Below are 72089 nucleotides of genomic sequence, written 5' to 3'. Positions count from 1 at the left end.
TTTAAAGTTTAACTCGTAGGTTTGTAGAGAACCAACTAGTTCTTCAACCCTCATATTATCCGTATCACGAAGTTCCTGGATTGCGGTTACTTTAGAATTGAACCGTTCAGGAAGTGAGCGTAGTATTTTTGCACACACTTTACTTTCTGGGATTTTATCGCTAAGACCCCACATTGAGTTTACAATGTCATTCAATCTAATGTAAAAGTCCATAAACATCTCATTTTCCTCCATATGAATTTCTTCAAATCTGGTTGTGAGGAGTTGGACTTTAGATTTTTTGACAATTGTAGTACCCTCGTGTGTCATTTCTAATATATCCCAAGCTTGCTTTGCAGTATCACAAGAGATGATTCTTTTGAACTCATCCGGTGATAGTGCGCAAGTAATTACATTTAGTGCTTTAGCATTTGCACTACTCTCACTTTTCTGAAGGGTGGTCCATTGGTAATATGGTGTGGTTTTCATAGACTTTGAACCATCAACCCCAGTAACTTCCATGATAGGAGGATTCCATTCAGTCACTGTGGCTTGCCACACATTTTCATCCATTGATTTGAGGAAGATCCTCATTCTGGCTTTCCAATAAGCATAGTTGGAGCCATCAAAGGGTGGAGGCCTAGTGATCGAAAGGCTATCAAAATTTGACATCGAATAGCTTAAATCGTTAGCTCAGAATTAAATCCAAGAAAAAAATGAGCTATTAGGCTTTGATACCACTTGAAAAGGCCAAGCTATATGTCCTAGAGGGGGTGAATAGGACAATGCCAAAAAAACTTATAACAACGGAATAATAAAGAAAATGATAGCCAAATTAAATAATAATGCAGAAAGAAAAACAACCTCAAAATTCAGATCTTGAGAGGTTGATACAAACGTTATTCTAAGGACAACCTTACACCAAAAACAGAGTTTATGGTAGGACAACCTTATTTCTAGAAAGGTCTTTGTATCAAGTCTCAAATCGAAGAGGAATACAAAAATAAATATGAACTGAATTGAAATAACTTGTAATTAAAGATGTATTGTTCTAGGGACAGCCATACACCATAAAAATGGCAGGGCAACCTTGCTGGAACAACTTTCAAATGAAATTGAAAAACAAGCTTATAAAGGAATAGCAGAAAGTAAATTCTAAGCTATTACAACATTCTCACAAAGCTTGAAATAATTACAACATTCACCACCATACATACATCCCACAAAAAGAATAAAAAAATTAAAAGAATAAATCAATCAACCACAACTCAAAGGATTTATAGTGGTTCGCCTGTGTGTTCACCAACTGTTATCCAACAGCCACACAAAAAGCTACTCCACTCCTAATATCCTCACACAGGGGATATTAGCGTTCACTAAAAATAGGTTTTCCCAGGTTCACTCAAAACTCTTACAATTGTGTCTTTGTATGTGGGCTTACACAATTAAAAAAACCCTCACTTCTGAGTTTTCCTAGCTCTCCTCAGATAACCAAAATAACAAGATTTTTCTGGCAAATCTTGAAAGAAACCAAAATAATAGAAAGGAATTTATAATATGTAAAATACCTGAATATCTTCTTCGTTGTAGCAGCCCGGTAGAACCAAATCAAAGTAGATAATTGAATGTCCAAGTTCAATGTCCAGTACTCGATTACAATGGTTTTAGTTCTAATAGATTTTAAATTAAACCAAACAGGGCTTGCCTTAATTGATTTTGATTCCAAAGAAAGGGAATAACAATTCCTCTTTTCAAATCAGATTGGAATAGCAGAAACAAAATCAATTAAAATAAAGCTAAGGAAAGAAGATATTAAATAAGCACACTTAGCTTAGATGGAGCACAAAATTATCTCTCAGAAGTTCGACGAAGATTGGCTTGAATACTATAATTAAATCGATGATTTCTTCTGAGATTCGTGCTCTATTTATAGGTGAGAAGATCAGGTCTTCGACTGGTCTAGAGTGCTCTTCGACTAGTCGAAGCTGTAACAAATATTTGAAAAATCCGGCGGGATATGCTCTGACCGTTCTACGACTGGTCGTAGCCCTCCTACGACTGGTCATAGGTCACCTACGACTGGTCGTAGGTTTCCTTCGACTGGTCGTAGGTCCTGCAAAGGTTCGCTGGACTTCGAGTCGTAGATTCTACGACTGGTCGAAGATCAGTCGACACTGTTCCTACGACTGGTCGAACAGATTCCTGGACTAGTCGAAGGCTAACAGATTTTATCCGGAATATGTAACAAACTTACGACTGGTCGAGGATTTTCTTAGACTGGTCGAAGCAAGTCTAGGACTAGTCGAAGAAGCCCTAGGACTAGTCGAAGAACAGACCAATCACATGTAAAATAACATTCGGTTTATGTATCCGAAATGACCTACTTCTAAGGTCATCCTATGGTCAAACAAACCTCAATCATGAAGTATGGACATTGAAACAAGAGACCATGAAGAATGAGCCTTGAAGTCTTGATGAAGATTAAACCTTGAAGTAGCTCAATCTTGAAAGTGGCTTGAGTTTCAGCTTGAGTCTTGATTTCAGCTTGACTTTCAACTTGAGTCTTGAGTTCAGCTTGAGTCTTGCCTTGTACTTTCTTTTTCTTTTCAGCTTGAGTCTTGTGAGCAGTTCTTGCATTCAAGAGTCTTGTCTTGTGATCAGTTCTTTCATTCAAGATCCTGAGTCTTGTACTTGAGAGCTTTGCTTGATGTGAGCTTAGTTTATTCATGAAGTCATGAATGTTCATCCTTGAGAGGCTTCACTTAAGCAGGTTATATAAAACATAATTGAGATTTTGTCACCACAAATTTGACAACTTACAGGGATATAAACTATAGCACTTACAGATCGGTGCCACAGTTTCTATCCGAGCATATCGGGATGTTTTGAAATTGACCAAAAATTAACACTTAAGTGAAAAATGGAGGAAGTAGGGAATTCTAATTTTTCCATTTTTATATTAGAAAATGTGTGTAATTATGCATCTCACTATGGGCACTATTATATATGGCATTGAAAAAAAAGTCCCCTTGATGGGAATCCTAAACTGTCGGTTTGTGGCCAGAAGATAAATGTTTAAGAAGGGAAAAAAAAAAAAAAAAGGTAGTTCCACATTCAACCAAAAATGCCCATTTGTGAATCCTATCACTGTTCAATTAATCTAGGTAGTGACACTTGCTTTGATTATTTAAGAGGTTGGATTAGTTGTGCCTGGCTTCATGCTTAGATGGTGATAGGATTTGTCACTAGTACTATGTTTAGGAATTTTTGTTTGGTACTAGATTATTTTTCTATTCCATGTTGACATTATTATCATGTTTAAAACAAAAACTCTTTCTTTTTTCGTTGTTGTTTTGCTTTTGAAGATATTGCAATGTATCGATATCTGCAACTGGCGTAAATGGCATAAATGAAGGAATGCAGCTATACATTTTATCTCAGCAAAGCAGATTAGATTCTTCTTCTCTGATTGGTGGTTATTTGAGGACTGGGGACATAGTAAATGCAAGGTGCCTATTTGATCAGATGGTTGAGAGAGATGTGGTAGCATGGACGGCCATGATCTCAGGCTATGCTAAGAATGGGGAATTTGCTGAGGCAATTAAGCTTTTTCACATGATGCTGGTTGATGTTGTGAAGCCAGATGAGGTGAGATATTTGGACGATGCTTTTGAATTGATGTGTATTTTTATTTTTATTTTTGCTTTTTTATCTTTTGACCAATATATTGATATGGTATCATGTTATCTGATTGTTCAATACTTTGACATAACAAATGGCTTCCATAGTGTTTGATTTGTATTTAGTGCATCAAATTTTGGATGTAATGTGAATATATTCAAAGCGGAAGAAATTGCTTTTGGATGTGCATGCAAGGGTGCTAGGAACTTAATTCTTGTCCTGTTTTATACATGACTAGTTTTAATACATGTATATGCTTCAACTTCTTTTACATATTTTTAAACTAGCCAAATCTTTGATCATAAGTTTGATAATTAGCTCTTTCTTTCATAGGAGAGATTTTGATGACACACATCTAAATGGGAGATGGATGTGCAGATGGTGGCATGGGAGTCCATTTCCGTTTTGTGGTTTCTCTTCTCACTTCCTATTTGGATTTTGTTTTCAAATTATAGGATGAGGGTTTTAGTGTGCTGCCATTCTTTTGACATGGTGCCATGTTGTCACAGGAAGTTCATTCTCATGGGCACCAAGTTGTCACAGGAAGTTCATCCTCATGGGCCTAAGTCATGGACTTAACTAAATTTATGGTAATATTGTACATTATAGAGATTTTGCACAAATAAATCAAATTCCATTTTAGAGCATTGTGGAATCATAGATAGAAGTTGGTCTTATCAACTTAACAATTATATAAATTATTAATTGATATCTTATCAATTGAAGTATGAGAGTATTCAACTTTTGAGTTAAAAAAATAAAAATCAAATACCTATTTGATTGCTATTGTACTTTTTTTTCTTGATGTATCTACCTACGGACTGAAATTTCAACACTGATGTGTTGCTCGTGATGAGAGGTCACTTGCTGGTCTTTATTGTAGCAATTACAGGTCAGCCATTTTAGGATTTAGATTTTCAGTTCTCATTGTTATTATTACTTTTGCAACGTGGGTTACATTGAAAATGAAGGTGGAGGAAAGGTAAGTCATCCTACGTTTATGTTGGTTCGTTTAGCTTGATACAAAGGTTAGGTTAGGAGTAGATATCAAAATTAGCAATGAAGGAAATATGTTGGATAAGAAAACAAGGTTGGACAAGCTCAAAAGATCATGTCGAAAGCCCTTTCTCATGCCTTAATCTGCTGCATCAAGAAGAAAATAGGTGGGTCCATTCATCATGTGACCCACACATGTATGTAAAAAATGCCTGTCTGAAAGACCTGTCAAAGGTCCACATTCAATATGCTTGTGTGGCGCTCCTGATGAATGGAGCAGTCTAATTTGTGGGCCAAATCATCCATGCAATGGGACTCATCTTGTGCATGGGTCAGCTGTCCCACACACATGCAATGTAGAAGGTGAGCAAACACTACACCAAAATTGCTATTTTGGAACGCCTACACTTTTGGTTCTTGAACGGCTTAAGGCCACTTCAAAATTGGAGTGGTTTTAAACCGTGTTCCAAGCCTAAGAAGACCCCTGACCTCCCGTGAAAAGGCCTTTTTCATTCTCTTTCTAGCAAACCCTAACAAATGTCATTCCCCTTTTTCCCTCCCTCTGTAGCAAACGCCATTCCTTCCAGCTCTGCATTTTGGAGAAATCCCTAATCTTTCCTGCTCTTTCTCCCCTATCTTTTCTTTTTCAATCCTCACTACAGCTGTATCTTTTCTTCACATTCACCATCTTGCCGAAAAGCCAGCAGAGAAGAAGCCCGCTGCAGAGAAGCCGATGGAAGAGGAGGAGAAAGCTCCTGCAGAAAAGAAGCCAAAAGCAGGGAAGAGGCTTCCAAAGGAAGGAGGATCGACTGAAGACAAGAAGAAGAAGAGATTGAAGAAGAATGCTGGAACTTACAAGATCTACATCTTCAAGGTCTTGAAGTAGGTCCATCCCGACATTGGGATCTCCAGCAAGCCCATGGGGATCATGAACAGCTTCATCAATGACATCTTCGAGAAGCTGGCCAGGAATCGTCAAGACTGGCCCGCTACAACGAGAAATCCACCATCACGTTGAGGTAGATCCAGACGTCCGTTCGTCTCGTCCTCCCTGGCGAACTCGCCAAGCACGCCTCCCACCCAGCCCCTGTAAAAACCCCCATCTCCCTCCCATCTCCTTCCGAAACCTCAAAACCATCCCTGTAAAAACCTCAAATCTGTAAAGTATTGGGATTAATTTTAGTGCTTTTTATTTTAAGAGGTCTGCTTCTACATCGTCTCTGATTTTGTTTTTCAATTATTTGTTATATGCATTCCACGGTACTACTGCATAGATTAGTTTTGGGGAATTGCCATAGTTTTGCTATTTACCGGCTTAATTTAGTATTGTGAGATTTTAGCTTTTGGATACATGTCTTTTTGTAGCTTATTTGCTGATATGGAGTAGTTTTGGGGAATTGCCATAGTTAATTTCCTTTGACATTGACTACCAACAAAAGTGGAGTGGCACTGTCTATGATTTCAATTTGGATTAGGCAAATGAGATTTTTTTTCTTTCTTTCTTTCTTTCTTTCTTTCTAATTCTTTTGAGAGATTAGGTAAATGTGATTTTTCGTCAGTTCAAGTAAGGAAATAACTGTAGAAAATATTGATAGAATGAAATAAGATGATTACATGTTTGTTCTGCATCTGTCTTTATCAAGTGCAGCTAGCTCGTTGTTGATGATGTTCAAGATTATATTATTATAGAATGCTCTGATCATGCATATATGTCACTGACTTCATATCAGTAATTTCACTTGCAGCTTCATAAACTTGGGAAAGCATTGAATAATTTGTGGAGTCTCATGGATACATCATCTGAAGACCGGATATTATTTGCTCCATGTCACTGACTTCATATCAGTTTCCACAGCCAACGTATCAAAGCCCGGGAGCCTTGCACTTGAAATAATCCACCAGGTAAGAAGCTTATTTTTATTATTATTTTATTTTTGGATACGATGGAGTCTTGAAACGGTGGTAGCAATACATTATGCCTTGTATATGTGCTTTAAATTGATAAATATCAATTATAATATCTAAGTGCAATTCTAATAAAGTGCAATTCTTTATGTAAGCTGCCTTTTTCTTTTACAGGCATCGACTGATCAAAGTGCAGTAGATGCAAGAATTCCCTTTCAAATTGGGTCAAATGCCTTTGCAATCATTCAGCTGCTGGGAATCATTGTTGTAATGTCTCAGGTTGCCTGGCAGGTTCTCATCGTTTTCATCTCTGTTATTGCAACCTGCATTTTTTGTTGGGATTAAAGCTTCCTATTACCATTTATAAGCTTCTTACAAGTGGGCCCAGTTGGGGTCAAAGAAAACTCCCAACTATTTACTTGACAGAACTCATTTTATCCAGATTGCTGCTCTGTTGTGTCCCACCATTGATGAACCATGAGAAAGAAAAATCTCTTCTATATCATGTTCTAATTTTTTTTTTTTTTTTTTTTTTTTTTTTTTTTTTTTTTTTTGTAACTTTCCATTCCTTAATATATTGAAAGCAATGACATTTAGGCAAGATGCAAGAGCCTTCATATCTGAGACAACAGACACTAACTTCCATGTCCTTGGGTTTGATGAGGAAGCCTATTTAATAACACGTTTCAAGAGTCTCCTTCTAGTCTTTTTTTTTTTTTTTTTGGAAGGTTATACTTTATTAGGCACAAAGCTGAAGAGACCAAAAGAAATGAGGAAAAAACAAGAAACAGACAGACAGAAACAAAAGAAAAACCTACAAAGCCTAAAAACAGAAAAAATAAGAAAACTAAAACGTATAACACCACCAGCCCTATCGTTAAGCACTGACAGAAAGAATCAGCTAAGCTTTGCATGCTGATTTTTACCATATTGATTCATATGAATCATAAAAATTTAGAGGTCAAAGACAAAGCTAATCAGCTTGGGAAGACTTTTAAAGATGGAATGATGTGCCTGCAGGAATTTAGATGCCACAGAGAATTTTCCCTAAGAAGGAAACGTATATCCATTTTAGATGATTCTTTAGGGAATGCTTGGATGTACCTCAAGGTACGATTGGATTGGCAATTCATGGTGATTTGGATGGATATCGAAATGGGAAAGCAGTTGGTGTCGTTCCTTTTTCCTCTGGAAATTGCTTCTGTTTTTGCATTTGTCTGATCTTTCTTGGTTTTATCTTTATTCGCCATTTTATTCATCAAAAGAAAAAATCTTAGCAATAACCTTATAATCAGCAAGAATGACATGGATTTTTTCTTTTATAATATATATATATATATATATATATATATATATATATATATATATTGGCAGGTGAACTGAAGAAGGGAAGAGAAAAATACAAGATTTTTGTGTTTCTTAGATGTCCAAGAAAGTCCATGAACCTTTGAACTTGTTTCCCAGAATCTCATCCATTCCACAATCTTCTTAGTGGAACTTAAATGTTAACTATGATCTCTGATGTTTCCCTCTTGACAGTTGATTTTGATCATTCAAAAAGGAGAAAGTTCAAGACATCTAATGGTTTTGAGATGCGAAAAAACTTGAGAAATGAGAGAATTGAAGGAAAAAAGAAAAAATAACCTCAAATAAGTGTAAATGATAAGAAGAAACAATGGATGCATTTCATTCATTTCGCTTTTTACTAGTACATTGAGATAATTCCAACCTGCTAACAGGCAACCAACTCATTAAAGTGCTCACAAGATATGAGTGCAAGGCGAATGCGGGTGATGTAGAGCCTTGGTTTGATTGCCCCATGCGGGTCCCCATTTCAAAGAGTTGGGCTCTGCAAGGTTGCATTGAGTCCATGATTCCTGCCACACTTTTTTTGTCAGTTTTGCATGTCTGAAACAGGTAGATGTATCTGTGCTCATGTCTGCCCCTCTTTAAATCCTGGATTGTTTAAAATGTATAAGATCTGTTCTAATGGAATGCTTTACTCTTTTAGGTTTGTCTTCTTTCAGTGATTTGCGTAGTCCTTGAAAGATATTCGGGGATAAGTCCTTGAGAATGAAGAAAAAAAGTGATATGTTTTTCTGTTTGCAACAAGCAACATGATTACTCTGTTTGCCAAGATACTCACTCGTATTTAATTGGGTTTTAGTCCTTGTTCTGGATGATTGTCCAGACTCCGGTCAACAAAAAAATAAAATAAAATAAAATAAAACCCCAGAAATTCAAAATTTGAACATGGTGTGGGCATGGATTTAACGTTACAGAGAGAGAGAGAGAGAGAGAGAGAGAGAGAGAGCCTTGCACTTGTGCTATGAGGTGAGTCCAGTTGAGTCCCCACTTTCTTTTCCTCATTCATTTATTTATTTATTATGTTATTTACATCCTTTACAACTGATGTTGCTGAAGCATAGACATTACAACATATCTTATTTTCTTTTGTTTTGATACTGTTAAGATGTCAATTTTGAATTGATAAAAAGGTGGGCAGCTGATTGGATATCCTCATTAGACCAATCCGGACCGTTGATTTGAGGTCCAAACATGCCCATAACCTAACATTATTTAGGCATTCTAACGCTGTCCAGTTGTCCCAAGTTTGGACATCAAAACTGTCCTAAATCAAAATAAAACATGGTGTGGGCATGGATTTAACGTTACAGAGAGAGAGAGAGAGAGAGAGAGAGAGAGAGAGAGAGAGAGAGAGAGCCTTGCACTTGTGCTATGAGGTGAGTCCAGTTGAGTCCCCACTTTCTTTTCCTCATTCATTTATTTATTTATTATGTTATTTACATCCTTTACAACTGATGTTGCTGAAGCATAGACATTACAACATATCTTATTTTCTTTTGTTTTGATACTGTTAAGATGTCAATTTTGAATTGATAAAAAGGTGGGCAGCTGATTGGATATCCTCATTAGACCAATCCGGACCGTTGATTTGAGGTCCGAACATGCCCATAACCTAACATTATTTAGGCATTCTAACGCTGTCCAGTTGTCCCAAGTTTGGACATCAAAACTGTCCTAAATCAAATGCCTAAACGGACACCGTCAACCATGCACACCGACCATCCAAAAATGGGAGCAAGTTTGAAAAAGGATCTTAGAGTGTCTAGAGGTCTCTGGTTCAAGTCCAAGATGGCCCAGCTGCGCCAGGAAAAAGAATTGCACACTATGTTTCAATGAAATCAGCCCACTGATTGTTGTCCATAAATCATGCTTTTGGTCCACAAATTTCTGCCCAAAACTGTCCAGTTTTGATGCCAAATAAAATGATTCAATGTGTCCAAAATCTGACCCTTGGATGGTTCCCAAAATTGTACAAAAAGCAGAACATATAAAGGCCAAAAATCAGTCCCAAAGATGGACCATTGAGTTGATTATCAGCTGACCTTACAACAGACCATTGATCAGCCCAAATCAGACCCCCTAAATGCATACACAATTTGTCTAAAAGAATTCTAGTACTTGTGTTACTTATGCTAGTACTTGTGCTACTTATGGAGAGCCTGAGAAAATGCCTATTACAGAAGAAACTTCTCAGATGAGTGCAGAATGCCATTTGATTGTTTGCGACTCTAAAGGCCTGTTTGGGGGAGAGAATGCCTATTACAGAAGAATTACTGCAGGTACAACCGAAGGTTAAGAGGATCCAGTAGTTTGTAATTTTCAGCACTCGAGAGGACTCTAACTGAATCCTTTACACTTAACATATGTAACAACAATTGCCTTCAGAATAGTGAAACAGGACTGTGCTCATGTTTTATATTTGTTTGTTTACTCAGTATCTTAGCACATCAGACTTTGCAATGTGTGAGGAATTGGCATTAAAAGCCGCCATTCTAGCCAAGAAATTTGCTCCAGATCTTTCGTGGTAAGTATACTTTCCCTGTGCAAGTTTTTGTCTGTATTGCTCGTCTTTTGAATTTAATAAAATTTTGTTGTTTCCAATAAGGAAAAATCTCCCTTATAAGGCAGCCCACTCAGTTAGGAAATAGACATGGATACTCTCATTTCTTATTTCCATCTTTCTGATAACAGCGAAAGTGAGGAAGACATTTTATACAAATGTTCCTGATGAATACATGCAGGCTGTTGAAGATCTGGTTGTCCCGAGGACTGAATTTGGTAATGCATCATAGAAAGAGCATTACCATGTGAAGGTATTATTTTAGCCTCTGTGGCTACTTTGTTACCAGTTTCCATTGAATAGATGAAGTTGTAATGAAGTTTTTTTTTTTTTTTTTTTTTCATTTTAAATTTTTTAAATTATTATTTAATGTAGGTGCTTGACAAACATGGAGTGACTCTTTCATGCAAATGTTCTGCAACAGAAGATGTTTCATTTATCTTATGGGCCACAATGTTAGAAATGAATGATAGCCCAAAAACTTACCCATTAGATGAGTAGTCTAGCATGGTATGCGCACCATGGAACCTTCAGATAGACATTTGTGTAATATATCTTCTTCAAATGACCAAATGCATGCAGTCTTCTGTTCTTCTTACCTTTGTGGTTAAAAACTATATTTTTGTGGGTTTTAGATGAGGTTTTGTGACCTGGTGACTAAGAGTGACTAAACCATTCAATGCTTGGTTTTTCATTCTTCTGACTGGATGGTTTGGATTATCCCATCAGTATGACTTTTTCAGGGCAGCCTATGAAGTGGAGGTAGGGTTGATGGCTCTGCCCCAGGCCCAGCTTGGCATAACCATTCTGGTTTGGAACCCACTTGTTTGAATTGAAAGTTAGTGTACACTGTTCAAAATGCTGGTCATGTATAATAAAAATTCTCTTCCTAAATATGTGGGGCTGATGATGGTGACAGTCCTTTCCAAATGAATTCCCTCTTTAGTGTTTATGGTTCTCATTCTAGTTTTCATATGGCTAGGAATCGGCTACAATGGATTTCCAACAGGTTGTGCAGATGACGAACTTCCATGGGCAAAGGTTAGTTTACCCGTTTAACTTGATGATTTGTTCTTTCATAGGTATTCCCTAATGCATCCTTTTCTTTCTTTTCATATTTCAAAAATATCCGTAAGTCATACTGATGCATCTCCTTCAAAGTCTGTTCTTTATTTGTATCTGGTTGATGCTGACATGTTTCCTAGAGCTCAAAAATCAGCCCTGTCCATGATTCAGGTAGGTGACCCCAAGGGAAACAGTTGGAAAGATGGATGTTCCCTGTTCACTGATTCTCTATAGTGTGGCCCACTTGAACTATGGATTGGGCTGGTTTTTGGGCCCCAGAACTACCTTTATGGACGCATATGATGGTCAGCTCGGATTTGAGAAACATGCCATGGTGGGGCCAACCCCTAGCAGACCTCACCAATGCCTTCGTCCCATTCTGCTCGTAGGTGACATCTCTTGGTGTTCCGTATCCCTATCCTGGACTTTGAGAAATGAAGAATCATATTCCCATCTCCATATCCATGTGGCAGTGAGAATTCTATATCTGGGTAGCATAGATCTTTATGGATTCTGCATCATCCTATGAGTTCTCCATTTCTTTGTTTGGTGAATGAGGATCTACATTTAGCTTGTGTTGGATATAGTTACCTGACATGCTTCCTTTCTCCTATCAAACAGTGTGGATTGTTCATTTTTATATCATGGTTTGCTATCCATTCCAGAGGTTTGCTAATTATGCACGTTGGCAGATCTCAACCTGGCTACATCATACCACATGTGCCAATTTGGCACATTTGTGTGAGATTCAAGCCATTAGGGGTGCAACCCAGGCTAGTTGTGTTGGGTCAAGGGTCAATCTGAGCCCGACCCAACCTCAAGAGGACGCAACCTGTACTTAGCAAACCTCTCCATCCATGCACTTGCATAAACTTCTTTGTTGTTTGTTAAAAGCGATTGTATTGATGCTGATAAGGTCTTTACTGCAGGTGCATTGCAAAACAAGAAAAGCAGCACCCCCGGCTTCTCTCAGACTCCTCCAAGGAGAAGGATGCTTATTGTAGATGATGAGCCCGAAAAGGAACCACAACCAAAATGCTGCTCATAACATTAGGAGCACAGGATATTGAAAGATAGTTCATTTTTATTTTTATTTTTATTATTTATTTATGAGAACTGCTCCTTATATGTTCCCAGAGCGTTAGAAGTTATAGTGCTCCTAGTTGAATCAGGTAACTTGGACAGTCCAATAGAGCGATCTAAATTGTCCATTAAAGTAAGAACACATTTCAAGGGCTACCATGCAAAAATAGGACTGATTGGATGATCAAATCTATCCTAGATTCGTCCTTGTTGTTGTAGTCATCCTTTTCCAACCCATGGATGGGATGGTTAGGATTGCTTAGAAGAACTCATTCGTTAGAATCGCATGCAATCCATAATGGTGGATGAGTTGCCACAATTTGGTACTTCGCGGCAACTGCGCATATAATCTTTAAGCCCAATGCACGAAAAGCCCGCACAAGTGGACAAGGCAAGCTATGGCCAGGTGGGTGGCTGATGGTGAAATATCTGAGGTGTCCATCAGCTAGGTCAGACCTTGTATCGGTTCTCACCCAATGGCAACTCGTATGAACTCATTCCATCCCTAGTTGAGTCATGAGACTTACATGAGACTTGGACAAGTCGCCAAACCTTGGGAATTGGGTATTGTTAGTTTTGCTTCTGACTGTGCATTGATTCCATACATTGTGTGGCCAACCTAACAGTCGTTCTGAATTTTTTGAGCCTTCTCATGCACACATGGGACCCACCTGATGCATGGCTCATATGTCCAACACATGCCAGGTTGGCATGTGCGGCTATAGTTGCATGTGGCCTTTGTGGAACTCACTCTAACCTCGTCTTGATCATCATTAACGTCACTATTGATATCATCACAACCATCAACAGATACTGATTCTGTATTTGTAGCAGGTTGAAACTTAGGGCTCACTAATTAACAGAAAAGGCATCACAATCTCGGCCACAATCGGCGTCGCCCATTCAGAAAGCATGGTGAGCTAATCTTTTCTTCCGTTGAATGGTTTATACGCTTCATCTTGAACGGTCTGCATGCCATCGACCTGATTTTAAATGGCTCGGATCGTATGATAAAAAATAAAATTAAAAAATTAAAAAATTAAAAAAATAAAATAAAATAAAAAAGAAGCAAGATGCAGTTCATTTACAGATAAGGAATTTGTTCTTTTTTAATTGTAATATTCAATTCTCGTGTTCAAATGTAATCTGAAAAGGCAATTACAGATCAAAGAGAGACCCGTTTGGTGTCAGTTTTCTCTTCATAACTACCATGGCATACATCCAAGTCAATCCAGACCGTCTAAACCATGGGCCGGACTTGGGTTATTTTTCCTGAAGCGCCATGGTTGCACTTAGGTTTTCTCATTAGGAAATACACACTAGTGTGGCACATTTGTATGAAATCCAGGCCACTTATTAAGTGAGACCCACCACAAACAGGTCTTGGGCCGTGGCCCAATGTGTATATTGAATATAGATAGACAGTCAACATCGTCCAGCAGGTGCTTTCTTTCACTTATGTTTGACCCACCTGATCAATGACTCAGATCTCACTGATATTTTCACATCTCTCCACCACCCATGTAGAACACATCTTTTGCCTCAAGTGATTATTGACGACATGCAACATTACTGGTGATCCTCTAGTTTTAGTTGTTGAATAGTCACTCTTTTGCGTGTTTAGTTTTTGAATCTCTATGTTGTTTTTTGGCTAATCAAATTGCTTAGGGTCTTTGTTTTGATTTTAATAGTTACAATGCAAGCCCAAAAAGAAGCTTCGTCCGATGTGTAATGCAAAGACAGAGTTCCTCTTTCAAAGTGTCATTGCAAGTCATGGTGCAACCACGAAGGACAACCCCAGAAATGGTGGGACCTTGTGTTTTCTCTAGGAGTGGAGCACATCATGGATGATTTTTTAATTTATTTTTAATGTATTCGGGCAATTGTAAACTTATTGTTGTAAATATATATAATTTTTATTATAAATTGTACAATATTTGTTCAATATTAATTTTTAGTTGTATATAATATTCTTTGGTTTTTAAATATAAAAACAAATGTATAGCTTTTATTAGCCATTCCTAAATAATGAAAAAACTTTGGCAGCATTAAGAACCGTTCCTCAAATTTAAAATCTGACCGTTGGCAACATTAAGAAAAACCGTTCCTAAAAATTTAATGACCGTTTGCAACTTTAGGAACGCTTAAAAACCGTTCCTAAAAGTCGGTTCTTAAAATTGGAGACGGTACTTGATACTGTTTTGAACCGTTCCGGTTTTTTTCGCGACGCCTCATTTAGGAACGGTTTAAAACCGTTCCTAAATTATAACTTCAATACAACACAATTAATGGTGGCATTAGATTCAAATTTCGAATACTTAGGGTTGATCCAGTTTTATTGTGGCTTAGGATTACATCATATTGGTGTGAGATAAGAATTAAAACTATAACATAAAGCAATATCTTCACATAACATGAGTAATGAAGATATATCAATTGATTACCATCTAAATAATTTCCCCTACTTTGGACAGTATGATAGTCGAAATCAAACTTAATTGATTACCATCTAAATAGTTTTCCCTACTTTGGATGGTCACAACCATTTCGATTAGTGTGGGAAATTGAAAAAATTGATGGATGGGACCATCTAATGTCCATGATTTTGATTGTTAAAATTTTTTAAAGCAAATATCTACATCTATAGAAAATAGTGTGAGTTGGATTCAAGCAACCAAGCTTCTAGAATTTTGGCGATGAGGCTGCGTTTTTGTCCAATAGGAGGGGTAGCTGAAATTAGAAGGCTATGGGATATTTTTGTGTTGTTTTTTTATTGATTTTGATTTGGATTTATACAATGGTTGTGGCCTAGTGTTTTTTAGGGTTCACCCGAATTGACATAAATTTCCAACGGGCTTGTTTGACATCTTTACTCCAAACTAGTAAAAGCTTTTCTAATAACAACTAGTCTTATAAGCTCTTTTTATTCTAACTCCTGTTCCAAATAAGCTTGTTGGGTAAATCACTTTTTCAAAACTATAAAAAAGTTCTTATTTGAAATAAGCAAGTTTGATAGAATGTTCAAATAAGAGTTTTTTTTTTTATAGTAGTTGATGTCATTTTTAAAATTTAGGACAACTCCATTATAAGAGCAATTCAAATGATTGTTTTAGTGGATCTCACTATAGATGGAACATGCCTCAAATATCTATACCTTTAATGTCTACCATCTATCATGTGGGTCCCACCTTTGTTTCGGACCATCCATCATGTGGGGCCCACTTGATGTGTTTAATCCATCATGTGGGGCCACATTTTGCTATGGGCCATCCATCATGTGGGACCCACCTTTGATGTATGGCATCCATCATTTGGGTTCCACCTTTGTTGTGGATTTCCCATCACGTGGGGCCCACTTGATGTGGATAGTCCATCATATGGGGCTACATTTTGATGTGGGTCATTCATCATGTAGGATCCACCTTCGATGTCCACTATCCATCAACTGGGTCCCACCTTTAGTGTAAACCGCCAATCCTGTGGGGCCCAAACTTCAATATTGGTTATTCATCGTGTGGGACCACCTTTGATGTCAACCTTCTATCATGTGGTCCAACATCCAATGTCCACCATCCATCATGTAGGTCCTACCTTTGATTTGGACCAACCATCAGGTGGTGCCAGCTTGATATGGATCATCCATCATGTGGGGCTATCATCATGTGGCGCCCACCTTTGATGTGATTGTACGTTATATGGGTCCAACTTGATGTGGACCATTCATCATGTTGGGCTCCACCTTCAATTTAGGTCGTTCATCGTGGGAATTACTTGAAAAGTTTAAGGACAAACTTACCAAAAAAGAAAAGAAAAGAAAAGAAAAGGCTAAAATGTCTACCTATGTAAGCTAACTAAGCTCTTAAAAAATAAGTGACATCTCCACCATTTATTTATTAAGAGCTTCTTGGTTAGTCTCTAAAACTTAAATGATAAAATTAGAGCTTTATCAAATAGTCTATTTTCAAAACGGCCTTATTATTACTATTATTATTTAGACCAAGCAAATAAGCTCTTATTAGTAAAGATGGCTAACAAGCCCTTAATTTTCACCAACAAAATTACAGGTAGCATGCTTCCACCTTTTTTATCACTCCGTCAAGGCTCTATGGAGCCCACCGTGATGTATGTGTTTTATATCCACATTGTCCATTGTAACGCCCTGAAATTCGAGGTCGAGTAAACACCCAACTCCCGAGTTCCAACGCATCACTTATGCAACATAGAAAATGATGATTTAAATGTTGTCTGTATTAGCACATTAAACAAGAGTGGGATTAGACCAAAACAGCATATCATACTACAGAGAGTTTAAATTAGCAAGCGGAAGACTCTGATAAATGTATAGAGTGAGTATAAATCTCAGAATATGATCATGTCACCAGGCTGAATGTATATACATGTATAATCTCAAAATACACAAAATGAATATACATGTGCGGTCCAAAATACAAAAATTATCGAGTGTAGTGGCATCTAATTAACATCCCTGTAGCCCAGACGATCCAGACACGGCTCACATGAGCCCGCCTAATAACTGCATATAGGAGAATACCTCCTCATCATCCTCGAAATCTGGCTCCGCCTCGTAGGCATCGCCATCATCTGCAGCTAAGACAGAGTCTGGTTGGTGTTTTAAAATACCATCCTAGAGTAGGAGTGAGTGCTCAACTCAGTGGAGTTATAAGGCAAAGGTTAACATGTTATCAATTCAGTCAAGCAGTAATGATAAAGAAATATAACAACCAAGTCCTAAGTACTCTGGTTAATGCAAGGATGATATGTATTAATGATGCATGCCCTCGCCTGCACTCCCTCTGCAAACTTCATCTCACGATCGCGGCATGCACTACTCCGAACACGTGTAACTTCCTCGCCAAAGCACTGTACGATGTGATGTTATGGTTGTGTTAGCCCAGTTCTTAATTAGGTTTATTCAAATAGTATGTTCGGGAAGCTAAGGTACCTCCCTTTTTATATCACTTACCTAAACGATGATCCATCTAGGGTCATCAGTCCTAGTCAGTCACATACAATAGATAGTTCCAGGTCACTACAGAGAGGCTTGTCACCTCAGCACAGGCCTGGTTTATACCCAAGATTGCTACGAAAAGGCTCGTCGCCTTAACGTAGGCCAAGGGTATGCTCGAGGTCATTACGAGTAGCTAGTCACCTAATCGTAGGCCGACAGCTCGAATACAGTGTCCCATACCACCGTATTCGGCTCACAAGTCTGGGTTGCTCACTGGTCACTACGGGGAGGGTCGTCGCCCAACGTAGGCCGACAGCTCGACCACGGTGTCCCATACCACCATGTTCAGCTAATGAGTCTTAGTGGATCGAGTTTCTAAGGTTAAATGGGCTTTCCACTGGTAAGTTTTGGTACCTTAGATTCAAGCAGTAGTATCCATATATGGTGAACATACATCGGGCCAATCGGGTTACTTGACAAGCTTGACTGGTACGAGTGCACATTAAGTTGATCGACATGAAGTGCGTGAGCACTCCGTGTGGCCTAACAACTGTCGACAACCAAAGTATGACTCGGATTCATCGAGCACGTCTTACATGGTGAAATGACTTCAGCCACTGATTCGGGAGTTGTTACCGATTGCTCGGACTACATCGTAGTCCCAATCACAGTCAAATACAGGAAGTAAACATATATGATAGTCATATGGCATGTAACAACCAGATCCAACGTAAACAGTATTTGAGCATATGGTTCGACATTCATAACATAATATCCTACATATACATTTGTTATACCAGGCATACAATTTAAATGGAAGCTACCTGAAGGGAAGCATACATATAGCTAAGGTGGTTGAGAATCCCATCTCAACAACCCTTGTAAATACAAATCATCAAGCAATTATTCATACAAGCATTTCGTCAAACACTTAGACTATACCTTTCAACATACATGACGTATGTTGATTTTAACATATATAGGACAATTCCTTTCATCAAGGAGTTGTCATGTATACTACAATCATATATCCACGATGGATAATCATGACAAGCACAGATCCAAATTCTATATTCAAACAATCATTTCAACAAACACATGGAATGCACTTTTTCAAATATAGTTCATACATATACATATATATGCGTAAAGCACGGGAAACGTCGTATCTATGCATGTGAGATATCAATCAAGTCAATCATAAATCATTAACTGACATTGAAAGCCTTGAAAACCATAACCTAAACATTTATAGTTTGCACCTTATGCCGATAAACTCGTAACGAACTCAGTTTAAATATTAAGTCCTCATCTACGACACAACGGCTACCTGAATTACAAAATAGGTTAGCTATTTCACCTTTTACTCTATCTAAATCCCTAAAATAGATTAGGGTTAGGATTTCTTACCCGAAAATGGAATCGGAATCGCCGGAATAGCGATATGGAGCAGTGGTTAAGCACGTGGAGTGGCGGGATCGAATCCTAGAAACTAACCCTCACTCTCTCTCTCACTTTCTCTCTCTTTCCTTCTCTTTCCCTCTCTTCTCTCTCCTAGGGTTTACAATTTCGTATAGAATGAGAGAGGGGTGGGTAAAGGCTCTTATATAGGCCCAGAACTGATGGGAATGGCCCCAGCGCCATGGTATACTTAGGTTATAGCCAAAAGCCATTTGTTTTGGCTCAATGGAGCACTTCTGGAGGCCCCCTTTCTGCATACGGTATGGGGGAAGTTCCCTGACATTAGATTTAGGTCAAGTTAAGTTTTCAGTCCAATCGGAATCTTAGATTGATCGTGGTGGACTAGTTTCAGTTCAACAGTCACCAGTACTCGATCAGGGCCGCAAGTACACTGACATGTGTTGAAAATTTTTCCTGATCCAAGGGTGTAATTAGGTCAGATTCTGACGGTCTGAATCCTTCTATCTGGCCTGCAAGCGAACGACTCAATTCACTTAAGTTTGAATTCATTTTCTAAAGATATTCACGTTTCTCACACACTTCGTTCCGGGATTAAGTTGTCCATTTTTGGATATCTCTAGGACTTGATTTCCCAGATGGTTGTCAAGCCCAGTAAGGCGGTCATAACCGTATGGTTTCGTGGCCATCGGACTTTCGACGTGCGGTTCAGGTCCGATAAGGAGCTTCGATGTCCTCCCGAGAGCAACCGGGTTTAGAGATTGATTCTAGGTTTCAGGGTAAAGTAGTATTAATGATTCTACTCATTTTATGTCTTGCAGTTCGTATTTAAAGTGGTTTAAGCTAATTTCACAGATAATTTAGTTTAGCACTTGATTAATTTTCGTTTAATTTCTAAAGGATTTGGTCCTTAGTAATTTCTGTCTGAGGTGGTACTCAGGTCTTTGTACGGATTTTTCTGAGACGTTACATCCATCCATGTCGCCACCTCATTTTGAGCATGAGCCTAAAAATATGAGGCAGCTCGAAACCTAAAGTGGACCACACCACACAAAATGGTGGGTATAATTAACACACACAATTAAAACTTCCCTGGGCCCACCATGATGCTTGCTTGCCATCTATCATGTTGATAAGGTCTCACAAATCTAGATAGAGGGAAACATGATATGAGCTTGATCCAAAACTTTTGCTGCCCCTAAGAAGTTTTTATCATGGGCGTTTAATTACCAATGTTTCCAGTGGTGTGGTTCACTTGAGCTTTGGATTTTCTTCAATTTTGGGGTTATGCCCTCAATTAAGCTCACAAAATGGATGGACAATATAGATATAACACATATACATCATACTGAGCCCCACATCACCAAAGGCACCATGTAATCTGCTTCGGACAACAAGAAACACACCAATTCAAAGCATAGGCTAGGAAAAAGCCTGAAACATTATAAGCAGTTTCTATCGATCAACCACCTGCCATGCATCTTAAGCACCATTGCACCATCAGAATTAGCCTACAGGTTACCCATTACGACATTGATTTTCAATCCAACTAGAGGTCCAAATAACTAACAATGGACGACAATGAACAAGCTTATTGTTAGCTCACACCTATTCAAAATATTGATTTTCCCTAGGATTAGCCTTTAACGCCCCTTAATTTTTGCTAATATAAAATCCCAAATTAAATAAATTTAAATTTAAATTTTGTAATTAATAACAAAATAAATTACTTAGCACGCTAGTAGAGACTCTTGGATAAACGAGAGGTTAGAGGATCGACTTGTGTCGTGGCAACTTTAGGTTAAATAACTTTTTGTCCAAATTGATAAAACTTTCAGATTAGGAAAATGAGCTCATCTGGATAAGAAGTTTCTAGATCCGGGGGCTCTTCTCTCTCTATAAGAAGGGATCATTGAGAGAACTCTCCTACAAAAACCCTAAGGAAAAGAGAAAAGAGAGTGTGAGAGAGGGGAGGCCTGTGGAGAAAAGCCCTCGCCGGTAGGTTCCTAACCTTTCTTTTTATAATTTTTCTTATGCCTTTGATTAATAACCCTCAGATCTATGCCATGAAAGGGGCAAATCGGCCTTGCAATATTTGTTACTTTGATATGTGAGAAGTTTTGATAATAGATGAAGGTTTCAAGCGAGATCTCTTATCGTAGAGATTACCATGGTATGTCTAGTGGTGTTAGCTCATATTCCTTTAGATCATATATTTCCTAAGGCCAAAATATATCAGGGCCCTAAATTCTAAAATGATCTGAACACCAAGTGGGCCACACTGATTGGAGTAAATCTCAGTCATGGTTTTGCATATTTGTTGATTCGGTAGATTTTCTAGTGTATTGGATCGATATACAATATTGATATTGATTCTGAGTTATATTTGGGATGTTACCCAAAATTTTAGATCAATTTAATCATTTGATTATCCACGGGGATTAAAGGATAATGATAATGATATATATATGCCATATGATGATTGTGGATCTTAGGTTCGTCTATATCTGAACAATCCTATGATTTTTCTATAACTTGATAGTGAGAAAATCATTGGATGGTTCAAATCTAATCTATGAGTATGTTAGATCAATTAAAACTTAAAAACAAGAAAAATTCCTAAACTTTGCAAAAATGGATCATGTAGCAGAGCATAATTGACCTTTGTCGATTCAATCGAAGGGAGCTTTGATCGATCGAAATAGGTCGAGATGTGTTTAGAAACTTAAATTATAAGATTTTGATTTTTTCGATTTGATCAATTTATGTTTGATTTAATCAATGGAGCATCAATTAGACTTGATCGATCGAAAATGTTGAAAACGGTCTAACGGCCAAATTATTTTAATCTTAATTTTCTCAATATGATTGATTGGAGATCGATTTGATCGAGGGACTTTGATCAATCGATAGGTTCGATCAACAGATTCCTGGATTTGTCTACTAGATATTAGAATGTGATAATTAGATTATTAAGTTAATATATATATATATATATATATATATATATATATATATATATATATATATATAACCCTATATTAATTATATTACGCCCCAAACTCGGAAACCGAGCTCACAAAACTTATGATCGCCGAATCCGACACCGACAGCCTCTGTAGTACCCCATTCTCGGCTTCTGGCACCCATATACCAGGTTCTGATCTTGGGAACCTACAAAGAGGATTTTCAATATGAATTTGATTCGTAATAAGCATAACTATAAGCATAACTCACGAACAACAATGAGAACATCACCACAAAAATTCACTATGATCAAAACTTGAGTACAATGCGCATAAAGGGAAAGACAATGATAATAATGACAAAACTTCAGAAGCTCTGCGTTACACTCTTGCTCCTACTTAGCTACGGCCTAGCGTCACCTGCACGCAACGATCATGCATAAGCTTATAGGAAGCTTAGAGGGTGGTGAAAGTGTGTGCACATAGTAGGAATGCAAGTATGCAATATCAGGGTAATACGGAAATGCTGGTAAGTCCATGAATGCCAGCAGCCGTACCAAGGCTATGTGATGTAAGGCATGAATGCTATCGGCAATACCAAGGCCATGCGATGCGAGGCCTACGTGACTAATGTTATATGCGAGATGTAACCCAAGCATACCAATCCTCATCTGAATCTACATATCAATACAACTCAAACTCTGGAATATCACCAGGGTCTAGTACACTCCAAACCAGATTGCTGCCCCATCGCGCACAACAAGGTGAGCGGAAGAGACCTCACTATCCGCTTGTCAATATCGGGCCTGGCTCGTCGATAGCAGACCCATTCATCGAGCTGGTCAAACTCAGCCTAGCTTTGCCCCCTCCTCTCGGATGAGTAAGGTTGCACCCCCTTTCAACCAACCATGACATAATGGAAAGCGCGGCCTCCTGGTATTCAACACTTGGCACTCATGCATCCACTCAATCTAGATGTTGGAGCAACCTCATGGCACCATACGAATTTAGGAAATTTCACTCAGGGACATCGATCGCACCCCATATAGAGAAAAGATTTTCGGTGTCCAATCCTACCATCCACGATATGCCTGTGGAAGCTTCGGCCCTGATATCGCTAGGGCGTATAGGAGTCATGTCACACAAATGCGAGATGCATGAATCACACATCTAGTCATGCACCAATCCTATGCGTATCGCGGGCTCATGTGGGCAACTCCTATTAGGGAGTCCCATAATAATCCGCCCAATGACATATGTTGTGATCAATCATTCCTCATATCAAGCATACATATGATGTGCATAGGTATGAATCATGAAGCTATACTAAGCACATTATATGATGATGAACTCTCCTCATAACAAGGATGGGCCTAGACGGCCTACTCATATCAAGAATGGGCTAAACAACTATGGGGGCCCAATAATTTGGGCTAGTTCACTAAGGGGAGATGAGAATGGGCCTAACAACAGGCCCTAGGGAGAGTTATAATGTAGACATTTAACCATCATTGCCCTTACAATGTGAGCATTAAACCATCATTGCTCCCAAGGCATGACCCATTTAGATCCAACTAGGAAGATAATGGGCATCATAAACATCATTACATACATAATGTTGGAATCACACATCACAATGGGCCTCACACAAAGGCCTTACATACATCACGTTGGGCTTCATACAAGGGTCTCACATACATCACATTGAGCCTCATACAAAGGCCTCACATGCATCACATTGGGCCTCACTCATGGGCCTCATATCCATCACATTGGGCCTCACCCATGGGCTTCAAATACATCATAATGGGCCTCACCATCTGGGCCTTAAATACATTATAATGGGCCTCACCATCTAGGCCTCAAATACATCACATTGGGCCTCATAGCAGGTGGGCCCTGCATAGCCAGCAGTGGGCCTGCACCTTGCAAATGGGCCCACCAGATGAACAGCATGGATGTACAACACATTTATCAAGTAGGCCGCACGTCCAGTGGACTGGACGGCATGGCTAAAACACATACATCAAGGTGGGCCCGTCAGACGGACGGTGTAGATAAACACTTACATCACGGTGGGTCCCATTGTCCTATCTGTCTGGATGGTGTGGAAGAGATTCATGCATACATCACGGTGTGGTAGTTCCACACATGTGTGGATATGAGACACATATCATGGTGGCCCCACATGTCATCATGGTGGGGACCCATGACTTGGACGGTGTGGTATAACACATACCTCACGATTAGACCAACATAGCTTGTTCACATCAAACAGCAGCACTAGCTGCGTGGGACCCACTGTACCTGGTTTGGACGGTCTGGATGAAATCAAGGTGGGTCCCACGTGTGGATTAAAACACATACATCATTGTAGACTCCACTGTCCAGCCTATCTGGACAGTGTGGAATAAAACACATATATCATGGCTGGCCCATGATCCGGACGGTCTGGATGGGACGGGCCTGTGGGCCCCACCGACCCTTGTGTGGACAATGTGGAATAGAACACATATATCATGGCTGGCCCATCATCCGGACAGTCTGGATGGGAGTGTGGATTCTCTGCACATCACAGTAGGCCCCACGTCTAGGGATGGACGGCCTAGATGAAACATGCCTCAGGTGGACCCTGCAGCTTCCCACGATCAAGCTGATATTTGTTTTTTACATCTGGGCCTACTGCTGGACAACAGACTGCCCAACAAGAGGTCGCCCCCTTGCCTCATTTCCTGGTAAACAGGGGATGGATGGTGAGGATAAAAACACATACACCACAGTGGGGTCCATGTGGGGTCCACACGGCTAGTGATCAAGCCAATATTGGTGTTTTCCCATTTCCAAATGGCCCAACCGGATTGACAGTCCAGCAGGGTGGACAGCAAGGTCGTCCCACCTACTAGAGGGTCTGGATCAACATACCAAATCACAGGTGCGCCACACACATCATCACAAAGAGAGAGAGAGAGAGAGAGAGAGAGAGAGAGAGAGAGAGAGAGAGAGTGTGTGTGTGAGGGAGGAGCTCCGCTACTATGAACTCCTCTCGGTTTACAACACATACATCAAAATGGGTCCCACCACAAGTGGGCCCTCAAATAAAAATCAACTGTAGAAATCTTAAGATTACCCACTGATTGCACTCCTTCTTGGTCCATTGGCTTCCTTAGCTCCTAAGCTTCTTCTTTAATGGAAGATGATGAAGATTGAAGGGTGGAGATGGGGATTTAGGGGTAGGAAGTGGGCCACACTTGGCAAATTTTGGAGCTTCCCTAGCTTAGACAGTTGCTCTCGTTGGGTGCTTGGGAAAAATGGATAGAGAATGAGAGAGAGAGAGAGGGTCTTGTAAGAGAGGTGATGGGTGATGGGTGTAAGGAAGGGATGGGTGAGTGTAAGGAAGGGATGGGTGGAGAGAGAGAGAGATAGAGAGAGAGAGAGAGAGTTGACTTTAGGGAATGGCTTGTGTAAGAGGGGGATGGGTTGTGTACTTGACTTGTAATTGATTAATTGATGTGAAAGGTAGTAGAGATTCTCTTAGAATTTGCAACACGCGGCATTTTCCTTGAAATAAATGCTGGTCCATAACTCCTGGCCTGGGTATCACATCGGTGCGCAGGTCGCGGTGTTAGAACCGCGGTGACTATGCGGTCGCTAGGGTTTAAGTCTCGAGTCGAGTCGACTTTGATCTACGGGATGCAACTTAGGGTCGCGTGCAAACGCCAATTACAGGTTGCGGGTTGCTAGAATTCGACGAGGAGGATCACGAAAGTCTAAGGAACGGTACGAACTAGGATACGAGCCTTACAAATTACCAAATTATGAATGATAGAGAGTCACCTTGATTCGATCAAAGGTGGGCCCCATTGAATGGAACGATTAGATCAAATTCACGATTGGTTTAAATTACGTATTATGAATCTTGGATTTAAACATGTACGACTATTCAATGTATTTATTTCTACCAAATACAGATAAGTGAATCCCAACATGCCACATCTCTGTTATGATTAAGATGGATTTGTTATGATTGCCATATCTGTTATAATGTCTTGCTAAGATTGATTTATTTAAGTATGAAATATTCCAATGAACGACTATTACTGTGGATTGAATATATGAAGATGTCTATCATTACATTCATGAAATTAGAGTTTCCACTTATATAGAGAGATGTATATGACAATTTGGATATGTCGATGCATTGAGCATTGAGCATGCATCACATGTATTACATAGTGCTCCTGTGCTGATTCCTAGAGGCACGCTCTAGACAAATTGCATGCACACCTCATGCCTGGGTTCCTAGGGGATCTCCTTAAATGATTTCATAGTAGAATTGTTACTGGATGCCCACCATTCCTGGAGAAGCTTGACAAGTGCAATGCTAGTTGACGGATATCTAACCCAAGTAAGTGTATGATTACCCCACTTGATACATGCATCTCATGTAATTTTGCATCCATGCTCATTTCTACATTTCTCTAATTTAATTGTTGTTATGTGCTATCTTAATTGTATCGTGCATGAACCATGATGGGTTCACTCACTAGGCTTGGTCAACCGATGTTTGTTGAATCATACAAAGGTGATCGAGATTAGAAATATAAATCAATTACCAAAGAATGAGGCCCAAATGGCGGATGACCCATAGGATCAACAGCTGTACTTATCTGAAGATGAACTTATTGTGATGAACTGATTAAATGGATTGTTTAATAAGAACTGATGATTATGAACTTTAAGATCTCTTTATATTACTCATTTATGATTAGAAATTATTAGGGTATTTGTTAATAGACATTTACGCTGGATGGTTGTTGATATTATGACTGAAAAGTCCCAAATGGATGGACTTAGTTGAGTTATCGGTTAGATGATGTGGTTTGAGAATGAGGTGGTAGTGATTAATGGAAATGTGTGAAACTGTATGATATGTATGGATGTGTGAATGTTAGAATTGTGGATGAACTTCGAATGCATTAAGCTATGCCTCCAAGCAACTATATGAATTATCAATTTAAGTACACTTGGAGTACGAGTCATAGGCCATAACTTGAGTATAATAGTGCACACTTTGTATCTGAATTGTGGGCGTGGCATATCCTTTTGCCAGCCCTAATCATTCCACAAATTCAACACCAATGTATACATCTTACTAACAAAAATATTGAACTACTTTTTTTCATTATTTATTTTTTTCCCAACAAACTATTAGGCCACAAATTGTACAATTAGATGGCCTCATCAATATATTTGCAGTGAGACTGATGCAATCACATACTAGACTGAATCGAAAAGCTGAAACAAGAAAACCAATGGTTTATTGAAATCAACCACATGTTCGAGGTGGACGACTCTTCTCCATCCTAGATTTGAGGGCAAAGATGGCGGTCGACAATCATGACCTGAGTCCAATTCCGCATTGCAGGTCCCACCCCAATTAGTTGCCTCATCTTCATCCTATATGGAAAGAAGTCTAAAGTGTATGGAGAAAAAAGTAATGCCCTTTCTCCTCTTGATACGCTGAAAATTAATTCTAAGGACAAAAGCAATGCCCTGTCTCCATCTCTTTGAAAAGTATGAACATTCATCACCCTAGTAGGTTTAATCTTTTGGGAATAGTCCGCTTAACTCTAAGAATCCTGAGAAAATATGGTATATCCCCTGCAACAATTGATGCCATCCAAATGTTTTCCCTGCTTTGGATGGCAAGTGGTCTAAATCAAACTTTGATGGGGTCGTTTGATTAGTGTTGGAAATTAAAGTTTGATGATTGGAATTGTCTAATAGATATTAGCCATTAAAATATGTTGGATCAAATTTTGCACCGTCATATCTACCCCAAAAATCTTAAAATACCCTCCCCATTGTAGGAAGTTAAGAAGAATTTCTTAATCACCACTGAATGCTGCGGAATCTGCACCACTCAAAAGGTCAACCAGAAATTTCAAAATTACATCAACGATCACACCAATCTAGAGCATGAGCCATGAATGAGCTCAAAACCTCCCAAGCATTTCAAGCCATAAAACAAAGCAGTGGTCTAGTTCCATAGCTCAATGGTAGACATGCATCTGTTTCAACAATGAAAGACCAGGGATCAAGTGCACATGTGGTGTGAGTGGATGCGTGAGTGTGTGGGGTGTGGGTGGCTAGGTCTCATCATTCCATGGATTTAACATTAGTTTCAAGATCTTGACAAAAAAAACATTCAACAAATTCATTTCATTAAAAAATCTTAATTTAATTGACAAGCCTTGGATTGTACAATTAGATAGCCTCGTTAACATCCTAGGAGCCTATAAGGACAGAAGGTAAACTAGGGAAATACAAAGAAAGTATAAAAGGCATGACATAAGTGAGAGGTAGGCACTCATCAACACTAGGGGATGAAAACCATTTGCACCTTTTTGTCTAAATAAAAGTCCTTGTAAATACATTTTCTTTGCATTTGCAACCGTTTGTATTATAATCCCACATAGGGAAACTTTTTTCACTTTTTCACTCCATTATTATTTGACACCTCATGTCATAAGCAAGCTATTTTCCGTCCATTTAACTTTTTGGGAAAAAATCTCTTATTGCCACGAAAGCAAATGCAAAGATGTTTAGTTGAACATCTTAAGACCTTTGGAGTCTTTCTACACATAATCGTAAATAATAGAGAGTTGTAGAGATTTTATTGATTCTAACAACACTCCAGTCATTTGACTTTTGTCAAAGTTTCTATTTTGTATCTACATTGTTATGGTGTGATAAGGAGCCGGTTTACTCCAACAGGAAATAGCAGATGTTGCGGCAACGTATTTGTATCTAAACTATTATGCAATATTTCATATAAAAGTTATTTTTCAACACACATTTTCTAATTTTTACCCTATTTGTTAAAGTTCTACGAATATCCTAAATTTTTTTACAAGTTATTAAGAGGTTATATTTGTGACCCATGACAAATTAAAAGGTGTCTAAACTTACAATTTCTTGAATCTAATAAGATTTTTCCAACCTAATGCCGATATTCCAACAAAAGGATATTATTTCTAATAAAAAGGATGTTTAAAATGTTCATATGTCAAATTGAAGATAACATTATTCAAATGTCTAGTCGGGAGGTGTTCTCATTTAATATACATTATGGTAGCTATTTGTTCTCCCACGACACCTAAATTCTATTTTTAAGTTCCATGATTATTCTAGTAATTTTTAAGTGATCTTAAAATTTAGATTTCTAGATTCATAAAACCATATTGCTAATATGAATTAAACTTAGTTCAAGTCTCTAATTTCATCAATGTAACTTTAGAATATTTGAATTTATATAAGTTCCATTTTCCCCAAGGCCTAATTTATCTAAACTCCGATCTAATACCATCTTGTAACACCCAAGTTTTCATAACCCGAGTATAATACTTGTTTTCCGAAATTCTGAGTGCTAACTTTAAAATTTAAAGTCTAAATTTAAACAATTTTCTCAATTTTCATTGTTAGCAGCAATACTAGCAGAATAAGCTAAGCATTAAGTAAAAGTTTTTTATTCATAACAAAAATCCAAATGTGGTGCCCATACAAAACTTATATAACCCAAATACCAAAAGTACCCTAATCTGAAATAGAAATTTATCAGCTAATGATGAAGTTCAATATGCTCCAATGGGATCTCGTATAGCTCCTCAACTACTTGATCCCTTTTCACAACTAGGTGAACAGCGTCGGCTCTCTCTAACCTGCATCAACTGATATGTTTTGATAGCGTCAATGGTTATTGCAATGAGAAATACCCTCTAAGATTACACACCCAACATTCATAATTTAGAATAGTTCGCAATACATAGAAAAAGATATAGTAAACAATAAAATTCTAACTCATGATCATATACACAGAGAATATAGCCAACCAACAAAATTACGTACTCTATTAAGAAAATGTAAAAAGAACCACAATATGAATGAACATATCAAAATAATCAAATAATCAACATGTGACCTTCTGCTTCACCCGAATATCACATTGTATGTGAATTGCACAAGATGGAAAATCAACAAGTGAACTTCCACTTCACTTGAAAATTATATAAAACTTCGCAAGGTAATTAGAAAATCAACAAGTGAACTTCAACTTTACGTAAAAATAACAATAAAAGTGAACTCTGCAAGATGAATAGAAAATCAACACATGAACTCCGATGTCACTCAGAAATTATAATGAACCCCACATAAAATAAACCATCAAGCCACAAAATGGAAAATTTTCCATCAAAATCACATAAGTCAAACAGTTCATCCAAGGATGCAATAAAATTGGATTATCCCCAAAAGCCACATAGGCCCAAATGATCCCTAAGATGGTAAGTCCACAATAATTTTCATTTAATCCATTAGAAAAAAATGTCCACTAGTTCAAGGACCTCCAAAATATCATCAAGTAATCAGAAGTGGCAAACAGATAATTAATTAACATATTTTTAACTTGAGATAACATGTGACAATCAAATCACTTATTCTTAATAAAATTAAAGAGGCATGTCAATTATTCAATTTAAGAGTCAATTGCATAAAAGATTAGCATATTCGTGTACTGAGACAAATAGATTAACCAACTCAATAGGTTATAAATATAAGTAATTAAAACATCATCTATAATAAGATTAACGAACTCAAGTGATAAGCTTAAAGGGGGAAAACCTCACTTTGGGATGCAGATACACTCGCTTAGCTTACAAAGCACAAAAGATCTGCGTACTAGGAGTCCAAATATCCACATCTGAGTCGACATAAACGAACTCAACTTCACTAAACTCGGCTACATCACAAACTAAATTGGCTCAACCTGATTTTGAACTCCATCTAAATAGTGAAATCCAACACACTTTAAAAGAGAGTGCATTAGCCGAGAGTAGGCATGTAGCTAAACCGCTTTACAGTTTATGTAATGGGTTGAATGATTTAAATTTCTATCTGTTATGTTTTGTTGAACAATATACTTGATTTATTTCCTACGACAAACATGTTTAACAGAATGCCTAAATGATGCTTTTACTAAGTAGACTTTGTTTTTGCACTTCTTCTTGTTTGTATTCCTTTACATAAATATTTAAAAGTAAGTGCATGTTGATTATTTAGTTAAAATCTCCTATTCACCCCCTCTAAGACATTAACTGTAATTTCAAGATTGAGCCCCATTGTTATGCTTTCTTGGGATGCTTCTTCAATGCTCTCTTGTTCTTGAATTAACTTCTCATTTACTCCCACGATCGTTGGTGTGGATGCTTCAGATCATATGATCAATCACCTTATATTTGATGCTTTAATGAGATGACCAAGGTAATGGGAGAAAGTTGAATCTACTATAACTAAATAGTTAGTTGTTATCCAATGTAGATTCACCTAGATGGGTGTTTTAAAGGTTAATAGACTAAGGATTTTCCTATGAAATTGCGTCTATTCATTAGAAAATGGTGGAGATCAAGTACATCCTCATAATGGAGGTTGGAATCCTCATTAGAGTGGTAAATCTCAAGAAACATGACTTGAATCTCTTAGGTTTAAAGGCTTAAAAAGTAGATTTAAGAGTGGGGAATCACCTAATCTCTAATGGTATAAAAAAATCCAAAGGTTGAAATGCCCTATATAAAGAAGTTGAGTTCTAATGACTATAAACAAGCATAAAATGACACCTTCAATCGATCGATCGATGTGTCGATCAGTCAAACTTAGTTTCACTTTGGCTAGAAATGTTGTTGGATTAATTGTTTTGGCCATTCTCGATCAATTGTTTGAGGATTCGCTCAATCAATCGATCGATTGAGGATTCGCTTGATTGATCGAGGATCAATCGAAATCACCCAGAGTTCTGCTATCTTTGGGATATACAATTTAAAACAGCTCTGAATCTTTATAGCCAGCATATCTAAATAAGGATCCTAAGGCTAATGCATGATCAAATAAAGATTACCTATTAAGGAATAGATCATCTAGAGTTTAAGGTTGTTTTGAGTCTATTTGGGTCTAAGGTTAGGATCACCAAGGCACCTCATGATTTACCTATTCTTTACTCCTTTATATTTCATGTCCTCTTGTGTCTTCGATCTTTAGTTTCCAAGGGCTCAACCGACTTACTGACACATGGACACACATGATTGACTAATATGTGTACTAATAGGAAGGTGCTAAGACAATTAACACACCTCTAGCATGCCACTTTGAGTTATCAGCAAGGTTATGTCCAAGTATAGAAAATGAGATTTCAGATATGTCACGGGTATCATATGCAAGTATAGTGGGGAGTCTCATGTTTGTAATGGTTTGCATGAGGTAAAATAAAATGGACAGCTAGTGCGATCAATAGATATATAGCGAATGTAGGAAATGAACATTGAAATGTTGTTAAATAAATTCTAAGGTATCTCAAGTGCACAATCGATACTAGAATCATGTTCAGAGGACATGGAACTTTAGGTGGAGTTGTAGACTATATGGATTCAGATTATACAAGTGATCTAGACAACAAGAGGTCCGCTATGGGATATATTTTCACATTAGCAAGCCGACCGGTATGTTGGAGACCTACGTTATAGTTTATAATAGAGTTCTCTACAACCGATGCATAATATATAATTGCAACAGAGGCATCAAAGGAGGCACTATGGTTGAGCGGTCTGATAGGAGAGCTCAGGTTGAGGCAAGAGGTGATTCATTTACATTACGATAGTCAGAGTTCTATCCATCTAGCGATGAATCAAGTGTATTACGCAAGAACCAAGTACATCAATGTGATGTTCTACAAGATACAAGAACTCGTTACTTTTAAATAGATTCTGTTTCTAAAGATCCACATGGACAAAGATGCTACTGATATGTTGACTAAGTCGATGACCAGAGGGAGTTCAAGCATTGCTTATGCTTGATCAATCTCTCCATCCATTAATAAGATTGTGCACCATTGCACAGGGGTGTAAATGGTATGCATTCTAGGTGGAGAATGCTGGGAGCAATCTATGCTTAAGGTGGAGGTTGTAAGGGAGATCTTTAAGGTGACTTATCAGAATGCAAGTCAATGTGGATATTATTGTGTGGGATGCCTTGGATTCTGCTGATCCGCTAGTGTAGAGAAGCCATATCTCAGTTCAACCGGTGTCTTTTCAGTCCAACCAAATTAGGGAAGGTTTCTTAGTTTTCTCACTATGAATATTTACACATTTTCATTTCGATCAAAATATATGAGTTGGTTTATTTCGATTTGACAGAAGGTCCCATTTGGTCCAACTGACAGGTTACATAAATTAGTACAAATTGTGGTATTTAAGTCCGTTTTCGATTACGGCTTAGATTATACGAGTGATTTCTCTCTGAGGGTAAGGGTTTTGTGAGGTGAGTCAATTTTCTACACTTGTAAGGGCATGGGAAGGGATTTTTTCAAGGGGCCAGAGTTTTTCTAGGTGCGCATTGTAAGGAGAGATTGGGTTTCCACTGTAATCCAAGAAGATAAGTGGTGTAAACTCTAATGATTTTAATTATAGTGAATTTCTATCATTTTGTGCCATAGTTGTTTCCCACAAGGATTTTCTACATTAATTTTCTTATACTTTATGTGAATACTTTATTGGTTCTTGTTTATTTGATTGTTTTAAATTTGTTGAACATACTTCCACAAGTGAATAAATTAACTATTTTATTAGATCTAAATTTCTAATACCTAAGGTTGATCTAGATTTGTTGTGGCTGGGATTAGATTATAGTGGTGTGAGATAAGTGCTGGAACTCCAATAGGGAATCTTATGATTTCCTAACCTATAAGCATTATTCTATGATATCTGGCAAACCCTATATTGTAACCCTTATTTGGCTAGTGGTGACTTTAAGTTATATGCATTATCTCATCTAAGTAAAATCGCACCTCAATCACACCAATGCTAGAGGAGAGTAAGAAAAGGCCGAGTAAGTGAGGACACCATACCAGCATGAAAGCACTCATTGACTAATAATAAGTTGGCAGTTCAACATCTAAACTAATTCCTTACTATTGAATTATCAATTTTAAAATTTTTACATAAAATATATTAACAATTAAACATTTTATAGTAACTCAATATTCTTCTTATTATAATATGATAATGTCTTTTTCATATTAAATTCATTGTCTAGCATAATACAAAATAAAGAAAAAGAAACACATCTTCTTATATATCCGATATGAATACAAGTACGCTCTTAACCCAAGACTAAATATATCCAGAGCTTGTTTAGAAACATAATCAACAAAGCAACTTTGTTTGAAAATATTTCTCAATATAACTACCAATAATAACTTGGTAATGACTGAGGTAAGACAAACCTCCATCTAATATTTGTGATCTAACTTAGATGTCTCTGTGAATCGTGACCCTGAGATACTGGTTCTTGATTGTATGCATTTCTGAAGCCACATCTTTCATGCACATTCGTTCTCTTGGAGACTCTGAAGAGCCTAACACACCGATTTTGACCATTGAAATCAAGCATTCATGCATTTTATTTCTTGTATTGATATGATTTCCATTGCCTTGAGTAACTTCAATGTCTTCTATAAGCAGTCGTGGCTCAACAATCTCCATTACTTGTTCAGGCAAAGCCAACTTAGCAAAGTGATGAAGGCTTAGATTGTCCATAAACATACCATCAGTTGGCCCCTTTCCAGTGATCATCTCCAATAGAAGGATTCCATAGCTGTAAACATCTCCTTGTGTAGATGCTTTATTGCCCATTGCATATTCTGTAATTTATACATCTCATATTAGAATGTAAGTGACCATTTGGATATAAATAATATTCTATTTAAACAAGTAATTAGCATTTTTCTATTCTAAATATCTAAATTTCTAACATCAATTAGTGTGCTATGAACTTGTAAATGCTTACAAAGATATTCAAAATTGTTCAATAATTACTAAAGTGAACGAACTCAGGGTGTCAATCATCAACTGAACAAAAGACTTATTGTTATGGTTTTTGTGTAACACATATCTTAACTAAATATATTATAAGAAATAATTCTTTATATCTTACTATGGTGTGATTAATGTGGGGTGCAAGTGAGTACTGCTTTGTTTATCTAGATCTTGTTGGGTATATCCTTTACATCTGAGGTCATTCTTTCAGGATTCGAAACCAAATAAAATCAAGTTCAGGTAAGATTTACCAGTGTTCCACATTCAATGTACAAGAGGTGGCCTAATTGATCTCACAAGAATGATCAGGCCAACCCACATAATGAATAGGCATTAGTCATATGCGGGAGCCTATAAAAACCTAAGCCATTCAACAAGTGGGACCCATTATAAAAATACCATGCCAATATGGTAAAAAGTTCCATTAATCAGCAACACCTATAGGAAAATTTGGAAGCTTAGAAAAACATAACTACTATTTCATGTTCAAGGTACATGTGGTTGATCAACGTACACAGATCTACCTATTCAACTCGGAAGCATAATCTTATCCCAATGCATATATTTGAAATAGTCCCAACTCATGGATGGCTATGATTTTATGGTGCATACCATGATAGCATGTGTACTTTTCTAGTACATGCATCACCAAGAGAATCCATCCACATGAGAACCCAGAGAAGTGAGCGTGAGCGTGAGATGCTCCAACCACATGTATGCTTTGAACTAGTATATTTTGTATACCTCTTAAAAGTGCCCATATGAGTGGATGAGCCTTCCTTTTACGCAAGATTGTCTTCATGCTGGGATTACCTTGTCCCATACACTCAAGTATATAAGTGTAGAGATATGTAGGGGGCTAGAATACCTTTTTGTCCATACAATTACTAGGGGTGTGGTCTCACCTTTTGGGGGTGTATGTAGAGAGAATGTTTCATGTCCAACTAGTTTGGACCACAAGTTACGCTCTACCCAATGGATAGCCTACAACCTCTTAAGTACATGCGACATCCAACCCATCCAGTAGGTTAGGCTCACCATGAGGATCATTTGCACCACGAAAATCAGCTCCATCTACCCATCAGGTGGATCACATCTATAAAAAACAATGACCATCCATTGATAAATAGACTTGCTCAATTATTTGATGGTTGATTTTTTCATGAGGCAATCCTTGTGATGGGGCCAATCTATTGAACGGATTGGATGTTTATTTGAAATCCACCTAGATCACAAGGTTTGTCACCTTATTTCACACCAGGGCCCAAAAAACATCCCCTTCCATGATTTAGGTAGACCACACAATTGGAAATAATACACGGGAAAACATTCACCTTCCAAACTGTTTCAATATGTATGGCTCCCCTGAATCACGGATGGGTCTAATTTTTGAGCCTTGGGCCTTATTTTAGTGTGCAAGCTAATGGTTGGAGTTGATTTCATATTATCATGGTAGTGGACCTACTAAAAATTAAGGGTTGTCCTCTCTCCTAACTTTTAGTTTGATGTGGCCCAATCATAGGTCAGCCTGATTTTTGGCCCCAATCTTACTCGGGATGGCGTATCTAATGATCGGAGTGGATTTCACAGTGGGCCATATAGAAATTAACAATGGTGGGCATCCATCTTCCCAATTATTTCCCTTGGAATGGCTCACCTAAATCAGAACTGAGTCTATTTTCTGACCTGGGGCCTAACATGGGCTAATGCCTCTATTGGTTAGAATAGATTTCAGATGCATATCACAATGGGCCTACCCAAGCCCACCCTACTTGCTCGCACCTCCTGTACTCTCCTGCGAAGCGAATAGCCAGACTAGGTGGGTGTGTGTTTTTGTTCATTTTTATGTTTTCATATACAAGGAATTAAATAAGGTAAAAGACAAAATTGTTACCTGGAGCGATGTATCCAACAGATCCCTTGATTCCAACCGAGCTAGTTTGAACCTCAGGTAAGAACCTGGCTAGCCCGAAATCACCCACATGAGCAATCATGTCATCATCAAGAAGAATATTGCTTGGCTTTAAATCTCGATGAATGATTGACGTTTGGCAATGATTATGCAGATAATCCAGTGCAGAAGCCACATCAATAGCTATGTTCAGCATTTGAGTAAACTTCAAGTTCCTTCCAAGCTGCTCATGACCATCTCTCTGCAACCACTTGTCTAGACTTTCATTGGGCATGTACTCGTAAACTAGAGCTTTAAAATCATTGCCCTTGAAATCAATGCTGACACAGCAAGTTAAGATCTTAACAAGATTCCGATGCCTAATGGTTTTTAAGGCTTCGCATTCAGCCATGAAGCTCCTTAGAGCTCCTTGTTGTTGAAGATTGAAGAGTTTCACTGCTACCATAGTTCCATCACGATCTAGAGCCCCTTTATATACAGCGCCAAAACTTCCAGTGCCGACCAAATTGGCAGATGAGAAGCCATCTGTTGCTTTAAAGAGTTCCGCATAAGACATGGTGACGAAAGGATCCTCCGCAGAAGGCACATCAACCGGTTTCCTTCTTGACTTTCTTATCCAATAAAGAGTGGCAAAGATACATGATACTAAGATGAGGCACAGGACAACAACAGCAACAACTGAGATTTTTACTTTTGATGCAAGAGACTTTCTCCGTTTCTTGGAAGCTTGGCTAGCGCATTGAGGCAAATTTAATTCTGGAATACCCCCACAAAGCTTATTATTTCCGAGCACTGAAACTTGACTGGCATTTCCAAAGACCCCTTGTTTTGGTACTTCACCCTTGAAATTATTGAAGGAAAGATTTAGAGACTCTAGAGCAAGCTTCTCCAGATATTTTGGAATCTCCCCGGAAAGGTTGTTGCGTGAAAGATCCAGGTATCGAAGGCCTCTTAGAGTACTAAATATTGGAGGAATTGATTCTTGAAAGAAGTTTCCATCCAACAAGAGATACTCTAGGCTTAGACAATTGCCTAGCCAGCTTGGAATTTCTCCTGACAATTTGTTATTTGAAACGCTCAATATCCAGAGAGTTTTCAAGTTACCAACTTCGACTGGCAAACTATCGGTAAAAGAGTTATTTCCAATGTCAAGTTCAATCAAAGATGGAAAGATGAAAAGCGGTTTCGGTAAGCTACTGCTGAACTTATTAATGTGGAGGTATATGAATTCCAGGTTTATGCAATTACCAAGAGTTGAAGGTATGCTCCCCGATAGATTGTTTGCATATAAACTGAGTACCAACAATTGGGAGATGTTGCCTAAGGAAGACGGAATTTGCCCTGATAATTCATTTTCTGCAAAGAAAAGCTTTCCTGCCTTGTTAAGCTTCCCAATACCAATGGGAATAGTACCTGTTAAAAAGTTTTGCGCCATATCCAATACTGTTAAGTCGACAAGATTCTGAATCCCTGATGGGATGCCTCCGAATATCTCGTTTTCTCCCAAACTTAGCGTAGTCAGTGTTGAGGGTCAAATATTGCATATCAGACCCATTTATTATATGGATTTACAAGCATAATACCGTTTAATAGCCTGATTTAATTGTATTTGTGATGCAGAGTGTATTTACAAGCATGAACTGAAAAAATGGTGCTTAAACCATGGATTTAACGCTCTGATGATACCCAAGGCAAGGGACGGACTCCAGGGGACGAAGATTGATGGAATTATGCATCAAGGATCCGAGGAAATCAGGCCATTCATATTAAAGAGGCCCGAAATTGGTGAAGAATGCAAGATCACATAGTTCCCGCCATCTGATTGGCTCAAAACTTTATACATGGCCTGAGGGCCATAAATTAGCCGTACATATCAAATTTCAGCCATCGGATCACTATGGAAGTGCCCCAACTGACAGATCAGCCCATAAACCATTGATTCTGGGCCCACCTGATATCTGGAACTATCTCAACTTTGGTCTCGGCGGTTTAAATAAGATGAGGAAACAAATGGATGGTTTGGATTTTGATAAAACATCACAATGGGCCCCACATATACAACGTGTGTATATGAGGTACACATGTACCCGAGCCGCACCAAACAAGCTAAAGCGGGTCAGCAGCGCTGACCCGCATCTTCTTCCCAAAAACGGAATTTCCGTTTCACGCGGCGAGACGAACGGACGCGGTCCGATTTTGCGGACGCTAGTGGGCCCCACACATTGTCCCGGTAGAAAATCCAAACCGTCCATCTTGTAGAGGGCCATAAGTTCTTCAAACCCATGTTAAACTTTTGGACCCATGCAAGCACACGTGCACGATACAGAGGCCATAAGTGGACTGCCCTGCAACGTTCAAATTGATGTTTGGGTGATTTCTTCTCTGATTCCGCGTCAATGGACGTTCAAAACTACCCATTATTGACCGAAATTTCGTCCTGAATCCAATGGACGGGGTGGATTTCCCAGAAAATACCTCTGTGGGGCCCACCGATCACGTCAGCGGGTCTGCATGAACCTTACGCGCGTCCGGGAAATCCGGAGATTCGGGGGAGTTGTGGGCCACGATCATCAATCTTTTCGATGATCTGAACCGTCTAAATAATAGAGAGGGAAGATCCCTCCACTTCCACGCTGGCAGAATCGATCAGACAATGAACAACGGTCCGCACGAAGTCTCTGATTACTGGCTGCGTAAACTGACCCGCGCTTCTTTGCCGATTCCTTGCTGTGAAAGGGGTCTTCTGCACGCACGACTCCAGCCGGGACTCCCTTCCACCGGCCTTCCTCCTATAAAAGGAGAAAACAGAGGTGAGGAGAAGGGGAGCAGCCGTGGAGGCCAAGAGAAACGTGAAGGAGACGTGGAAACAGGGAGGGCTGTTGCTGCTGTGCACGGCTGGGAGAGAAAAGCAGAAGGCTGTATGTGGAGTGCACCGCTGGTTTCTCTGCTGCTGGAGACAGGGAGCAAGAGGATCGGTTTTTGAGCAGGAGCAAGGAAGAAAGAAAGAGGAGAAAACGTGAAGTTTTTTTTAGTTTTTGTTTTTCCTTTCGTTTCCTTTCATTTATTTCTTTCCTTCTTGTTCTCTTCTTTCTCGTTTTATTTCCTATTTGCTTTGACTTAGCCTATATCATGTGTGGCTAAAACCTCTTAGCTAGGCTAAGAGGTGAAGCCTGTAGCGAGATGGGAGAGTCTAATTCTATGCACTTAATGATAATTTCTGAACTGAGTTTAAGTTGATTATTCATAGTTTTCTTAGTCTTTAATGGTCTATTGTGACTGAAATTACAATGGGTTGCGATGGCTTTGAATATTTCTTCCCCTTTTCATGTTTATGACGTCAGGAGGCCCTGTTGTTCATCATTGTCCCACGGGCATGGTAGGATGACAGTACCCTTCCTGATCTTCATACATTGTTGAATGGTTGGTAATTAGTTTAATCCTGTTGTTTACTTTGTCTCCTGGGCATGGTTAGATGATGGAATCCATTCTAATTCATACACATTTCCTCTCTTGAAACCTATATCAATGGCAGTTCAGTAAATTTCCATAATTTGGGATCCTGGCATACGATCTCCCTGATCTCTACAAGTGGATCCTCTGAATCCCTAGTTCCCTTCCTCTAAATTCCTTAAAGTTTTAGATAATTATTCCACAATTATTTCTGAAATTCTATTTGGTTTAGATCATATCTTAGTCTAGTTCTATTTCTACTTGGTTTCAGATAACGTACAGGTATCAGTCCCTGTGGATTCGACCTCGGTCTTACCGAGTTTATTACTACATCACAACCCTATACTTGGGGAGTGAACAAGTTTTTGACAACCCCCAACCAGCATTTTGCTAGTCCCGAGCAAAGTATGCGAAAAGTAAGTTGAGAATTACAGAACAATTTCTACAAACTCGAGAGATTTATGAAAAACAATTCAGATATTCGAATTCTAAGATTTATGAATGTTGGCATTACTTTCTCCTAGAATCAAACTCACGGTACTTCATAATCAAGCTCAAATATTAATTCATTAATTAGAACAATGCTAAATATTGAATTCCATGGATGTATAGTCTAATCTCGACTTGTCAACATTAAGTTTTACCTCGATATTTAAGGATATCATTGGTAACAACTAAGAGACTTCACGATAACCCAACTTGGCTTACACATTATCTTTTTATTCTTTTATTTTTGATTTTTTTTCATTAGAAGTAACGCCAAGAAGAGGGATCAGATCCTCACCTATAGGGAGCAAACCTAAGGTAAAGACTGTACACCCAACTTTTTCACATATCATTCATGGGGAATCGAATCCTCACCTATAGGGAGCAAACCTATGGTAAAGACTGTTCGCCCAATCCATTCAATTTCTCAAGTTGGTTCCTTTCATGTTTAGTGATTACCAAGTTAATCCTTTAATATCAAACTGAAACCTTAATATGCAAGTGAGATGTGTCTTGCAAATTCATGACTCAATCAATGTTTACAAATTCTAATAATGGATTAACAATTCAAACTTAGCTGTGAAATTTAATGGATAACTGAATCCAAGAGTCATGAAGTACCAACATCACACATCTTAAAATTCTAAGTGCCCTAGATGGCCGTCAAAATCACTTCGAATTCATCAGAAAGCCTGAAAAATTAAAAATTTTCACAACACTTTTGCTCAACCAACTTTTACTCAAGACCAAGAAATACTGATTAGGAAACCTAATCTCCCACCCCCAACTAAAAATCTACATTGTCCTCAATGTAAAAGAAATAAACATGCAATGCACATGGGACAAAATAAGTAAATGAGAAGTGATAGGAAGATAATACCTGAAAAAATCAAGAGGCTTTCCATAGCTATTTACGTAAAAGAGGGTCAGTACAAGAGAGAAACCAACAACAGTAAAGACAAGATCCTACCTATACCACTTTCGCAGGTGCTCTCGATTGCATTTAGCATATGCAACAAGCCTTTAAACCCCTAGGTTGCCCCTAGTGGACGAGTTGTAGTCTCGTGAGGGTTTGCAGTAATGTTACCCACAAACATTGAACTAACTAATGAAAAAAATGGCATGAAATGAAGAACTGGGTTGCCTCCCAGGAGCGCTAAGTTTACCGTCTTCTGCCAGACAAATAAAGCAACTACCCTAGTCCTAAGAAAGCAAGGAAACACTACTGAGTCAAGCCGCAAGGTTCTTCTTTCGGTCAGTATCTTGATAAATTTCTCAGTAAGTTCCTCAACAGGATCATCCAAAAGCCCTTTTTGCAATAGGCTTGGACGCCTTGGAGCATGACCTTCCATAGAAACTTATGTACCTCATAAGAAATTTTCCGTTGAAGTGCTTGAGATATCCAAAGTATATATGATTCACCTGTGTCAGAAAAAGTTGCAAAGTTAGTATCCCATGATGAATCAGAGACTACAGGTAGATCAAATTGAGAAAAATTTTCAGGAAGTGGTGTAGTATCAACACATTCCGAAGTAGCAAACTTCAATTTAATTTTCAGCTCCTCCTCCCCTAATGATACACATTCAGGGTCTGTGGAAGAAGGAGCTTCAGGGTAAGGGTTCACTCGGTCAGTGATGACTACCGAGATGTCGTCTTGCAAGGCATTCACTATGTCTCTTATCATGGGATCATTTGAATCTGCAAAGTGTGCCAAACAATCATTAAAAGAGTTGGGACATTCAGCTGAGGGTGACTCATTTTCCACATTAAAGCTTGCGATGATCTGCCCAAGGAATCCATTGTCTTTAAAGGTAAACGGAGGTGTGCTCTCTTGCTCCAGCCCTACACAGATAGATTGAAAATCAATAGGGGAAGCATCGATGTGATCACTTTGTTCATTGAAACTACTCAATCGAGGTGTTGAGTTGTCAAATGTGTACAACTCAGATGGTAGCCTCAACTTAGTGGTTTCAATTTCCAAGGTTGTAGCGAGCAACTTGTCCTTCTCCCGAATCATATCATCATTTAATTCAGAGGAATGGTCCAAACATGTTTCACAAGAGTTAGAAGGGTCGATTGTAAGGGGCTCATCCTCTACCTTAAAATCAGACATGTCAGGTGAGGGGAGTGACTCATTATGATCGACCACTTCATGTACATCTTGATCATTGACCTGGACCAAACTTGAGATTGATTCTAGGGGACCTTGGGCTGTATATTCATGATCATCATCCCAATAAGCATCATCGTCTAATTCAGTGCAGTGCTTATTTGGGGTGAGTTCACTTTCCTCGCATTCTATTCCCAGATTGGGTTGAGGTTCACATAAACCAACATCTCCCTCATCATTGAAATCTAGTGTATCCTGTGAGTGAAGTATATCATCATCATTATATTCGAAAGACACCCATGTATCTCCACCATTCTTTTGAACAGTCATTGAGATCGACTCATCGGGGAATTGAACCGTATGCTCATTAATGGAATCCAACTCCTCATTCCAAATTTCAGATTTCTTCAAAAGCAAGTGAGGATCATTTTCCTCGCATTGTATTTCTGGATTGGATTGTAGTTGGGATGAGCGAGCTTCCTCTATCATATCGAAGCGCGAATTGAGTGCTTCCATTGCTTTTCTAATACACTCCATGTTATGCTGAAATGAATTCTCTTGGATCGTTTCTGGTTGGTTCTCAAATGTAGGGTATTCAAGAGAATAATCACTACAACATGTTGTTGGTTCATCTTCCCAGTTTTGATGGTTCCACTGGTTATAGTCATACTGATCATACATGGGAGAACATGATGGTTGATAATAATCCTCATTCCCATCATTATGATCGTATACAGACCTATTAGCCGATGGAGCATAACGTTCTAGTCGGTTCTCAATGTCATTCTCGATGGAGAAAAATCTTGAGGTATACGTTGAATTCCACAACCCTCAGGCATTCCCCAATATCTCTTATCCATCTCGGCATATGCATGTACCCACGCTTCCATAGTAGAACCCTAACCCTGAGTCTAATTCTAAGAAAAATAGAAAAAATCCTACAGAAGTATGGAAAGTAAGAGGAGGAAAAGTTAGAAAGAAGGTACCAAATGAGAAGTTCCTATGTTAAGATCCTGTAAAAGAAAACAATAGAAAGTTAGTTTCTAAAAAAAGGAAAGTTCCCTAAACCTAGAAGCTAAGTTAGTTTCTAAAAAGAAGACCTAGAATTAGAAAGTCTCTAAAATAGAAAATCGAAGCCTAAAAATAAAATAAATGAAAGATGAGTTAGTTTCTAAAATTAGAAAGAATTTCTAAAAAGGGAAATAATTATCCTAGTTTCTAAAAATAAAAGATGAAAGTTTAAAAATAAACTAGTTCCTAAAAATAGAAAAAATACTAGATAATAGAAAATTTTCAAAACTCAAATTCTAATTCTAAAAATAGAAAAAGTAGAGGAATTAGAAAGGGATTACTAGTTTAGAAGTTATTTCAGGATCCTACAAAACAGGAAAACAGGTTAGTTTCTAAAAATAAAATAATAGTTTCTAAAAATAAAATAAAATAAAAACATTTAACCTAAAGTTAGTAAAATCCTAATCTTATCCTAATTCTAAAACTAATTAATTTCAGAAAAGTCAATCCCCAGCAACGGCGCTAAAACTTGTTCACTCCCCAAGTATAGGGTTGTGATGTAGTAATAAACTCGGTAAGACCGAGGTCGAATCCACAGGGACTGATACCTGTACGTTATCTGAAACCAAGTAGAAATAGAACTAGACTAAGATATGATCTAAACCAAATAGAATTTCAGAAATAATTGTGGAATAATTATCTAAAACTTTAAGGAATTTAGAGGAAGGGAACTAGGGATTCAGAGGATCCACTTGTAGAGATCAGGGAGATCGTATGCCAGGATCCCAAATTATGGAAATTTACTGAACTGCCATTGATATAGGTTTCAAGAGAGGAAATGTGTATGAATTAGAATGGATTCCATCATCTAACCATGCCCAGGAGACAAAGTAAACAACAGGATTAAACTAATTACCAACCATTCAACAATGTATGAAGATCAGGAAGGGTACTGTCATCCTACCATGCCCGTGGGACAATGATGAACAACAGGGCCTCCTGACGTCATAAACATGAAAAGGGGAAGAAATATTCAAAGCCATCGCAACCCATTGTAATTTCAGTCACAATAGACCATTAAAGACTAAGAAAACTATGAATAATCAACTTAAACTCAGTTCAGAAATTATCATTAAGTGCATAGAATTAGACTCTCCCATCTCGCTACAGGCTTCACCTCTTAGCCTAGCTAAGAGGTTTTAGCCACACATGATATAGGCTAAGTCAAAGCAAATAGGAAATAAAACGAGAAAGAAGAGAACAAGAAGGAAAGAAATAAATGAAAGGAAACGAAAGGAAAAACAAAAACTAAAAAAACGTCACGTTTTCTCCTCTTTCTTTCTTCCTTGCTCCTGCTCAAAAACCGATCCTCTTGCTCCCTGTCTCCAGCAGCAGAGAAACCAGCGGTGCACTCCACATACAGCCTTCTGCTTTTCTCTCCCAGCCGTGCACAGCAGCAACAGCCCTCCCTGTTTCCACGTCTCCTTCACGTTTCTCTTGGCCTCCACGGCTGCTCCCCTTCTCCTCACCTCTGTTTTCTCCTTTTATAGGAGGAAGGCCGGTGGAAGGGAGTCCCGGCTGGAGTCGTGCGTGCAGAAGACCCCTTTCACAGCAAGGAATCGGCAAAGAAGCGCGGGTCAGTTTACGCAGCCAGTAATCAGAGACTTCGTGCGGACCGTTGTTCATTGTCTGATCGATTCTGCCAGCGTGGAAGTGGAGGGATCTTCCCTCTCTATTATTTAGACGGTTCAGATCATCGAAAAGATTGATGATCGTGGCCCACAACTCCCCCGAATCTCCGGATTTCCCGGACGCGCGTAAGGTTCCGGCGCTGACGTGATCGGTGGGCCCCACAGAGGTATTTTCTGGGAAATCCACCCCGTCCATTGGATTCAGGACGAAATTTCGGTCAATAATGGGTAGTTTTGAACGTCCATTGACGCGGAATCAGAGAAGAAATCACCCAAACATCAATTTGAACGTTGCAGGGCAGTCCACTTATGGCCTCTGTATCGTGCACGTGTGCTTGCATGGGTCCAAAAGTTTAACATGGGTTTGAAGAACTTATGGCCCTCTACAAGATGGACGGTTTGGATTTTCTACTGGGACAATGTGTGGGGCCCACTAGCGTCCGCAAAATCGGACCGCGTCCGTTCGTCTCGCCGCGTGAAACGGAAATTCCGTTTTTGGGAAGAAGATGCGGGTCAGCGCTGCTGACCCGCTTTAGCTTGTTTGGTGCGGCTCGGGTAGATGTGTACCTCATATACACACGTTGTATATGTGGGGCCCATTGTGATGTTTTATCAAAATCCAAACCATCCATTTGTTTCCTCATCTTATTTAAACCGCCGAGACCAAAGTTGAGATAGTTCCAGATATCAGGTGGGCCCAGAATCAATGGTTTATGGGCTGATCTGTCAGTTGGGGCACTTCCATAGTGATCCGATGGCTGAAATTTGATATGTACGGCTAATTTATGGCCCTCAGGCCATGTATAAAGTTTTGAGCCAATCAGATGGCGGGAACTATGTGATCTTGCATTCTTCACCAATTTCGGGCCTCTTTAATATGAATGGCCTGATTTCCTCGGATCCTTGATGCATAATTCCATCAATCTTCGTCCCCTGGAGTCCGTCCCTTGCCTTGGGTATCATCAGAGCGTTAAATCCATGGTTTAAGCACCATTTTTTCAGTTCATGCTTGTAAATACACTCTGCATCACAAATACAATTAAATCAGGCTATTAAACGGTATCATGCTTGTAAATCCATATAATAAATGGGTCTGATATGCAATATTTGACCCTCAACAGTCAGTTGGGTCGAAATATTAGACATGGAGTCGGGCAACGCACCGCTGAGATGATTACTCTTTACCTGCAGCTTTCGTAAGCTACTGCAATTGGTCAAAGAATCGAGAAAAATCAAGTCATGAGATTTTCCAATTCCAAGTTTATTACCCGACAAACGTAAATCGGACAGACCCTTGAGGCTTCCCAAATTTGTAGGTACAGATCCGCTAAAGCTATTGTCAGTAAGGTCAATAATTACGAGTCCTGAAGCATTGGATAATGAAATTGGTATGGGTCCAGTGAATTGGTTTGCTGTGGTGGAAAGCCATTGGAGATTAGGAAGAGTGAAGCCTAAGTTAGGAGGAAGGTTTCCGTGCAATCTGTTCAATCCCACGTCCAAAACCTTAATAGAGGAGAGATTGTATAGCTGGGGTGGAATCCTACCTGACAGTTCATTTTCACTAATGGCAAACACCTCTAAGCTTGCCAACCGACCAAGGTCATCTGGTATGCTGCCATCCAGACTGTTTCTTGTGAGATAAAGTAAAGAGAGAGACGAAAGGTTTCCAAGTGAAAGTGGGATGCTTCCTGTAAGATTGTTCTTACCAAGATACAATTTAGTGAGTTTCGATAGAGAGCCAATCTCAGTTGGAATCCTCCCTGACAACCGATTCCTGGAAAGATAAAGGAATTCGAGTTTCGAAGAGTGGGTCAGATTTGTTGGAATTTCTCCGGTGAGTGTGTTATTGTCCAGAGCGAGAAACCACAAGCAGAACAACTGGCCCATCTGTTCAGGAATCGGTCCTCTGAAGCTGTTGTTTGCGAGATCGATTCTCTTGAGGAAGGTGAGGTTGCCTATGAAGGGAGAAATGGGGCCCACCAAGTTGTTCTCTGTGAGGATCAAGGCAATGACCCTTTGAGGATGGCGGCGACCTCCGCATGTGACTCCTTGCCAGCGACAGAAGTGGAGAGTATGGTTCCATGAGCTCAAGGAATGGAGAGGACCGTCGGTTATCAGAACTTTAAAGTGGAGCAAAGCAAGGTGATCGGTTTCGTTGGAGATGTGAGCGGCTGATCCGAAGAAGCATGGAACGTGAGTGGAAGAGACAAGGAGAAATGACAAAAATGGCCATAGGGTCATAGGTGGGAGCTCCATATTAGAGTTTGTGAATGAAAGAAAGCCAAGGCGAGGAAACAAATATGGAGTGGATTCTGAACGCTTGATGACTTGAGGAGTCAACTTTTAAGAAAATGATCAGATGATTTTGGTGGGTCCCAGTTTACCATATTATTGTCTTTTTTCTTTCTTTCATTCTTTATTTATTTATTTATAAATAATACTGAATCAGGTCGCTGTCCAAAAGTGTCGCAGATTCGGTACTACCCCCACCCGTACCTAGCAAAAGACGGACGGTCGGAGTCCAACGTGATGTCTATATTTTATCCATACCGTCCATCCATTGTCACATATCATTTTCGGCATTAGCCATACAAATATAAAGATTGAAGGCTTGAGTCGACCACACCAAAGGAAGAAGTGGGGATTGAAAGCCTACCAAACCAAAGCTGATATTTATGTTTTCCCTTCATTCATGTCCAGGTGATTTTATGAGCAGGTTGGATGGGAAATAAACATCACGGTGGACACTACTAAGTTTTCAACTGTAGAAGTTGAATCCCTACTGCTTCTTACTTCCTGTGGTGCGGTACACTTGAACCTTTGATGTACCCCGCTATTGGATAAATGTCTTTAATGATGTATCAAAATAGATGAACGGCGTGAATAAAGTATATACATCACAGTGGGTCTCACAGATTCCCTGACAGGACTGTCCATCTCCAATGGTGGGGTAGAACCCAATCGACGGTGATGCAGGGTTTTATCCACTCACATCCATTTTGACAAAGTATTTTAGGGATGTCCTAAAAAAAATAGGCAGATTCAAGGCTCAAATATACCACACAAAGGAAATTGTACCATTACCACTTACCTTTACAAAATTTCAAAAGGCCCACCATAATTTTTATTTGCCATCCAATCACTTGATCACTTGAGGGTGAAGATGATTAAAAAATAAATAAATAAATAAAACTAGATAAAGGGAAAACACAAGTATCATCTTGATCTAAAAATTATCTTGATCTGCTACATTTTTGGGCTCGCGCCCTAAAATAAGCTGGCAAAACAGATGGTCGACATCCAACATCCATATATAACACATACACTAAATTAGGCTGTCACGGCCTGACCAAGCTCCGTGTTACCCCCAATCTCCTCTACTATTAGTTTAAGTCAATCTGATGAGTGTGCGAGGCAAGTGACATGGTCTATTTAATGAGATATACAGAACTCGATGTCAAATATAATCAAGATTGAGATGCTTATCATCCATGATGGATTATAAAATGTTGGATAAGGACCACAAAACAGCATGGTCTAATGATCTGAACCACACATCGTTCAAGCACTTACCATGGATATATAGCCCATGATGCAGGAATTATGCCAGTCGTTCTTACCATCCAGTTAGATGATCCGCAGCTCTTCATCTAGAAACTGACCGATATACATAAGGGGCCCTAAAGAAAACATCAGCATCCTTAGTAGCTTGAAAACGACTATAAATAAAGGGGCACATGCGCATTTTGTTAATAGGCCTTTCAGCCTTTACCCTTAGTTGGACCAGTCCTCCCCCAGCCATTCTGAGGTCCATAAGCTCATTGTCTTTGGCCACCTCCCTTGAACTCTTTCCTACTAGTGGACTGCTAGATCACTTTGCGATCCGCCATCTGAGTTCTCTTCTCCAAACTTTTATTTGGAACCAACTTGGATTGCACACAAGGAAAAAGCCAAACTCTCCATATCTGATCCAGGTGCAGATCATCAAGCAGACTTTATGAATCATTTACATTTCTAGGCCTTCTAGGTCAATTACTGGTAATCTCTACTAGATTCAAAAGAAGGTCAAAAACAGTAAATAGTCCACACTTAATAGGAAAAAGTTCATTCATTGGCTGACTATGATGACCAATCAGCATTAACTTTGATCCCCGACCCATCCACATTTTAGTATCCACCAGATGAATGGTTGGGATCATCTGAACAAGAACATACAAGGATGTCCAACAGACAGGTTGAGGTAGGGCAAGCCAACTGTTCCCCATTTTTATCTTTGATGCAACACACCCGACTTAATAATTAACTAATTTTAGGATCTAGGCCTGTGTGGAGCAGTGCATCTAATGAAGATCTATGTCACTTAAACATCATAGTAAGCCCCATATAGCTTGAATGTATTGTAACTCAAATCCATTCTAACCATTAAATGTGTAATCTCTTGTTAGGCACAGGGCCAAAAAACAGGCTGACATTTGATTAAGATGAACTACACCAAAGTAACAGTTGGGAGAAAAGCTATGCCTAGTCTCCTCCACCACATTGAAAAGTAAGTTTGGCCATGATGAAACCATGCCCTATGATTGTCTAAATGTTTTCAATTTGTATATGTATATGAAATAGGGGTCACGATCGATCAACCAAACTAATCGATCAATCGAGTGAGCCTCGGATTATACAGACAAGTCTTTAGACAGCTTTAAACAGGCTCGGTTGATTGACCTGAGAGGTTCAAGTGATCAACTATTTTCTAATAATACTTGTAAACTCTCTGAACCATTTTGAGCATGTTCTAGCGACCAAACAAGTGGTTGCCCATCAATCGATGGTTGCTCGATTGATGTTAATCGACGACGTACGCAGTTTTGCGTAATTATGCAGATTGTTTACTATTCCTAGTGTTATGCTATAAATATTGGTGTAATGTGAGATTAGGATATGACTAAGACAGCTGAAATATTTTTAAGAGTGTTTTGAAGGAAGGTTAGGGTTTTCTGAAGGGTTTTGCATCTGTAAGTTCATCTAATGTCTTCTAATTAATTCGTTCTTCATAGTGGATTTGCTTGCCACTTTGTGCAGTGGTTTTTTTCCACAACGGATTTTCACATAAAATCATGTATTCATGTGCATGCTTTATTGTGTTTATCTTTTACATGTTTGATTCGAATTTAGGGTTTACTTCATCGATCCTCTAACAAGTGGTATCAGAGTTATACGTTGGGATTTGAGTTTAAATCTAAAATATGTAGATGAAGGGATTGAACATTAAGTATGAAACTGAAAAGTTCACCAATAAAAATAACATTGAACTATGGAAGGTGAAGAAGATAGGCCTTCTAGTTCAACAAGGATTGCAACAGGCATTACTCCTTGATGTAGGGAAGCATCACAAAACTATGACTGAAGAAGAGTGGGAAGAACTGGATGATCGAGTAAAAACCTCGATTCAATTATGCATGTCTGACGAGGTCATTTATAATGTCCTTGATCAAAAGACCGTTGTAGGATTTTAGAAAAAGTTAAAAAGTTTGTACACGACAAAATCTCTTTCAAATCATCTGTATCTAGAGAAAAAAATTATATCACCTAAAGATGGTAGAAGGGTCTGATATTAATGAATACATAAGTGCATTTAACCAGTTACTTTGCAAATTGACGAGTGTGAAAGTGACGATTAGTGAGGAAGACCAAGCCCTAATCTGTTGACTTCTCTTTCAGAATATTATGAGAGTCTCGTAGATACTATGTGCCATAGTTGGGAGACTAAAAATGTCAAAATGGTCATTTCAGCCCTTCATTCAAAGTAGTTGAGAAAGAATGACAGTAGTGGTGGTTCCTCTATAGATGTGTTGGTTGTTAGGGGAAGAAATTCGAAGCGGGAGAATGGAAAATCACGATCTTAGTCCAAGTCTAAGGGCAAGGGGAAGATAGAGTGCTGAAACTATAGAAGACATGGACAAATGAAGAAGAATTGTCAGAATCCTAAAGCACAGAAACAGAAAAAATAAGATGAAATGTCGAAAGAGGTTAACATAGCAGAATCTAGGGAGGTTTTGACGTTCTGACCATATCCAAATTCAAGTATTTCAAAAATGAGTGGATTTTGGATTCGATGGCTTCATACCATATAACCTTTCAGCATAGTTGGTTCACTAGTTACAATGAGCTTGATGGTGGCCAAGTGTTTATGGGAAATGAATTTGCATGTAAGGTTGTTAGTGTTAGATCGGTGTACATCAAGATGTTTGATGGAATGGAGCAAATCCTAACGGATGTGAGATGCATTCCTGAACTGAGATAGAATTTGATATCCCTGGGAGCTTTCAATGCATTTGAGTGCAAGTTTACCATGTTTGATCGTGTCCTCAAGCTTGAAAAGGGGTACTCATATGATGAAGGCACAGTGGAGCGGTAACCTTTACAAGTTGATCGAGAATATCGTATCAGGTGGAGCTACAACGTCTATAATGAAATCCACATCAGCACGGTTGTGGCATGCACACTTCTCTATGTTCGTTGCTTGATTCATGATTTTAATATATGTGAGCATTGTATATATGGTAAACAATGTTTTAAATCTAAAAGGCATGTTAGTAAGGGTGTGTTAGACTCTGTGCATTTGGATGTATGGGGGTCGTCGTCTATTATTTCTGGAAAGGGGTTATCATTTTTGTCTCATTCATAGATGACTATTATAAAAAAGTTTGGGTTTACTTTATGAAAAATAAATCCAGTGTTTATGCCACCTTTAAGATGTCGAAGAAGATAATAGAAAAATAGTCATGGCAAAAATTAGAAGCGTTGAGGATATACAATTGTGAAAAATTTAATTCGAATGAATTTAATCAGTTTTGTAAAGATGAGGGGATCATATGAAATAACAAAGTCAAGCACACACCAGATCAAAATGGTGTAGCAGAATGAATGAATTAGGCTCTCTTAAAGAGAGCCCGAAGTATGCTGAGCAATACTGGGTTACGCAAATATCTATGGATTGAGGTTATTAACACGGCTTGTTACTTAGTGAACCGGTTCCCCTTTACACTAATAAACAGTAAAATTTCAGAAGAAGTGTGGAGTGGTCGTGATGTAGACTACTAAGGGTTGTGAGTATTTAGTTGTAACTCTTACTCTCATATACCCTCAGTTGTGAGAGAAAAGATAGACCAAAGGACTGAGAAGTGCACCTCTGTAGGTTATGATAATGGTGTGAATGGATACATATTGTATGATTGGGTCAAACTAAAGATCATGATTAGCCGTGATGTCAAGTTTGATGAGAATGCCTTGTTCCATAAGGATGAACATAAGGAAACAGGAAAAATTACCATTTATTGATGTCAAAGTCGAAAAATGTGAGACACAGATAGAAGTTGAATCACAAGAAGAGGCAGAAGAGCAGGTGAAGCAACTAACTGTGAGGAGAAATTCACCGAGAGATCACAAATTACTGGCGAGATATAGAGATGACTCAAATATTACATTTGCTCTCATTACGGATGAAGGAAATCCAGCATTGGATGACTCAAATGCTGAGAAGTAGATGGCGGCGATGCAAGACAATATGGACTCTCTGTATAAGAATGAAATATGGAAGTTGGTGCAGTTTTCCATTAGGTGTAAAGAGATCAGTTGTAAGTGAATCTATCGAAAGAAACATGATAAATACAAGGTAAGATTGGTAGCGAAGGGTAGGCTCAAAAAGCATGCAGAGATTTCAATGAGATTTTTACACATATTGTCAAACAAGTGTCTATCATATTTGTGTTAGCGATGATTGCCCAATATAATATGAAGTTAGAACAAATGGACGTAAAGACTATTTTCTTACATGGGGAATCAGTAGAGTAGATCTACATGAAGCAACCAAATAGGTTCAATATATAGGGGTTCAGAGAATAAGGTTTGCAAGCTGAGGAGATCATCGTAAGGTTTGAAATAGTTGCCTAGGCAGTAGTATAAGAAATTTGATACTTTCATTGTGAGTCGGGGTTTATCAGATGTGAATATGATCATTATGTCTATTTCAAGATACTTAGTGATGGAGGATTCATTGTACTTGTATTATATGTTGATCAGATGTTTATCGTCAGCTAGAGCATGTCTGAAATCAATATATTAAAGACTCAGTTATCATGGACATTCGAAATGAAAGATTTAAGAGGTGCAAAGAGGATTTTTGACATTCATATACAGAGAGATAGGGAGGAGAGCATATTAAAGTTATCTTAAGCAAAATACCTTAAGAAGGTATTGGAAGTTTGGGATGGACAAAGCTAAACCAGTTACTACACCCCATGTTGCTCATTTTCGACTTTCTTTAGAGCAATGTCCCATTACATATGAAGAAAAGTAATTTATGTCTCGTGTGCCCTAATCGAGTGCACTTGGCAGTTTGATGTATGTCATGGTTTCTACGAGACCGAACATTTCACTTGCAGTTAGTGTTGTTAGAAGATACATATCAAACCCTGACAAGTAGCATTGGGAGGTAGTGGAATGGTTACTTCGTTATCTATGAGGTACAATGGACTACGTGTTGACATTTGAAAAATCAGAGGAAAAGTTGGTAGGATATGTGCAAATAGATTACCCAGGAAACGTGGACAATAGATGGTTGACTTTTAGTTATTCATTTATGCTAGTAGGTGGAACAATCAGTTAGATGTCGAAGCTTCAGTGCTTAGTTTCTCTTTCCACAAACGAAGCTGAATATATAGCAGTGACAAAGGCTTTAAAGGAAGATGTTTGATTGTGTGGAATGATAAATGAGTTGGGGCTTGAGTAGGAAGTCGTGTTGGTTAATTGTAACAGCGAAAGCAAGATCAACTAGGGAAAGAATTCAATTTAATATTCTAGAACTAAACATATTGATGCTCGTCATAATTTTATCCGACAAATGCTTGAGGAATGAAGTGTTACTCTTAAGAAGATCCGCACGAGCTTAAATCCAGTGAATATACTTATGAAGGTGGCTCCGATAGAGAAGTTCAAATTATGTTTGACTTTTCTCGGCCAAGCAAAGGTTTGATGAATACAGAGTGTGCGTGAAAAGCAGGGATAATGGTGAAGATATGATGGAGGCGATTAGAGATGGAGCTTCAAGTTGTGTTTCATTATGATCAAAGCCATGGTGGAGATTGTTCTCTGGATGAATTCAATATTTACATGAAATAGGAGTCTTGATCGATCGACTAAACTGATCGATCAATTAAGTGAGCCCCGGATTATATAGATTAATCTTTGTATAGTTTTAAACGGGTTCATTTGATCGATCAGGGAGGTTCGAGCGACTGACTATTTTGAGATAATATTTGTAAATTCTATAAACCCTTTTGAGCACGTTCGAGCGATTGAACATGTGGTTGTCGATCGATCGAGGATTGCTTGATCGACGGTACATTCATTTTTACAAAATTGTACAGATTGTTTCCTATTCCGAGTGTTATGCTATAAATATGGGTGTAATGTGAGATTAAGGTATGATTAAGAGAGCTTAAGCATTTCTAAGAGGGTTTTGAAAGGAGGTAGGAGTTTTATGAAGGATTTCGCATCTATAAGTTCATCTAATTTCTTGTAATTTGTTCTTCACAATGGATTTGCTTGTTGCTTTATGCTGTGATTTTTTCTTATAAAGATTTTTCACATAAAATCATCTATTTCTGTGCATGCTTTATTGCTTTATCTTTCGCTTGTTTGATTCGAATTTGAGGTTTGCTTCAATGGTCCCCCAATACCTATCTCCAGCCAATGGATTTGAACTTCTTAAGACTAATCGGCTTAACTTTAAGAATCCTCGGATGGCATGGTATAGCCCATGGAACCTGAGCATGATAAAGCCATCTCTTCACATTACATGGAAAATGAAAATGTATCAATTGATTATTATCCAAATAGTCTCCCCTGCTTTCAACGGTGAAATGGTCCAAATCAAACATGTGTAGTTGATGGTTAGAATATGTTAGATTGAATTAGGGCTGTACATCGAGCCGAGTCGAGTCGAGGTGGGCCAAGCTCAGCATGAATCATCCATGATATACTCAAGTTTGAGCTCGAGCTCAACATTGAAGCTTGGCTTGTTTGCCAAAGCTTTCGAGTCGAGTTCAAGTTGAGCTAGTGGTTCGAGTCGAGTCGAGTTTGTCTCGAGTTGAGTCGAGTTTACCTCGGTAGGGTAAGGGAAAGAAAAAGAGGGAATGGGGACGAGTAGGGTTGGGTAGGATTTTTTAGTAAGAACTTTTAAGTTTTAACTTCTTCTTTTTTTTTTTTTTAACTTAGATATATATATATATATATATATATATATATATATATATATATATATATATATATATATATATATATATATATATATTAATAATATATATATATATATATATAATATTATTAAAATATATTACTCGAGCCGAGTCAACCTCTAGCTCAAGCTGAGAGTCGAGTCGAGAGTCGAGTCAAGTTGAAATACACCATGGTCGAACTTGGCTTGAACTTAACTCGAGCTTTAGTAAACAAGCTTGACTCGCTTTGAGTCAGCCTTTCAAGCCAAGGCAATTCGAGCTGAGTCGAGCCAAGTCGAGCGAGCTTTTCGAGCTAGCTTGACTCACGTACAGCCCTAGATTGAATATCTACACCACCAGATCTACCCCAAACATCTCAAAATACCCTCACAATAGTAGGAAGAGCTTCTACATACACCCGTTGCTTTGGACCCTACTACTCTAAGAAGTTTAATATGTTAGTTCATTACGGAAAGGGAAGCAGATTTCGTGATAACCCTGCCACAGAGACTCTGTGAGACCCATTCTAATGTATGTGTTTTATATCAATGCCATCAACCAATTTTGCCACCTTATTTTATGACGCCAACCATTGAAACCTTCCAATGACCCATTGTGATGGTTATGCTTATTTTCTATCCAACTTGTTCATACCGTCACATAGACCTAGACGAAGGGAAACACAAATATCAGCTTGATCTAAAACTTTTGTGGCCACCAAGAAGTTTTTAATGGTGGGGTCTTCAATCTCCATCATTTCTTGTAGTGTGGTCCACTTGAGTTTCGAATCTGCTTCAATTTTGGACTCATACCCTAGAATGAGCTGGCAACATGGATGGCATTGATGCAAAATACATATATCAGGACCCCACAACGCTTCCACTAGGCAATAGACTTCTAACAACAAGGATCACACCAATACAAAGTATAAGCTAGGAACGAGCCCCAAACATCACAGGCAGTCTCGGGTCCATTAACCACCTGCCATGCATTATGAGAAATATTGCAGATGACTAGCGTGCAGGTCACTCATCACCTCATTGAGTTTCAATTAAACTAGTGGTCAAGATAGCTTATAATGGACGGCAATGAGCAAACCTACTCAAAATATTAATTTTTGCCAGCACAGGCTTGGCCTATTGCCAGCTTTAATCATTCCACAAATTTAACATCAATATCAACATCTTACTAATAATCAAGCGGTCCACACTTTCTTAGATTCCATGTAATTGTCCATAGTTTATCCACTACTGAGCGTTTCTACGGCCCATCTACCACTCAGATCCACCTCATTTTTTGTCCAATAACATAAAAGGAGATGGAAAACTGTTTGATAGTATTGATCAACGGTGTTAATTATGTAGGTGGGCCCATTTCAATCTTCTAAAGGCTTTGCGAATTTCATCGTAATAAAAGAATTGAGCAAGGGTAGCAGGGTAAGCGAAAAGATTTCTTTTTCGATTTCTTTTGCTTTTGCTTTTGCTTTTGCTTTTTTGTTTTTTTCTTTCCTGTTTTTGACTTCTATATAGAAAGACTAAAGTAAGCTGTGTAATAGATCGGTCCTCTTTTTTGAAATAGCCCTCCTATTAGCCGTTTGAATCATACATTTAGTGGCACTAACTTGGAGTATCGCCCAGGATTCCAAAGTGGTCCCATGATGAGAACCAATTGACTGATCGCTAGACTTTCTTTACGAGTCGCTCACGGTCTTCATCCAATGTGAAAAGACATGCGAATCTACTGAGAAAATTGATGCACTGTCTTACCATACACATGTTCTTCATGTAACTTACAAGGTAGCCAAGTCTAGCTACAGAAGCCATGGCTTATCTTCTCCAACCACTGAAAAAGGCTAGGGACAGAAGCTATGGTGTGGTGTAGCCCATGGAACTTGAGCATGATAAAGTAATCTCTTCACATTACATGTAAAATAAAGATGTATCAATTGAATTGTTATCCAAATGGTTTTCACTGCTTTCTACGGTGAAATTGTCCAAACCAAACTTTGATAAAATGGTGAAATGGTCCAAATCAAACATGTATAATGTTGATGGTTAGAGTATGTTAGATTAATATCTACACCACCAGATCTACCCCAAACATCTCAAAATACCCTTAGATAGGTAGGAAGAACTTCTAGATCCACCCGTTGCTTGGACCCCACAGCGCTTAGAAGTTCAATACGTGATAAATGCGGATTCCCTAGTGTTGTTAGAAGTCTCAAATATGACATTTTTTTTGTATTGCTCGACCGGTCGTGGGTCAGCCACGACCAGTCGTAGGAGCTGTTCGACTAGTCGAGCACTGCTCGACTCAAAGTCCACCGAGCTCACCTTTTGGTGTCTGGGCTGCTCGACCAGTCGTGAGGATAGCTCGACCGGTCGTAAGGGTCCCTCGACCGGTCATGCAGTCTGCTCGACCAGTCGTAGTTACGCAGATTCGTTTCCAGATCTGATGCGGACTGCGAAAATTTGAATCGGGTTTCACAATGATGCGAAAGGGAAGTTGCCTAAACTATAAGTAGGTATTCTTAGGGCTTTTCTAGAGTATGGAAAATAATTCTAAGGCTTTCTAAAGGAGTTTCAAGGGTTCCTAAAAGGGTTTTAGGGTTTCTAAAGGGTGTAGCAAGGATGAGATTCGAGGTTGTTTAAATTGGGTAAGTCCTCTCTCTTTGTAATTTCTATTTCATAATGGAGATCTGTCGCCTTGTGCCGTGGTTTTTTCCCCAAGGGTTTTCCACGTTAAATCTATGTGTTCTCTTGTATGTGTTTGGTGTCATTGGATTGCTATCCTAGATCTAGATCTGTGTGATTCCGTAGCCCAAATCCCCACAAGTGGTATCAGAGAAATCGTTGGGGCACAGATCTGAATTTGAGGGGTTAGTAATAATGGCAAACACTACGTATGAGATTGAGAAGTACTCAGGGAAAAATAATTTTGAGTTATGGAAAATCAAGATGATGAGTTCCTTAATCAAGTAAGGTGAAGATGGTGCTCTTGAGGAGCGGAAGTCTACTATGACTGATGATGAATAGAATAATCTTAATAAGAAAGCTTTATCATTGATTCGTTTATGTCCCACAGATGATGTTCTCTATAACGTCATGAGGGAGAAAACTACAGCTAAGCTATGGATGAAGTTAGAGAATGTCTATGCGAAAAAATTCTCGAAAAATCGCCTACACTTGAAGCGGCAGTGATATAACTTCAAGATGGCAGATGGTAAAGATCTAGAGGCACACATCAGCAACTTTAATAAATTAGTTTGCAAATCGCTGGATATGGAGGAAGTGATGAAAGATGAATAACAAGCATATATGTTGCTAAATTCTCTTCCGGCGTCGTATGAATCATTCAAGGACACTATGTGCAGCACGAATAAAACCCCAAGTGTTAACACTATTATCTCAGCCCTTCAAGGGAAGACTATGAGAAAGCTAAATGGCGACATAGGGATATCTTCTGATGCACTGTTTACAAGGGGTAGGAATTTTGAACCAAGTACGGGTTCTTCAGGTTCTAGATCTAAATCCAAGGGCAAGGGCAAAGGAAAGGTAAAATGCTGGAATTGTGGGAAGGAAGGACATGTGAAAAAGGATTGTGAAAATCCTAAATCGAAGAGAGAAGATTCTGAGGCTTTGTACAAGGAGGCCAATGCTGCCACGTCAGATGGATCTAATGGATGTGATGGTAATGTCTTATTTGTGTCTAGTATCAAGCGGCCATACGATGATCGTAAGGACTAGTGGATGCTAGACACAAGGGCATCTTTTCACATGACTCCTCATCGGATTTGGTTCGCCAGTTACAAGGAATGCGATCGTGGACAGGTGTTTATGGGTAATGGATTTGCCTGTAATGTTGTGGCTATTGGTTCGGTGTGCATCAGGATATTTGATGGGGTGGAGCGTACCTTGATTGATGTCAGGCACGTTCTTAATTTGAAGCAGAATCTGATTTCTCTTAGTGTACTTGAGACAAAAGGATGTAAGTACACTGGTATTGATGGTGCTCTTAAGGGGGCACAGTTGATCATGAAAGCGCAACGACTCGATAACATGTACAGGTTGATCGGGAGCACTTCAAAAGGTAGAGCTGCAGTGGATGTAGCGGATTCCACCTCTGCACGTATGTGGCATGTTGGGCATGGCCACATGAGTGGGCAGGGCAGGAAGGCAGAGACACGCGAACAAGGATACAAAGCAGGTGGAGCAGCCACCTGTGAGAAGAATCACACGGCATGATCGCAAGATATCGGTGAGGTATATGGACGACTCCAATATCGCAGGGGATTCATCTTCTATTCAGATGAATTTAGATGAGCCTGGTGCTGAGAAGTTAAAGGTGACTATGGGCGATGTGATGGATTCATTGTACCAGACCGACATATGGGAGCGGGTGGAGCTTCCAGTGGGCCAGAGAGCAATTGGATGCAGGTGGATCTTCAGGAGAATACAGCATAGATACAAGGCGAGGTTGGTAGCGAAGGGTCATGCTCAGAGAGAAGGGATCGGCTTCTCAGAGATATTTGCGCCGATGGTATGGCAGGTGTCTATTAGATCCGTGATTGGCGCGAGTTGGCCAATGTGATCTTGAGCTAGAAGGATAGATGTGGAATCTGCACTTCTGCAAGGAAAAGTAAAGAGCAGATCTACATGAAGCAACCAGAGCGGTTTGAAGTTAAAGGGGCTAAGAAAAGACTTTGCAGGAGGTCGTGGTTCGACCTGTTGCCTAGGCAGTGGTTTGATTCCTTCATGGTGAGTCAGAAATTGATGACACGTAAATCGCCAATTATGACATGTCTGAAATCATTGTACTGAAAACTCGGTTAAGTAAGACATTCAGGATAAAGGATCGGGGGAGCTGCAAAGATGGTTCTCGGCGTTGAAACTAAAAGAGGAGTAGGCTTTAGTAATCATAGGAGGAATACCTTGTGTGTAGGTATTGATCAAGGATGTGATGGGACAGGTAAAGCCAGAGAGCATTCCCTACGCGTCTCTCCTGAAGTTTTCCTTGGGACACGTCCCAAAACAGATGAGAAAAAGCAAGATATCTCATGGGCCTTATTCGAATGCGATTGGTAGTATATGTCATGGTCTGAATTAGACCGGTTATTTCACAGGCTATCAGTGTTGTGAGCAAATACCTTGGCAAGTAATATTGGGCAGCGGTGAGATGGTAAGAAGACTACGTCTTTCCTTTTGAAAAGACAGGAGCAAAGTTGGTTGGGTATGCTGATTCAGATTCGGCAGACATGCTCACCAAGATCGTTCCTTAAGAGAAGTTCAAGTTCTATGCAACTTCTCTGGGCTTGGCAATAGTGGAGTAGAAGGACGGAGTGCGCACAAGAAGCTACGATGTGATGCAGAGATAAGAGAAGTGGTCAAGGAGCTACATGGTTGAAGATTGAAGACTTGGTGGAGATTGTTGTCAGAAGTCTCAAATCTGACATTTTTTTTAGTATTGCTCGACCGGTTGTGGGTCAGCCACGACCGATCATGGGAGCTGTTCGACTAGTCGAGCACTGCTCGACTCAAAGTCCAGTAAGCTCACCTTTTAGTTTCCGAGCCACTCGACCAGTCGTGGAGATAGCTCGGCCGGTCATAAGGGTCCCTCGACCGGTCGTGCAGTCTGCTCGACTAGTCGTAGTTACGTAGATTTGTTTCCGGATCTAATGCAGACTGTGGAAATTTGAGTCGGGTTTCACAAGGATGTGAAAGGGAAGTTGCCTAAACTATAAGTAGGTGTTCCTAGGACTTTTCTAAGGTATGGGAAATAATTCTAAGGCTTTCTAAAGGAGTTCCAAGGGTTCCTAAAAGGATTTTAGGGTTTCTAAAGGGTGTAGCAAGGGTGAGATTCAAGGTTATTCGAATCGGGTAAGTCCTCTCTCTTTGTAATTTCTATTTTCATAGTGGAGATCTGTTGCTTTGTGCCGTGGTTTTTTCTCGCAAGGGTTTTCCACGTTAAATCTGTGTGTTCACTTGTATGTGCTTGGTGTCATTGGATTGCTATCCTAAATCTAGATCTATGTGATTCCGCAGCCCAAATCCCTAACACCTGGTAACCCTGCCACCGACAAGACTCTGGGAGACCCACTGTGATGTACTTGTTTTATATCAATGCCATCAATCAATTTTGCTTGCCAGCTCAGGCATGAGCTTTAAAATTTTTTTTTTTTTAAAAAAAAAAAAAACAATCAAAGGATGCGGATTAGCTACTGAACCGGACAGTAGGAGTATGGCTACTGAAGTTATGTCACCATATTTTTTGGGCCCCACCATGATGTATGTGTTATATCCATACCATCCATCCACTTGGAGAGATCATTTTAGGCCATGAGCCAAAGAATGTGACAGATCCAAAGCTCAAGTGCACCCCACCACAGAAAACAGTGGGGACATTGATAGCCACCATTGAAACTTTTCTAGGGACCACCATGATGTTTATTTGAGATCCAACCTGTTTATAAGTTAACACATACATGGAATAAGGGAAAAAACAAATATCAGCTTGATCTAAAACTTCTGTGGTCCAAACAAGTTTTTAATGGTAGGCATTCAATCCCCGCTGTTTTCTGTGTTGGAGTCCACTTGAGATTTGGATCTGCCTAATTCTTTAGCTCATACCCTAAAATGATCTCTCCAAATGGATGGACGGTGTGGATATAACACATACATCATAGTGAGGCCCATTGAACGTGGTGACACCACTTAAGTAGCTAGACTCCCTACCGTGGAGTTTAGTAGCTAATACCCGTTACAATCCAAAACTCATGGACCACACCATTGGGAATTATGACATCAAACATTGAAACCTCCCTATGTTAATACCGTCACATAGACCTGAATGAATGGAAACACAAATATCATCTTGATCTAAAACTTTTGTGGCTGCCAAGAAGTTTTTAACGGTGGGGTGTTCAATCTCCATTATTTCCTGTGGTGTGGTCCATTGTGCTTTGGATCTGTGTCAATTTTGGGCTAATGTCATAAAATGAGCTGGAAAAATGGATAGATGGTGTTGATGCAAAATACATACATCGAAGTGGACCCGACAGCGATGCCACCAAACAATAGGCTTTTGACAACAGGATCACACCACTACAAAGCATAAGCTAGGAACGAGCCCCAAACATCACAAGCAGTATCCGGTCGATTAAACACCTGCCATTCATCCGAAGAAATATTGTGGCAAAAAAACTAGCCTTCGGGTCACTCATCACCACATGGAGTTTCAATCAAACTAGTTAAAATAGCTGATAATGGACGGCAATGAACAAGCCTGCGGTTGGCTCAGGCCTACTCAAAATATTGATTTTTCGTAGCCCAGTCTTAGCCCATTGCCAGCTTTAATCATTCCACATATTCAACATCACTATCTACATTTTACTAATAAAAATATTCAACTACATTCTTTTCTATTAAATTTTTCAATGTACTGTTGGATGACAGATTGTACAATTGAATAGACATGTAAATATCTTTGCAGTGAGATTGATGCAACCACATAATAAAAGCTGAGGAAACCAATGGCATGTTTAAATTAACCACACATTCAGGAGGACAAGCCTCCATCCTAGATCCTACGGCAGAGATGGTGGCTAGCTGAAAATCATGGCCGGAATTCAGTTGCGCATAGCAGAACGGCCTCAATGTAGTTGCCCCATCTTCATCGTATAGGGAATGAAGTCAAGTCTAAAGAAAAACAAAACACGATGCCCTGTCTTTTCCTTGCGCACTGAAAAATAAGTCTATGACCATAATCAGTGTCCTGCCTCCTGTTTGAAAAGTATGCCCCATTCACACCCTATGAATTCAATTCTACGAATCCTCTGATAATATGGTAATTAAAGCCCGTCGAGCAATTGATGTCATTCAAGATGCTTTACCCACTTTAGATGGTAAAATGGTCAAAATCAAAGTTTGATGGGATGGTCCCAGCTATTTGATTAGTATGGAAATTGAAGTTTGATGGATGAAATGATCTTGTTTACACTCATTTTCAGTACTTGACGTAGACGAAAGGGAAGATATCATGTGGAGATGCACTCGGAATCGCACTATGTGCTTGGAACAATCATAATCATATTAGTGTCAATGGCGATGATTGAAAGCACCGTAATATAGAAAAAGATTTTGCTACCTACTGGAATCGCAATTTCAAGGTTCACAAGAGTGGTTACCAATACAAAAGGGATACTTGATGTCAAGCGCAGATCAAGACCTTTAAGGTCATGACAGCATTTTTCTTCATCAAACCAGATACCAACTACACCGCATTCTTAGGGAGAGACTGGATACATTCCAACAGGTGCCTCCCCTCATCAATGCACCAGTTCGTAATATTGTGGGGTGCACCCTGAGCAGAAATCGTCTGGGCTAAAAAATTGTCATTCACCGTGGACTCAAATATGTTCGAAGCTAAGTTCTACAACAGACGGTTTGGTCCATTACCCCTTATAAGCCGAGACAAAAACGGTCATCCAGCCAGAGTCATAGCGGAGTCGAACCTTCACAAGATTTTGACATGCTCATCTCGACTAGCCCAACTAGACAAAGGGATTCTTTCACTGATGGACAAAAATATATCGAAATGAAGACCGGATTAAAACTCCAAATTGGCAGCAAAATTGCTATATTGCAGAACTTCCCATTAAGGTTGATTCCTGCACCTGTACAGCACCAACAAGTTATCACCATATCAGAGGGCTGGTCAACAGAACCGACTATTACGATTGCTGAAGAAGCTTCGGACATAGAAAAACAATCGAGAGCAGTTATTTCGTATCAACAACAATATTAAAGAAATCCCTTAATCAAAGACAAAAGCAGAGATGCCAAAATGATGACTATAATTAAAAGGCTCAAGAAATGTCTCTATGCCTCTAAGGACCAAGGAGACTCCTACATCCACACCGTTGAGTGCCTTATGGAAGAAGACATTGTAGCGGATGACGGATTAGCCTTTCATTAACTCGAGCCAACAACCCCCAAGATGGACGATACCAAAACTGACTGTTGGAGCAAAAAAATATGTGGAAAAAGTATGAAAATAAGACTGTTACGCGACCACCCAACATAAAGAATGATGTTAGAATAACAGTTTGGGGGAAATTTGCCCAGGATGCATGAAATACCCATTCCCCGATCGCGCAACAAGGGTGTATTGCATGGCTGCGCAACTGCATTTATGTTGTTTCGGTGGTTTGCATGTGTGGAAGCCTATAAATACCCCCTCCCCCTCTCATTTCATTCATTCACAAGTGAGGAGCTTCAAAATGATCAAAAGAATCTCAGAGAAGGTTCAAAGTAACAGTCTTCAGGTATCTCGCTGTGCGATACAGAAGAAGCAAGGAGGATGAAGAAAATGCAAGTAGTGCAAAAGGCTGTTGTGCGACCGCACAGTAAGGACTGTTTGTGTGGTTGCGCAACAAGGACTGTCTGTGCGGTCACGCAACAGGAATCCCAAATATACATATGCGTGGTGATTGTGCCTTTCCTCGAGATTCAAAATCTCCCGCGATTCAATCTCTTATGCATATATTATGTGTATATTGGCGCAGAACAAGGGTTTCGAACCCGCACAACTTTTCTGTCAATGATGGACGTTATACAAGTTGAGATGCTGCAAAATCACTATAAGACTATTTTCTTTTCTTTCTGTTACATTGATTAAATGTACTTTGCCTTGGAATCAAGGGAAACACGAGGGATGTATTAAGAATTTAGAATCAATAAAATAATCGATGATGTTTGTTATTTAATTTTCCTTTATTTATTGTTAAATGTAGATATTCCAATCCCCGATACTTGTTTCTTGTTGAAACAAAATAGCGACTCCACTGTAGATCGAACCCAGAATCTCTAGTTGGAATATCTATATTTAATACTAACAATAGAATAATATAAAGAACACTTATCATCAACTGATACTATAACAGAGACAAAATGACAACTCTCAATAGGAACATCCCCCCTTCATCTCCAAAACAGAGTACATTCTGATTTTACCTAAATGATTGATAGACTGCTTCATCTTCATGTACTTTACTTTCAAACAGTCATAATGACTTCTCCCTCGATTAACGTGGTTTTCTATTTCACGCCCAACGGATTCACCATTGACTACACCGGCAGCACACGATCACCGCTTGAGAGTCCGGTAGAGAAATTTTGGTTAGTCGCAACCGGAAATGGAAAGATGTGAGCGATGTTAGGGGTAATCTCCGCTTCACCGACAGTGTAAGAAAATAACAAAGAATGGACAGTGGCAATGTCTAAGAGGGCGAAAACACAGTCTCCTTAGAAGTGAAGTCTGATCCCACTATGGGCAATTAGAGGGCTAATTACGTGAAACGTTGCAAGACGCAACCCCACGTTAGCTCCGCCCTCGCTTTACCCTGGACAGGCCAAAAATGCTCTTTTCACTCTGCAAGATTTTCTTGTCTGAAGACCACTTTAACGAGTGGGCCGTCATCTCCATAACCCATTTTGATAGCTCCACTGCAAGTGTCAACGCCAAACATGCCCCGATTAGAATTTCAAAATCACCGATACTATGTGAAAGCATTAACAGATCTAGCAAGGGCTCTTTCTCTCTGAACTCTCCAGCGACGACTTACCCACTCTTGCCTTCGATGAATGAACAATCAAGGAGTACAGAAGTAGGTGTTTTTATATTAGGAACAAGCCAAACCCAGGCGCTATCTACAACATTCTCACATGTAACACCGACTCGACCCGCATTCTCACATGTAACACCCCGCACCTCTAGTACACAGGTGTTACCATTAAAATCTTTGCAAGTATAATTGTTAATTAATAAATGGTTCTAACCTAAACCAAGATGGTGAGTGTAACCTTGAACCACTCATCGGAATTGCTCATCAACACCTGGACAAATCACCAAAACCTTTTTGAAGCTAAACAGAATGTCCACTAGTCCCATGGATAAACCTAACAACCAATCTCCCCATTGCAACCATTGAATTAGGGGATCCAACTGCAAGCTGATCAAAGGGTAGACGTGCCTATGATTGGACAGATGGCCACGTCGACAATTCTAATCAGAGGTGGACCCTATAATGGATAAGTGTCTAGGTGTCTAGGTGTACACATATAGTAACGGCACATGGAAAACATAGTGTAGGGATGACGTTACTAAGAAAGCTCAACCAGCAAAGTGGTTAGGTCGGGACACACCCATAACTCTAGGACCCTTTTTGGTCGTTGATACCTGATCCCGGAAAGATCTGACTCTCAGATCGGTAGAAATCCGTAAGTAATCACTCCAATCATGACTTATGAGCCCCAAACCGTTGGATTGTTCTGATCATTGGCCCAACATCTCAGGTGGGACTCCTTAAGAGAATGTACGGTGTGGATTGCACGATTCCATCATGATGGAACCCACACTGGAGTGCACGTGCACCACAAATGGTATGTACGCAAAACACCGGACCGCTTAGGCGGTCAAACAAGTGCTGACCCAACAAATTCAAGAAAAAGGGGATTTTCTCCCACATTTCCGGCCCGGGACGATTTCAAACGAACAGATGTCCATCCTAATCACGTGGTGGCCCATTTCAAGCCACCGTCTAAGCGATCTAAGCAGTCCATCAGGTAGGAGAGCCCTGGATGACCAGCACCACAACGCCCGATCAAACCCATGCATGCATGCATGCACGAGCAGGGCTCGGTTAGAAGCATGCGATGGCTCTCTGCCAAAAATGTTGACTTCTGAGGCTGCCACGGGGGCGATCCACATCAGTCTCCTTCCCTCCATCCCAGCAGTCCTTCCGAGCCTCGATCCGCGCCTTTCCTTTATTGCCAAGAATGGGCAGGCACCCAACTACGGAGTGAAAAGGCGTGGGAAACATTTCCACTCCGGGAAATCTCGCTGGTGCGTTCAAGGCCTCCCGCCACCACACATGGAGCAATCCCTACCGTTCCTTATAGGGCAACAACAGCTCCCTCATGGAAGCCTTCCATCTCACGAGAAAACTTTGGAGGCGGAATATCTCACGGGTTATTGCACTCGAATGAGATGCAAGTTGGAAAGTGGGCCCCACACTAATCACAAGCCCCATCTGATCCATCTAGACAGATTGAATTGTCATTTTAACCTGTCAACAAGAAAATGCCATTGCAAGCAGCATCATCTTTCCCGTTAAAGCGAAAAACACACCATCACGACGTGGGCCCCATTTTAAGATCAAAGTTGCTTTTCTGGTGGGCCTCGGTGATGGAAATCCATCGCTCACAACAGATCGGACCCATGCACACAAGAAGGGAGAAAAGAAAACACGAATAGGGCCACACAAATCTCAATCCTCCACTGAAACGACGAGGGCTACCCTACGTCTATAAATAGGACCCGTTCGCCTCGAGATTCTCACCAAAGCTAGAGAGAAAAGAGATGCAGAGAGATAAAGAGAACATGAGAGAAAAACAGGCGAGTGAGTGAACTTGATGCCGCACTGCACCAAGTTGAACCGGACAGTTCGAATCGAGTTTGGTCAGTGTAGACCAGAGACATCACAACAAGGAGGAAGAAAGTAGAGGGAGAGAGTGAAGAGAATAGGAGAGAATCGAGGGAGAGAGTGAGCGACGTGCCACACTGCACCAATCGACTTAGTCGGCTATGCCGAGTCAGCGCAATCTGCCTGCACCAGGCCGATCCTCTAGCTAGAATCGGGTCGAGTCAGGGCTCGCTGCCCATGAAGGTGAGGCCAGTTAGGTTGGTTCAACCATCCTACCTCGAAGGTTGGCCTGACCGGCACCATCCGAGTCGGGTTTCCAATGTCGTTTAACTGATACTCGTCACAGTGGTAGTTGCAACTGGCAGGACTGTTCCAAACAGGCCTTCAAGCCAGCAAGTCGAGTTGGTTCCTTACGCATCTAGGAAGAGTTGAAGGAGAGTGAAGCCTACAGTGGTGTTGCCGCACCAACCACTTGAACTACCCTGACCCGGGGCGAGTTGTGGCGATCCAGCAGGGTTCGGGCTCGAGCTAGACATTCAGATTCGTCAGGCAGACCACTGTAGCTACTATGACTATTTCGGGGTTGCTAAACCACCCAAACTATCTTGGCCAGCCACATGATCATAGGTGACTCTTCCATAGAGTCTAAGTCGCTGAGTCAATTCACCTCGAGTCACAGGAACTGATTCAAATGTTGTTTGTTTCAGGAATATACTCAGCTGATTGATCAGCCACGTGAACGTTGCAGATCAAATCCTAACACATGGGCCACGCCTCAGGTAATCATCTCCAACCAAGTTTAGACCAAGTGAGTCAACTTAGCAGTCTAATCTCTCTTTGCTCAGGGCATCTCCAGATGAGTTTGGATCCTCTTGTCACTAAAACCATGACTCTTTTCCTCCTTTGTTGTATAGTGATCGGTCCATCTCAGCCAACAATGCATTACACAATCACACAGCCTAATCATATTGCAATAACCACAATTTTACTGTTTGATGCGATCGGAGGATCCGTATTCCTTCCAGATATAAGAGGCCTTGGGGACTGCCTAAAGATAGCTTGTGTCGGTAAATCTCTAAGGGAGCTAACCTATCTTAATAGACTGAAACCGTTGCACCTCAAAGTTAGCTTACCAAGGCAAACAAGCGGGAGTTACGAGGATCTTAGTCTGTAGGAAGACAGTCGACCTGTAAGATGATGACTTCTCCCCTTAAGCTTTCCATCTCCAAGCTAGGCCAGGGATAGTTCCATTTAGATTATGATCACTAGAACTTTGATCACTTGAAAATTCCAAATCATATATATTAGTTGGTTTACATTGATCCATGATTGATAAATTGCAAACCATGTTCATGTGAAAAAGACACTAAACTCTACATGCTAAATTCCCATTGGCAACTCGTAAATTATGTTCACATGCGATGACGGTTAAACCCTACATTTTGAGTTTCACTTTAATTGTTAGTTTATGCTCGATTTCATAATAATCTAATTCATAACTTACATGTTGTATTCACGTACCTCCACATATCAATAATTTGCTCACAAGACGTTTATAGGATCAAATCTCTACATCAAATAGGGGAACCTCCACCTATGTATGAGAGTCTACACTTAGGGTGTAACGAGACAGGTTATGTTAAGAATAGACCCTCAACTTGGAGGTTATTTTGAGGGTGAGTCATTAATGGGGTTTACCATCCATAGGATGTTCTTGCCTACGTGGTCTTGGGATGAATTATTTACCGTACTGATTTAACATTGCCCTACCATCTCGAATTAGTATTTATAATGTACATCCTTTTACTGCACCAATTTACTTTTAACCTAAGATTTGGCATTTTCGCTTGTAGCTTCGACGGTTCATTCCCATTTAACCATGCGGTGGTAAATTTCTTCTGTATCGAAATTGATTGGCCACTTGTTGATGGGTTCTATTAAACATCCTAAGGTGGTAGACTCATGGGCCAGGGATGGTGGTCATGGGACACTGTCCGAGCCGTCGGCCTACGCTGGGTGACAAACCCCCCGAAGTGACCTTTGAGCTTTAGTAAACTAGCTGGTTGCAAATGGAATAATAACGGTTGGGCTAATCATGCATTTATAGTATACGGGCGATGATGGGTTGCTAATTTTGGATGTTGTAGCACTTGCCCTTAGTTGTGGTATCGTTTCGCTAGCTCCCATACCACCGAATATCGACCTACTTTGGTGAGTTTGGCACTATGCATGTACTATGTACTTTCACTGATGACCGGTCACATGCATGGGTTTCACCCAATAGCCAACTGGATGAGCATCCTCAGTTGATATGCACTCATACATCTATACTTTAATTAAGACCATATCTTTGTATTGTTTTGTATGCCTTATTATGCTTTTAAACTATACTTGTCTAAGGAGGCGGTGTGTAATATTGAGAGGAATTCATACTGAGTTGGTCACTCATCCATCGAATATTCAACCGTACAGAGGATGCAGGTTTAAATGAGGGCGACTACGGTGCAGGTCTCGAGATCGTGGTAGTAGGATTGGAGGAGAGATACTACAAGGAAGAGCCGCACCAGGAGGCGGTGGAATACTATGGACTCAATCAGTAGTTGTAGTATTTCTTTTCTAGTTTGTCTTGGCACATTTGAAACTTATGAATTTTGTACTTAGGGTCCCCAACTGAGTGGATGGGAATCTTGATATTTGGTTATGTGATATTATCTATGCTTAGTATACGCTATCGCACTCTAGTTTTGAAATGTTGTCAATTACCTGATTAATTAATACTTGGGTTTTTAGGAAACGAGTTCTACACTTGGGTTCTGAAAACTGAGGTGTGACAAGTTGGTATTAGAGCAGAGTTTGAGATAACCAGGCTATGGGATCAATATCTAGTACGAAACTCGTAAGGAATCAACATGTTAAGACTCAGATAGAACAAAAACTTAGGAAAATTCCCCTAAGGATAGTTAGGATAAACGAACATAAAAACAATATACTTAAGGCCCCTGAGAATCTGTAGGAATGACTGCCGAACTTAGTAACTCAAACTAGGCATCCTGAAACAAGGAAATAGGCGCCATGTGACGTAGGAGTTGCTATCCTAGTTACGAACGGGGAACTTGATAGACGGATTCCTCATTTTTGCATCATTAGCATTACTCCTTTCATCGTTAGAATATTATCACATTTCCCGATTATCTTGGGAGGATTCTTAGCTAAAGTCTTAAATGTGAAATTTTGGCCTCACAGGAAGATATGCCTCAGTCCAATCCTAAACCCGAGTCCACGACTCTGTGAGTCATGGTTGTAGTGCTAGAAATCGGGTAGAAGCAGGCCCTATTTCCTCTGTCTCTTCCTAACTCCTTTCCTTCTCTTTTCTTCTCTCTTCTTTCTTTCTTTCCTTCTTTCCTTCTTTCTTTCTTTCTTTCTCTCTTCTTTTCTTTTTCTTTTCTTTTATTTGTTAAGTACGTTCTTTAACATCAGGGAGTGAAGGAATTTATAGGATTTACAAGGCTTCTAGGATGTTCCTGCATAGATCATACGCTGAACGGGTTGTGCATCGATCCTACATGCACACAGTGTAATGATTTCGCTAGACTTTTGTCCTCTGCAACTCTATTTACGCACAGAGACTACGTCGTTGGTCTACACAGGGACTTTGAGTCATGACCTGGTCTTGGCAATCAATCTCATCCAATTGCTGGGGAAGTCTTTCTTGATGAAGGGCTATCCAATGGAAATCTTTGATATGTTTTCTTGGACGTCTGTTCCT

General features: G+C 39.5%; 3 protein-coding genes, 1 long non-coding RNA gene and 1 pseudogene across 8 annotated transcripts; 3 read left to right on the top strand and 2 right to left on the bottom strand.

Moving 5' to 3' along the window:
- Positions 1–2843: 2843 nt before the first annotated feature.
- Positions 2844–4301, top strand: LOC131254817 (pentatricopeptide repeat-containing protein At1g14470-like). The gene is made up of 2 exons (XM_058255536.1): positions 2844–3627; positions 3994–4301. Exons 1-2 carry the CDS (start codon positions 3397–3399, stop codon positions 4003–4005), a joined length of 243 nt encoding a protein of 80 aa, XP_058111519.1. The 5' UTR covers positions 2844–3396; the 3' UTR covers positions 4006–4301.
- Positions 4302–4512: 211 nt separating this feature from the next.
- Positions 4513–6298, top strand: LOC131254938 (histone H2B.3-like; annotated as a pseudogene).
- A 3812-nt stretch (positions 6299–10110) lies between these two features.
- LOC131254818 (uncharacterized) lies at positions 10111–13653 on the top strand. Of its 4 annotated transcripts, none has more exons than XR_009175905.1 (5): positions 10111–10208; positions 10365–10453; positions 10621–10742; positions 11472–11530; positions 12484–13653. It is a non-coding gene; the product is annotated as an uncharacterized LOC131254818 (long non-coding RNA). The 4 variants fall into 4 exon arrangements; XR_009175906.1 differs by having other exon boundaries at positions 10535–10742; XR_009175903.1 differs by having other exon boundaries at positions 10111–10453.
- Positions 13654–34329: 20676 nt separating this feature from the next.
- On the bottom strand, positions 34330–38276 carry LOC131256216 (putative receptor-like protein kinase At3g47110). Of its 2 annotated transcripts, XM_058257230.1 has the most exons (3): positions 37149–38276; positions 36806–37064; positions 34330–34736 (listed from the first exon to the last, which is right to left on the bottom strand). In XM_058257230.1, the coding sequence occupies exons 1-3, from the start codon at positions 38256–38258 to the stop codon at positions 34345–34347; spliced, it is 1761 nt and encodes a 586-aa protein (XP_058113213.1). In that variant the 5' UTR covers positions 38259–38276; the 3' UTR covers positions 34330–34344. The 2 variants fall into 2 exon arrangements, with proteins under 2 accessions (XP_058113213.1, XP_058113212.1); XM_058257229.1 differs by having other exon boundaries at positions 36806–38276.
- Positions 38277–45236: 6960 nt separating this feature from the next.
- LOC131254937 (LRR receptor-like serine/threonine-protein kinase EFR) lies at positions 45237–47827 on the bottom strand. Its single transcript, XM_058255637.1, has 2 exons — positions 46757–47827; positions 45237–45458 (listed from the first exon to the last, which is right to left on the bottom strand). Exons 1-2 carry the CDS (start codon positions 47825–47827, stop codon positions 45237–45239), a joined length of 1293 nt encoding a protein of 430 aa, XP_058111620.1.
- Positions 47828–72089: the final 24262 nt, after the last annotated feature.

This window comes from Magnolia sinica, chromosome 9, assembly GCF_029962835.1.
Source record: "Magnolia sinica isolate HGM2019 chromosome 9, MsV1, whole genome shotgun sequence".
In the NCBI taxonomy this organism is placed as follows: domain Eukaryota; kingdom Viridiplantae; phylum Streptophyta; class Magnoliopsida; order Magnoliales; family Magnoliaceae; genus Magnolia; species Magnolia sinica.
The sequence above is the reverse complement of the archived record's forward strand: the minus strand, read 5'-3'. Positions and strand labels throughout refer to the sequence as shown.

Coding starts and splice junctions, on each gene's coding strand:
- LOC131254817 (XM_058255536.1), top strand. CDS start 3,397: ATGCAGCTATACATTTTATCTCAGCAAAGCAGATTAGATTCTTCTTCT.
- LOC131256216 (XM_058257229.1), bottom strand. CDS start 38,258: ATGGCGCAAAACTTTTTAACAGGTACTATTCCCATTGGTATTGGGAAG. Junction 34,737..36,805: donor TGTTGGATACATCGCTCCAG/GTAACAATTTTG, acceptor TATAAATTACAG/AATATGCAATGGGCAATAAA.
- LOC131254937 (XM_058255637.1), bottom strand. CDS start 47,827: ATGGAGCTCCCACCTATGACCCTATGGCCATTTTTGTCATTTCTCCTT. Junction 45,459..46,756: donor GTAGCTTACGAAAGCTGCAG/GTAAAGAGTAAT, acceptor GCACGACTCCAG/CCGGGACTCCCTTCCACCGG.